General features: G+C 36.2%; 3 protein-coding genes and 1 non-coding gene across 5 annotated transcripts; 1 reads left to right on the top strand and 3 right to left on the bottom strand.

Annotated features, from left to right (window-relative positions):
* Window positions 1-1,524: 1,524 nt before the first annotated feature.
* On the bottom strand, window positions 1,525-11,042 carry LOC132267318 (probable serine/threonine-protein kinase WNK7). Of its 2 annotated transcripts, XM_059768457.1 has the most exons (7): window positions 10,939-11,042; window positions 10,805-10,842; window positions 3,869-4,096; window positions 3,551-3,771; window positions 3,092-3,249; window positions 2,540-2,999; window positions 1,525-2,400 (listed from the first exon to the last, which is right to left on the bottom strand). In XM_059768457.1, the coding sequence occupies exons 1-7, from the start codon at window positions 11,020-11,022 to the stop codon at window positions 1,559-1,561; spliced, it is 2,031 nt and encodes a 676-aa protein (XP_059624440.1). In that variant the 5' UTR covers window positions 11,023-11,042; the 3' UTR covers window positions 1,525-1,558. The 2 variants fall into 2 exon arrangements, with proteins under 2 accessions (XP_059624440.1, XP_059624441.1); XM_059768458.1 differs by lacking the exon at window positions 3,092-3,249 and having other exon boundaries at window positions 2,540-2,956.
* A 23,422-nt stretch (window positions 11,043-34,464) lies between these two features.
* On the top strand, window positions 34,465-34,568 carry LOC132267994 (small nucleolar RNA R71). Its single transcript, XR_009469156.1, has one exon. It is a non-coding gene; the product is annotated as a small nucleolar RNA R71 (small nucleolar RNA).
* An 8,807-nt stretch (window positions 34,569-43,375) lies between these two features.
* LOC132266326 (disease resistance protein RUN1-like) lies at window positions 43,376-47,973 on the bottom strand. Its single transcript, XM_059767181.1, has 4 exons — window positions 47,155-47,973; window positions 46,745-46,900; window positions 46,363-46,449; window positions 43,376-43,645 (listed from the first exon to the last, which is right to left on the bottom strand). Exons 1-4 carry the CDS (start codon window positions 47,971-47,973, stop codon window positions 43,376-43,378), a joined length of 1,332 nt encoding a protein of 443 aa, XP_059623164.1.
* Window positions 47,974-48,601: 628 nt separating this feature from the next.
* Window positions 48,602-49,069, bottom strand: LOC132266325 (probable disease resistance protein RPP1). The gene is made up of 2 exons (XM_059767180.1): window positions 49,049-49,069; window positions 48,602-48,976 (listed from the first exon to the last, which is right to left on the bottom strand). Exons 1-2 carry the CDS (start codon window positions 49,067-49,069, stop codon window positions 48,602-48,604), a joined length of 396 nt encoding a protein of 131 aa, XP_059623163.1.
* Window positions 49,070-72,089: the final 23,020 nt, after the last annotated feature.

The following is a 72,089-nucleotide window of genomic DNA, read 5'->3' as shown; positions in this document are numbered from 1 at the left end:
AAACATATTAGAAATATATATATATATACACACACACACACACAGACTAGATTATGTTGTTGCATGTGGAAAAAACAAGTTTCAAACATCTTAATTTATTAATAACTATCACTACTAAGTCATGCTCTTGGCACATAATGAAATTCCCATACAATCATTTTTAATTATTAGTGAATTTCTTTTTCATTGTTAAATTCCTTCAATGAGAAATTGTTTATGTGCTTCCCACCTTGACATTTTGTTAGAAATGTTTTAGTATTCTCATTTTTAGTGCTTCTTGAATATTTTTAGTATTTATTGGGTATTTTATTTTCTTTTAATTTTTTTGTCAATAATATAAAAGGCTGCATGTAACATAACTAAATAGTTTTTAGAATATTGATTATCATATTCAACTTCTATAGTATATATATATATATATATATATATATATATATATTAAGCAATTACTAATGTTTCATGGCCCTCCAACACAAGTGAGCTGCCTGAGTGAGACCAAACATTCTTCTCAACCATCAAATTTGGAAAACAGACCAATTCAGTGCTTCCAAACGCAAGAAAAACTGAGTTCAACTAATTTTTTTCAATTCGAATATCAACTGGCGCTTCCAAACGCAAGAAAAACCGAGTTCAACTAATTTTTTTTCAATTCCAATATCAAGACAGACCGTCAATTCGGTGCTCCAAACGCAAGGTAAGAGAACAAGGGACCAATAAAAACTAGCCCATTGAACCAATAAAAGCTTTATTTAGTAAGCTTAAAGCAATTAAATAATCCACTGGCATATGGTCGGCAAAGCAAACAATCTGTGCAAAAAATCAAGAGATGGATAGAAGTTTATGAGAGAGATGGATAGAAGCTTGACAAATATAACCGGTCACATCTCACAAATACAAGAAATTCAAGATTCTACATTCATCAAAGGACATCTAACAAAATGGTATAACCTCTCAATTTTCAAAGAGAAAATGAGGGGTTCGAGCCACGGTGTGAACAAAAAATGTGCATTGTTAGTATGTTTCTTACCAAGGTAAAATAAAATAAAAAATTACATTCAACTCATTAGCTATAGCACACGTCTTGTTGCCTATGAGAGTTGCATCTTTCTTAAATCTGCTATAAACACTACTAAAACTACTTAAATGATTTTGCCAAGGTATATTTTTTTTCTTTTGGCATATATATAATTGCTACCTAAAATTAAATTTTTCTAAAATTTAACAAGAAACCTAATTAATAAAAACGACTAAATACGATAAAACTGCCCTCCTACATCAGTTTAGGACCAACCTGATCTTCTTCAACCCTACCAGTTGCCAGCTCCAGTTACCTAAACAGAGGAACAAATCACCTCAGTGAAGAATTACAACACAATGACCATCAAATTGCTGAAGTATATAATAAAATGCCCTCGTGTATTCATATAGTATGGTGGATCTGTGCAAACAAAAGAAATGTCGTTCATTACACGTCACTATTTCTTCTATGAACAAACATTTTATACTTGCAAGGAAATTCCGCGAAATAAATAAATAAAAAGGACAGGTAAACTGACTCTTAAGTATTTTTCTGTGAAAACCTTTTTCTTGTCTCCGTAATTGCTTCATGCCTTCTCTTATATATGTCCTTAACTACCTCCCGGTATTGCAGTTCAATCATTTCTAGTTCCAATCTCAACACCTCATCTTCATCCTCGAGAGATGAAGAAGAAAAATAGATTGAACAACTTGAAATGGTTGACGCACTATTGCTGCCTTTGTCCACGACCTTGCCTATGTCACCGGGGCTCAGATCCAATTCCTCTCCTAACAGGGATTCCTTAAGTGGTCTCTGCAATCCATTTCCATTACAATTCATGCATCCTATCTCCGAATTCACAAAGGTATTAGTGGAGCACCTCTTCTTATCATTCCCCTCATCAGAGACTGCACGAGCATATGAGATTTCGAAACACCAATCTTGTGTAATGGACTCACCCTGAAATCCATAATCAGCGTGGGAAATAATCTCATCAGGCTTTGAAGCGTCAGGGCCATCCTGCATTGGATGAATGGATCCTTCATAAGAACTTGAAGCAAGAGAAACTTGTGGACTTGGAAGATTAACAGCTTCAGTAGTGTTTGGAACAGATGGAACTGATATTTCTCCTCCATGCTGAGGTGATCGAGAGTCACTGTGATGTCCGTTAGGGGTTTGAATTGTACTCAAAGCAGCTAGGTGATCAACAGAAACACAAGGTTTCCAATTGGGTATTAAATTTATTAGCAACAAATCAATCAGCTCTGCTATGAATAGAACATTCTGATCTGCTAGTTCAAGTTGCTCGACCATTTCACTGGAAACCGAAAGGGCTGTATCACTATCAAGGTAGAAGAGGAAATGGATATTCCTGACCCGACCTGCATCTAATGAAGAAGAATAATTATTTCCCTACTGTAAATATGTGCATAAGAAAATCTCAGTTATATTAATTGAATGCAGAGAAGACTCAGAAGATGATAATGATAATGAAAATAATAGAGCATGTGATGTGCTTACCATTATTATCTGCTATTCTCAGTATAAGTGATACAGAATTTTCATCGGTACCCTCGCCCTTTAACAAAAAATAATTGTCTTTTCTTGATCTCCGTACCTCCACGCACAAAGAGTGAGACCCTCCATCAACCGAATTATAAACAAAGGTGATAGTGAGCTCACTATCATCATCATCAAACACACTCTCATCATCATCATCAACATCCATGGAGGGTAGCCTGTTACGTGCTGTACTAGGTCCTTCTGAAAGCAGACACCGATCTCCAAAGCCTCCCATTTTAGGTATAACTATATCTGGAAGTAGCAATGGACAGTTTCCTGGTGAACCATCCATTTGGAGGAAAGGGTCTTTAAGAAGCTCCTTTGCTGACAACCTTTGAGATGCAGGGACTAGACACTTTTCTATGAAAAGTTTCACTTCTGGATCTTTAACCTTAGAGAGGGCAGCAGGCTTTATTCCCTGTAAAGGACTACAATCACGTAACTTACCAACGTTTGGCATAACTTCAGAAGTTAGAGAAAACAAATTGTTGTTTATCCTAAATAACTTACACATGAAACCTTCTTATATATTTGGGCTGAATTTTTACATTCACTATATGGATATTCAAATGTCACCATCTCCAGCATGCACATCCCAAAAGAGTATACATCAGCCAACTCATTGTAATCCTCATCATACAGCTCAGGTGCCATAAACTCAGGGGTTCCTACAACAATCACATCAACATAAAAGTTGAACAAACCAGCATGAAACAAGTGAAATGGGCACAAAGAAATAAAAGAAACATTCAAATAAACCATCAAAATGTGAAACGTGATGTGGGATGAGTTTTATCTAAACCACCCGGGCCACCCCCATCCCCCAAAACCACCACAAATACACACACCAGACATGGTAAAAAAATAATTAAAAGGGAAATATAAACACTAATGGCCTCTTATAAGGACCATGTTCATCATTGGCCATCACCAATTTGGCAGTACTCTATAAGGAAACACTATATATACCAAGTACACTTCTTGCATTAGCTTGTTGCATGACGGTAGCCAGCCCCAGATCTCCGATCTTAACTTCACCTTGGTTGCCATTTATAAATATATTATCACACTTAAGGTCCCTATGCATGATTGGTGGGTCTTGACAGTGAAGGTAGTTCAAACCCATCAAAATCTGCCTTGCCCAACCCTTCACAGCTTTTATTTGAACCTTCTTGTGTTTCTTGCGGTACCTAAATCACCAATCACATCCACTAATCACGGTACTAACCTCACCATAGAAAAGAAAAAGCAAATTTTAAGGGGAGAGATGATGGAGAAGAAGCATACTGTCTCAGGTTACCCGAAGTGAATAATTCAGTAATTATATTAACCGTCTTGTTGCTATCATCTATCCAAGAATTATAATACTTTATTATGTTGTTATGTTTTAAGGATTTCAAGAGATGGACTTCAGAGTACAGCTTTTCTAAGTCTTCTGGTGACTGCAACACCTCATCAATGCGAACTTGACTCCAAGCAACCTCAATCCCATCACCTTCATCAAATGCCTGGTAACTGTAAAAATTAAATTAAGGAAAGCATGTACACAGAGAAGACTAATTTCAGTAACAATATATATATATATATATATAGACTGCAGTTTGCTGCATAAAATTAGGTCTAAGTAGCATCGACACATTCATTCTCAGTAATTATGTTTCAGTCAGACACTTGTGTGACTGAATCTTATCCAGCATAAAATTAGGCATTGACATTCTTTGCATACATCCTTAATTTTTTTCTTTTTTTATAAAAAAAAAAAAAGAAAAAAAAAAGAAAAGAAAATAGTAGTAATAATTTTAGGCATTTCAATTCTCACTGGCATGCATTGCACACTCTTGGGATACTTTATGTTCTATTCTCCAATAGATTTTATTTATTTCTTATTTTTATTTTTATTTAATGAGGAAAGAATCATTATAATGTATCGTTGTATACAGAAAAAGTTCCGAAGGTAGACGTATGATTATAAAGGAAAACTAATATACACAATTTGGGCCAATTTAAACTTTTGAAGTGAGATTAATGATGGTTCAATCAGAGGTGTCAGATACATATCATGTCGGAACCACAAATTGTACCCTGGGTAACATACATAAATTCCACAGTTAGGCTGCTTAATAAACTAAGTATTTGGAATTATATTTATATCCCATAAATCCCAATTCCATATAAACAATTCCTATGTGAAAATAGAATCTTTAAATTCGACAGAGGTGGAAATCAACTTCAATAAAAGTGCTTTCGTTGTTGTGGAATAAGAAGCTTTCGTATCTTATTGCACATATTTAATTTATTCGGAGCTATTAGAGCGGAATCCACTTTTTGGGGAATATGAGTCGAAGTAATAACAAGAATATTTCTAGTGAAACATCTTTCACAATCCCTGGAGAGATGGTTCACTAATAGACCAAGGGATAAGTAATTCGACTCATTCACATCCAGATCATGAATGTTTGGAATCGATTTTACGCTATAGACAATTAAAACCTCCCCGTCTATGCCCTGTTGTAATGATTCCTCTGACATTACGACCTTTACCACAACGATGTTGTCCAAAAGAAATTGTTGGAGTTATCATTTCGATCTAGTCCCAACTCGCTTGATGTTAAGAAAAGATCTCTTGCAGGAAGGTTGGAAAAAACACTAGCCTTGCTCAGTTCATAATGAGAATATTTTCCTCGTAATCATAAGAAAGTGGATTTTTTAGCTACGGGCCTAGCAAAAGAAAAATTGGGATAGGATCAAAAGTAACTTGGTAAAATTGGCGTACTCAATTTGAGAGCCTGACTATCATTACATACAAGCGAAAAATTACAAATATGGAAAAGAGAATAAAATCAAATCAAAATAAAGAGAATAAAATCAAATCAGAATAAAAATAAAATCCCTAAAAATTAGCCTATATTGAAGACCCAATAAATTTGCCATAATCGTTGAGTCAACTTATAGATAAGATTTCCAACACTCCCCTCAAGCTGGAGCAAATATGTTGACTAAGCCCAGCTTGACTATGGAAGACTAGAGAAGAGAAGACCCAACAGACTTTGTGAACACATCTGCAGTTTATTCTGAAGAAGGAACAAAAATAGAATTAATGATACCCGATCGAACCTTCTCTCGAATAAAGTGAATGTCTACCTCAATATATTTCGACCTTTCATGTAAAACAGAATCAGAAGCAAGCATAATGGCTGATTTATTATCACAAAACAGCCTTGAAGAACCTTTCTGTACAAGACCCAACTCTCCCAAAATTGATTGAAACCAAAGGAGCTCACAAGTCCCTTGAGCCATAGCTCGATATTCAGCTTCAGCAGAGGATCTAGAAACAACAGCCTGCTTCTTACTCTTCCATGATATGAGATGATTACCATAGAAAGTACAGAAGCCAGAGGTAGAACGTCTATCTGTCTTACATCCAGCATAGTCTGCATCAGTAAAGCATGAAAGTCCAGACTGATTTCCTGAGGCATAGAACAGACTAAGACCAGGGCACGACTTAAGGTACCTCAAAATATGGTAGACTGCATCCATATGAGCTGAGCGAGGGGCATGCATGAATTGACTAATCACACTAACAGCAAATGTCAAATCGGGCCTTGTGTTAGTCAAGTAGATAAGACGACCTACTAAACGTTGATACACGGATGGATCTGGAAGTAATTCCCCTGACTCAACAGAGAGTTTAAGATTGGGATCCATAGGAGTGGAAGCGGGTCGACACCCAAGCATGCCAGTATCTTGAAGAAGATCTAAAACATATTTCCTTTAAGATAAAGAAATTCCACGACGGGATCTAGCAACCTCAATTCCAAGAAAATATCAAAGAGGACCTAAGTCCTTCACATCAAAGGACTTTTGCAGATGAAGTTTCGCCTGAGCAATCCCTGAAGCATCATCACCTGTGATAATGATATCATCCACATATACTAATAACATAATGCAACGACCATCAGAGCGACGTCGAATAAAACAAGTATGGTCTGAGTGGCAGTGCACAAAGCCCATGGATAAAACAACATCGTTGAAACGGCTAAACCAAGCTCTAGGAGATTGCTTCAGACCATAAAGAGACTTCCGTAGCCTACAGACTTTCCTAGCATACTCCCCCTCAGCCCGAAATCCAGGGGGTGGATCCATATATAGTCTCAAATAAGTCTCCATTAAGAAATGCATTCTTGACATCTAACTGATGCAGAGGCCAAGAATGGGCAGCAGACAACGAGACAAGCAGTCGCACAGACGTCAACTTAGCCACAGGAGCAAAGGTAGCACTAAAGTCTTTACTCGGAATCTGAGTAAAGCCTTTTGCCACCAACCGAGCCTTATACCGATCAATAGAACCATCGGCTAAGTACTTCACATTAAAGACCCATTTGCAGCCAACCATTTTCTCCCCAGAAGGTAAAGCAACAAGTTCCCATGTATTATTATGGTGTAAAGCATCCATTTCTGTTGTCATAGCAGACACCCAATTGGGATCCTGGAGTGCCTCTGACACAGATCGAGGAATAGAAACGGTCCCAATTTTGCCCAGGAAGGATTTATATGCACCTGAAAGACCATCATAAGAGACATACTGGGAAATAGGGTGGTTAGTGCTACTAGAAAAACCATACCAATTAGGAGGATGACGATCACGGGTAGGATAATGGGAGGTATGCTCAGGAATTGCAGGAGCAATAGGAGAAGGAGAGTTACCTGGACCTGGTTCGGAAGATGATTTGGGCAAGGGAGGTTGAGTGCGATGGCGACGAGAGTAGACCTGCAAAGGTGGAGGGGAACCTTGCATAGATGGAGAAGGAGATTCCAGGACAGTGTGATTTTCAAAGAGAGGAACAGGACGGGCAATAAGAGAAATCTCCTTCTCCAGATCACAAGAGAGAGAATCCTGTACCACAGAATTAGTACTATAAAAAGGAACAATTTCATGAAATGTCACATCAAGAGAATGATACATATGTTTGGTCACAGGATCATAACAACGATAGCCCTTTGACATAGCAGAATACCCTAAGAAAATACACCTAATAGATTTATCATCAAGTTTATGACGAAAAGGATTACGGTTATGAACAAAACAAGTACAGCCAAAAACTCGAGGCAGAAGGTGAAACAATGTATAATCAGGCTGGAGAATCTAAAGTGGTGCCTTACCACCCAAAACTCGACTGGGAGTACGATTAAACAGAAAAGCAGCTGTAAGAACAGCCATGTGCCAATAGAATTTAGGCACATGCATACCACTCAGAAGACATCGGACCACAGACATAAGATGATGGTTTTTGCGTTCAGCCACGCCATTTTGCTCAGGAGTATAGGGGCAAGTGAGTTAATGTAAAATCCCCTTTTTATTAAGTTCAGACCGGAACTCATTCGAAACATATACTCGTCCATTATCAGAACGAATATTACGGACAACAGTGTTATACTGGGTTTTGATCATTTGAAGAAATTAGGTAAATAAAATAAACACATCATATTTCTTTTTCAATAAATAAACCCAAGTACAACAAGAATAATCATCAATAAATGTCACATAATATCGATGTCCAGAGAAAGCAGTAACTGGGGAAGGGCCCAGACATCAGAATGAATAAGATCAAACATACTAGGAGCACAACTCATATAAGAAATATAGTTAGTTCTAGTATGTTTAGAAAACTCACAAACTTCACATTGAAACTTATGGTCCTTACATGCTTTATTTAACGAAGGAAACAATAGACATAGATATTGAAAGTTTACATGCCCCAAACGTGCATGCCACAGACTAAAAGTGCGAAAAGAAACATCATAAACACTAGAAGTAGGTAGGACAGAAGCTTGAAGACTCGTTCCTGGTGGTTCCCCAAAGTAATAAAGCCCATCACGCTCATAACCCCTGCCAAAAATCCTCTTCGAACAAAGGTCCTGCAACAAACAGTAATCTGATAAGAATATAACTGCACATTGGAGGTTTTTTGCAAGTCGACTAACAGATAAAAGGTTAAAGGCAAATTTAGGTACATGAAGGACAGATGAAAGAGTAATATCAGGAGACAGACAAACATCACCCTTACTGTGAATGTAAGATGTAGAGACATCCGCAAGATACACAGATTGGGTAACAAGTATGATATTAGAAGAAAAAACTGATAACTCACCAGTCATGTGATCATTGGCCCCAGAATCCAGAACCCAAGTGGGCTGCTTGGCCTTAACATGCTATGCAGTAGGAGTACCTGTAGCAATAGTTGTAGTGGGAGCAGTTGAAGGAACACTAACTCTAGAAGCAAGGGAGCCAAGCTGGTCCTGGATATGCCCAATCTAAGACTGAAGCTAGCTCAGTCCAGGAAATACAGTAGATCTACCAGTAGTAATAGGAGTTTTTGCAACAGCCGCAGTACAAGAAGAACCAGTTCTAGATAAACGGTTCCTAGAAAATTTTTGCTTCAGTTCAAGATGAAGTTTGAAGCAAGGAGCCTTAACATGTCCAACCCCTCCACAATGGTGACAAATAATCTGACCTCTAGAAGCTCGTGATCCAAAGTTGGCTGCAAAAGCCATACTATTCCCAGCAGGCTCAGACACTGGTACAGGAACAATTGAGGGCTGAATTAAACGGTACCTGCGTGCTTCACCATCAACAGTAGCAAAGGCTTCCAACAGGGATGGCATTGGTGATGCATTCAAGATCTGAGACTTTAGTGGTTCAAATTCTGGGTGTAATCCTATCAAAAACTGATAGGTATGCTGACGATCAAGACGTTTGACAAGAAGAGAGGCTGCCTCAGAAGGAAATTCACTAAATGGCTCATATTGAGCTAGTTCCTCCCAACGAGATCTCAAATACACAAAATAATCAGTTACAGACAAATTCAGGCCTTCCTGCGAGGCCTTAGCAATATCTTGATATAATTCAAAAATACGAGCATCATTCCTAGAATGAGCATACATTTGATTCAAAGCAGTCCACAAGTCATTAACAGAGTCATAAAACATAAATATATTATAAATGCGTTCCTCCACAGAATTAAACATCCATCCTAAAATGGTGCAATTGTCCATATCCCACTAAGCATATTTAGGATCTTTAATATCTAGCCTCTTTTCAGTACCCAAAATCCACCCTGATTTGCCTTTTCCACCAACATAGAGGCGGAGGGAACGAGCCCAGGATGCAAAATTACGGCCATTCAACAACACACTAGTAACTCGTTGAGCCGGTGTGTGTTGCGCCGAAAAGAGAGTTTCTTTATTATTACTTGATTCAGCCATAATATTAAATAGATCAATTCAACAGATTACCAATAATTTCAAATAAAGGAGGAATAAACTTGATTTTGATCAAACCAAGAAGCCGGAGGCACGGCAGTCTGATCCGAAAATGTTGCCGAATATCCCGGCAGCCCCAAAAAATTACAAACACGTCTTCTGACCCTTAGTGCATGAAAAAGACTAAGGGAATACCCCTACAGGGGTCGAACCTAAAGGAGATTAACTCCCCCTAGGACTCTCGCAACAGCGACTTGAAAAAGAGAGAAGGTCTGTGAAAAAAAAAAATTGGGAAGGGGCTGTAACGAGATAGAGAGAGATATTAAAAGAGGCGGTGAAAGAGAGAGAGATGGGGGAGACGTAGGTTTGAGGCTCTAACACCAAAAAGTAACTTGATAAAATTGGCGTACTCAATTTGAGAGCCTGACTATCATTATATACAAGCGGAAAATTACAAATATGAAGAAGAGAATAAAATCAAATCAAAATAAAGAGAATAAAATAAAATCACATCAAATCAAAATAAAAAGAAAATGCCTAAAAATTAGCCTATATTGAAGACCCAATAAATCTGCCATAATCGTTGAGTCAACTTATAGATAAGATTTCCAACAGGATCCTATCGGATCTCCCCTGCAAAATCGGACGTGAAAGGTTGATTGCATAGTTGACCCAGCCCCTTGTTGTTTGAAAAAACCCTCCACTTCAATTGGTATTTTTTCACGAAAAGCAGACATGAGACAACAAATCCAGTGTGCATCACCAAATAAATATTCAGAAAAAATTCATGAACAGAAACTTAATTGCTTCAAATTTTTTAAATTGAAAATTGAAAAACCACCAAGTAGTGTGTAGCCTGGTGGTACTTACCTCCAGAGTAGAAAGTTGAGGTTTGTTCCATATGGGTAAAGTGAGTGTGTGAGTTTCAAAATAAGAAAATAAAAATGAAAATTGAAAGGATACACCGTTTTGAAAGCACCTTTTCCGATGACATCCTTATACTGTGAAAACCCATAATCAAACACTAAAACATGTCAACAAACTAAAGAAAGAAAAATGAAATTCAATGAAGAAATCAAAGTTAAGTAAAATAATACCCGAATATATCGAGCAGTTGGATCAGTCTCGATGATATTGGGATCAGGAGGCTCCGGGTTACCGGAACTATCGTCGGAGTTCATATCACCAAGCTGGCTTCCACATCTCAATTCAAAACTTGGAGCAGAATAAGAAAATTTTGAGTTTTGGTCACTACAAATTCCTAAACTGAACCAAAAAGCTCAATTCAAACATTGGAATGGGAGCTAACAGAATTTAACTTTTCAATTGAAGCAAAACATTGTTAATCCATATACATTGAAAACATATTTACAAATGCATCTTAATAACGAAACAATGATTAGAAATTTTAGGTTTTACCTGAAAACAGAGATTGTTCTTGAGCAAAAACGATGAATCCAACTGCGAATTGAACCCTAATCGATACACTTCTAGGAAAGAGAATTTGAACAGGTGTCGTTAGATCATCCTCATTGTGTGTGTCTCTCTAACTACTTCTCTCTCTCTTCTCAGCCAAAAAGATGACAGCTTAAATACGTTTCCTATTTATACACTAATAATAATTAATTGATAATGATGTGGTTTGGAGAAAGTTTTATTTTTTCAAATGGGTTAACTGAAAAAAAAAAATAAACAAATAAAATTAAAAAATAAATAAATAATCTCTACAGAGTATTCAATTAACTCCCGTTATTTAAAAAATTTCTTTGCATTTTTTATTTTGTACAAATAAAAACATTATGTCAATTTAATAATTAAGATATCTTAAATATCCCAATAAAAGAAATAAATAATAGGGTTAATTGACCCCTTGAGATTGGCGCATATTTCACCTAAATGGAGATTTGATTTTTAGCGACCACTTGGACCCCAATTAGTGATTTAACATTTCACTTACACCCAAAATGTCAATTTTTGGTATTAAATGACTATGTTACCCTTTGACCTCATATTGACTATTTTTTGTGACTAAACTGCCCCCAACACCCATTTCCTCCTCTTCCTCCTCTCAGGCAATCTTCCCAATTAACCCTAACTTCTAACCACCTCCTCCTTTATCTGACTCTGCTTCCGAGTCATTACTAGGAAACCTATTAATACAAGGACATGAACACAATAATCCTTTCTTATTTTCACCCAATTTTCCTCTCCTAATGCAGCTACAACCATGTGAATCTTTTCTCCTCCAATACAAATAAACAACCACTAAACCTATAAATGAGACTCTAATTGCATCGGCCACAGAGATCAATATGATCAGCCCCGGCTTCAGCCCTTCTCTCCTATCACTGTCGTCAGATTCCGACGATGGATTCTGATTTACAGGCAAAGTTCGGGTATCATTTTGACATGGTTTTTTTAACGGAAATCCGCATAACGACGGATTATTGAGAAACACCGTTGGACCTTGATTCGCAAACGAACCGGTCTGAGGAATTTCGCCGCTCAAATTGTTGTTTCGGAGATCAAAACTCACTGTCATCAGCAAGTTCCCCAATTCCAACCCACCAATCACCACCACCGTCAACAATCACTCCAAATAAACTAATCACCACCCTATCACTGAGTCCGAAATCCGCAACCTTCAAATCGCCTTTGTCGTCGACGAGGAGGTTGTCCGGCATCAGATCACGTCGACAAGCTGGTACGGCCGTGAATGACTAGCGGCGGCTCAGATGACAGCAACTGCGTGCTCGGGCGGTGGCTATGGATGAACTGCGGCTGTGCATGGGTGAGTCTGACCGGTGAATAGGATGGACTCGGGCTCGCCGTCGAGTTCGCTGCCGCCATCATCCGAAGCCACAAGCTCACTATCATCCGAACGGTCCCTGAGCTTGGGTTTTCTGCAACGCGAGAACTTCTCGACGGAGATAATCGAGAGCATATCGCTGGAGGACCTCCAACCGATGGTCAAGATCTGCATCCACAGTCATCAATCGCCGTCGATCACGGTAAAGAGGACCTCCAACACGCCGTGACTGCTCTCCTCAAGAAGATGTCAATCGGTGCGTGTGGCGCAATTTACGGGGTGCTGAGCTTGTCTTTGCCATGGTTTGAGTCTGATTCCGGTTCAGATTCGTCTCCGGCGGGGTTTGTTGGGTCTAGTGGGTCTCGGTGGCAGCCATCCTTGCCGAGTTTGGGTTTGATTTGCAAGGCTGTGGATTGTTGAATTTTTTATTTATTTATTTATTTTTCTTGTGGATTGTTGATTACGTGGTCTGATTTTGTGATTGGGGCATTGATTGTGGGGTTGTAATTGGGGGTAAGAATTGGTTTGTTTGATTGATTACAGAGGTGGTGATTTGTGGGTGCTTATGCACTTTTTGAGGTGGTGTGTTGGTGGTTGAAGGGGTTGGGTCTGCAGACACAGACAAGAGAGACGAAAGAGGGGCATTTATGTCATTTAAAATTTAAAATATTTTGTAGTATTAAAATTTTGAGGGTAAAAAGGTCAATTCGCATGTGTTTGAGACCAAAAATCAAATTGGGGTCTAAGTGGTCGCTAAAAATCAAATTTCTATCTAGGTGAAATATATGCCAACCTTAGGGAGTCTAGGTGAAATTAACCCTAAATAATAATAATGAAGAAGCAAAAAATTTTCTGTCTGCTCTATTTCTCTCCCTTTTTATTTTCTAATCCATCTCTCCTTATTGCAATCTTGTTTTTTCGGTGACTTCCATATTTGCCGACAACAATCATCCTCCATGGCTCGTTTTTGTGGATACATTGATCGTCAAATGCATAAAGATCTTCTTCTTAAAATAGCTTTAGCAAAAATACCAAGGTAGCGTTTGGGAGGGCTTTCAAATATGAAAAGGCCTTTTGGTAAGAAGGCCTTTACGTAAATGACGTTACAAGAAGGCCTTTAATACAAAAAATATGTTTGGTGGGCATCAATTTGGCAAGTCCTTTTAAATCAAAAAAGCCATTTCATGCGTTTGGTGACAAAATTTAAGAAGTCCTTTCACGAGTAAAACAATTTTCAATTTACAATGTTACCCTCATTTCATGGAGTTAAATATAAATTGAGCCATATAAAAGCACTACAGAAACTAAAATTATTCTTTTCAATTGTGTCATCTATATAACTTAATTATGTATAAATAATTGGTCAAATAGTAATAAATTTTATTTAAAGAAAAATAAATATGGGATAATATATTTATTTAAAAAAAAAAAAATTTAAAAGAAAGAGGCAATTAGTAAAAAAAAAAAAAAAAAAAAAGGTGAAAATAAATTGTAAACGAATTTGAACTAATTGGAAATTGTAAAAAATAATTTATCTAATTGCTTCCCATATTGATGCGGTGATTCCATCACGTATGACGCTCATTTCACCCAAAGGTTGTTTGTGACGGCCCAAGTTTTACAAAACCCGGTACATCTGTGAGTAACCCGAAATTGACCAAATAACGGATCCCAAATGTGGAAGCAAATAAAAGAACGAGGTCTCTAGAGATGTAAATTATCCCTAAGACGTCAACGTGGTTCCCCATGAAGTTACGGAACTCAAAAGATAATAATGTGGGAGCTAAGGTTAAAAATGGACTAAGTAGGATCCTAAGGGTAAAATAGTCTTTTCATATAGAAATGGGTGCTTCCATGCACACCATTAGATAGACAACGAAAAATTAACAAGTTTAGGCTTAAGAATCATTTGATTCGGAATCCGGACGACTAAGATATAGCCAAAATAAAGTCGGGTTTCAAAGCTGCCAATATGCAGGGTTCGAAGGTTACGGGTGCACGCCATCTTTGCATTGCGGGCAGACGCCAAATCCCACGGGCGCCCGCCAAAATGCGAAGTTGCTGGCCAAGAGAGGAAAATAAGGCTTCGAGAGGTTTTTAAAATGTCTAAATTGAAAATGCAATGTTCTAAAACGTTCACAAGACCTTCGAAAGTCCCGGAATGGTTGGTTCAGTTTTCAAAAAAAAGTCGATGAATAGTAACCATGCCCTAAAGTTCAAAAGATGGGTTTTGGTTTCGTTTTGGAAAATGTTGATTTTTAAGGCTAAAGATGAGCTCCTTTGGAAAAAGTTTGTGAAGTGAACCCCCCTAAAATTGAGTTTTCTACTCAACTATTGTTTGGACCAAAAATAAAATACAAGATGAAATACCCGAAATGCCCCCAACATAATGTAATATCTTAGAAGCTAAAACATAATGAAATTTCTCATACATTCCATTCAACCAAAAGAGATTGAAGTATAATCAAAATGTATCATCCAAGCTTACATTACATACCCAAAAAGAAGCAAGCCATACTTATAACAAGATACACTTTGTAACTACAAAAGATAGGCAAAACATGCTAACACTTGCATGATAATTATACACAAAAGATATCCAAAGGTAACCAAGGCAAGCTAAGAATATTATGCATCGCAAAAACAAGTCTCCTTTCTTGAAAAATACCCAAACAACTATGGTAAACGAGTTACTTAGTAGGATGAAGCATATGCATATACCCTAAAGTTTCAATGATTCTTTGCAATGTAATATAAACGGTTTCATGTGGTTCATGCCACCTAACGTCTATATTCCATTGGAGACCTAAAGGATCATCCTAAGCTATAATTGAAACAATTTGAAAGCAATCCACGATAGATAAACAATTAATTACCATGGTAATATTCCATGAGATACAGCAAGTTACAAATCCTAAGTTATATCAACTTGTAAATGAACGCGAAATCAAACAATGTGGAAAACTCGGACGCCTTTGTCGGATCAAACCAACGCAATGAAGTTATTTAGGGCACTAACTCGCTAGGAACCACCTAAGTGTGCACTATATGGGGAGAACCCGTACCTCCCGTGCTAGAGTCGTACTCTAGCTATTTCACAAGGTTGACGCCCTAAGTTTTATATCACCGAGCCTGGTGTTTGCCATTACCGATGGGCCGACTGGAAAAAGAGCTACAATGCTCTTATCAAGAGTCTACAGGGAGAGGCAGCCCAGGCAGCGGAGGACACAACAGCAGTGGAAGAGGCCGCTGAGGCAGAGGCAGCAGCAACAGCAACAGCGGCAGAAGGAGTTGGGATCGACTTGGAGTAGAAGCCTCCAGTGGGATCACCACACCCTTCTTAAGAGCATAGCCACCACTCCCAGAGCCGAGACGAGCATCAGTCTACTGGTGACTCGAGATTGCACCATCAGAGTAACCCAGTCATTCCTGACACTCACATTTAGTCGGACATGCCAGAGGAGCACCATCAGGCATTGCAGGACTCAGTCCTTTCGCTCAAAGCAGATATGGTTATTCTCTGCATAGATGTTATAATAGCACTGCGGGACATCTCTAGACAGATCAAGGGTTCATACCCCGTTAAACCTTCATCTTCCACCTGATCTCTCTCTATCTCATATTTATACCTGTGTTTTTAGACTATTACTTCAGATACTATTATTCCATTTTTGCAGCCAGTCTGTTAGCCTGGTTTATTGTGATGTACTTTATACTTGCACTTTATTCAGATATTTTGGACTTTGATCATATATTGATATATCTGTTGATGTTTACTCCATTATCAGGTGCATTACAGTGATTTCAGTGAGAGAGTGCAGCCCATATTTTTCAGGAACACTCTTATCCCTCTCTCTTTTTCATTTACTATCCCACTTGCACTTGCATGCCCACTGTGCACCATTATTATCCCATTTGTTATTTTATGAGATTTTATTCCAGTGCCATCTTTTTAGGACCACAATTGATCCCAAGTTTGGTGGGGTTATACCACCTACTTTGAATACTTATTTCCCACCCATTCATCACCATAGCTACACTAGTATATTCTTTCCTCTTTCCTTTGTTCTCATTGCATATTGAGGACATTGTGCAGTTTAAGTTTGGGGGTAATGTGTGTTCTTACATTCAATTCAAAATTTTGAATATGACTTGTGTATTTGAGAGATTTACTATGATTGGTCCATGATTAGCGATGACTTTGATCTTTAAAGGCCTATGTTGCTTAGAATTTAAAAAATTGTTTGCCTTGAGAGTCCAATATCCTTGTATGCCTTGTGGATGCCATTTAGGAGTAAATTTTTCGAAAGATTGATATCTTGCTTGCACTTGTGGTCCACATCATCTTGATTTTGTGATTGTTTTGAAATTCACTCTAGGATCCTACATTAGCACAGGCGCACACTAGCATTCATTTGTGGGGTACATACTTTGTTGATTATTGATTTAGTTATATTCCAATTGAGCTAGTGGTGCATTGAAAGCTTTAATTCTTAACAAAGGTAGATAACAAACCCTTTTCACTAAGTAACCAAGATTCTAGCCTCATCAAGCATTGAATTTCTCGTGCCGAAAGGTGGAGAGCCCAAACTCTAGGTTAAAAAATAAAATAAAATTTGCAAAAGCAAACAAAGTGAGGACTTCTCCCAAAAGGTGAGAAGTGGGAAATAATTAAATGGAGGTTGTTTTGATTTTGTAGCCTAGTTGATTTGAGCTTGTAAGTCCTTAGAGGTGTTTTAACACCTAGTACCCTAAAGCCGTCTGATTTAGGAGTCATTTGCGTAATGCTCGACCTTATGAATTGCTAGAAAGCTTAATAGATCAACGCATTGTACTATACTTCTATCTTTAATCCTACCAAAAAAAAAAAAAAAATCGAGTGGAGAGAATAAGTGCACATAGTTTAATAAAGCTTTAATAAAAGGTTCATATTTTGTCTTGATGATCGTTACTAGATTTGTATGCTAGCTTAAGACCGGATGTGATTATTTCTTTAGTTGGCTTAGATAACAACATATTTGATGCCGGTTCACTTAAAAAGAATTTTAGAGTTGTTTTGATTTGCATGATCATTGTCTTGATGTGTGGAAGACCATACTTGCTTGCTTGGTGTTGAGATTTTGGAGAATTGCTTTGAGATGGTTGAAAAATTGCATATTCGAGGTAGTTTTCTCCCAATACTTGTTTGGAATGTTGGTGCCTCTTTAGTGAGAAAGAGCTTAATGTTTATGGGTATCATTTCTAGAAACCCTCACGAGACTTCACTCGTCCACTAAGGGTAAGGTTTAAAAGGCTTGTTGCATATGTTAAATGCAATCGTGTTCCCTACGAAAGTGGCGTTAACTTTTTATTGCCTTGTAGTTCATTCTTATATAGTTATTAGTTTCTTATTTTACTTCGTAGTTCATTGCTAGAGACTAGCAATATTTAAGTTTGGGGGTGTGATAAACACTGAAAAGTGCGCATTTAAACCCTTTAATCTTAAGTGTTCTATGACCTTATTCTATCTTATTTCCCTATTTTAGTCTAATTTCATATTTTTCGTCTTTTCAGTCACGTATCCCCAAAATAAGTTAAATCAGCTGAATTAGAGCATTGGAAAAAACAATCTAAAGTCTAGCGGAAAGAAGGAGCAAAATGGAAACAAAGTGGTGAAAATTTCCTCTTCAATCGTTCGAACTAAGCTATGATCGATCACATTGTGATCGTTCCAACCTTACCATGATGGATCGAACCCTTGTCCTTATCCTCAGGAAAATTTCCTATTCGATCAATCTAACCTTTTCTTCGATCGATCGAACATTTTGATCTTATCCTCATAACCACTTTTGTCCTTTTTCAATAAATATCTCAGCCTTTGTCTTTATCAAAATAATTGCGCCGCCATACTTCGATTGATCGAAGCAACAGTATGATCGATCAAACTGCCTCAAAATGCGTGTAAAATAGATTTCAAGCCCAATTGAAGGTGTGCTCGTGGTGCAATCATTTGGAGGTCTTAATGCACGAGGTCTGACCATTGGGTGTGACATTTGAGCTACCTATATAAGGAATTTTGCTATTTTTAGTAAAAAGGTTGGTTAGTTAGAGAGGATTTGGCTAGAGATTAGAGAAAGAACACATATTTTTGGGAAGGTTCTTCCACTTTTCTAGGGTTTCTACCAAGAACACCAAGGGAAGATGATGAATTCAACCATGAAGAGAGTCTTTGAGGGTTCGATGACAACAACCATGAATGGCTAGACTATTCTCTTAGGGCTAAAGATAACCCTAAGCATGCCTTCTAAACTTTGATACTTGTAATTAGTGGGGATTTGTGTTGTAATAATTGTTTTGACCTCATATTTATATAAATCTTGTTTCTACATGGTTTGTGTAATTTAATACTTCTAAATGATCTTTTAATTCTATTCATATATCTATGTATGCTAGAATGAATGGTCATATGCTTGTCTCTAGATTTTATGAGTTTGATGCATGCCTATGTGTGTTGGAATTATAAATCTAGTGTTGGTCAATGCATGGTGCTTAATGGGTTACTCTTGTGATTTATTTGATGTATTATACTTATTTCTTGATGGATTGTGCTACCTCCTTAGCTTAATTAGTTTAATTTTCATGTCACTAGCATAATTATAGTGTAATTGCTTTAATTTCCTAAATAGGTGGACAATCAATTCTTGTTGTTTGATGATCTATGCTTATGAGTACAAGTAGTATATTTCTCTATATTTTTGTATGTGTATTAATTGTGGGCTTATGAAAGGATTAATGGTTTAATTTGATATGTTGTGCTATTCACTAGATTGATTAGACAATGTATACTCATTTGGCCATCCGTGTTTAATATTTCAATTAATGGCACACATTTCTTTTACAACATATAATCCCCCTAATCTATCAAATATTGAATGTCTAGTAAGGCAAGGCTTAGTGGTGAACTCTATGTCCCAAGAACCCTCTCTCATTCTCTACACCTCAATTATTTAGTTGTTTTGCATTACATTACTTTTGCTTAAATTGTAATATAACTCAACCAACAAACTCCCTTTTGATCACTCAACCTACTAATCCAACATTGATTTCGAAATACCTTGCAAATCCCTTTGGACGATCCCTACTCACTCTTGCTACGTTAGTAGTAGTAGTGACATTTTACAAATTCACACTTGGCCACAATCACCAACATCAATTTTGGCATATGCAAGTGACAAGCGTGTATCAATTCCCGATTATGTTTAGCGTTTCTAAATTTACCTAGTGTAGACTACTTTATTGGGGAGCTAACACTATTGATTTTATATTGAGTGTAACGTTATTAATACTCTAATGAAAAATAAAATATTAAATATATTGTCATTACTAGCTTAGACTCTTTATATCATGCGTGGAGCCTTATTTTTAAAGATCTAATTACAATGAACATTTAAAAATTTTATTTTCGTGAGACGACCATTCTTGTAATCTAAGACTCTTCAAATCATGCGTGGAACCTTATTTTTAAAGATCTAATTACAGTGGTTATAATAACGAAGGCCATGGGGTCTCCGCTCCCACTCAATTTTTAATCATTCATAATTAGAGTTTTTCATTTATTCATATACATGATATAATGTATGCAAAACGTCTTGATTTTAATCTAATTAAATTTTAAAAAATATTTGGACTTTAAATGATTTATTAATATTTAATTTGAGGCAAACTTTTAAAAATTAAAATAAATTTTCATCTTAAGTGCCCTCTAATTAATTAGTAATGTAATCCAATTAATTTTCATAATTTAATTAATAAAAATCCAGTCATTAAAATATCATGGATCCAATGCATGAACAATAATTAATTAACAATTATATATTCCATGCATTACATATATCACATAAATAAATTAATTAATTAAAGATAGAAGCAAATAAATAATTAAATAGCCAATGGACTTATCTTTTAACATTTAAATGCTTTAATTATCACACGAGGGTCCACCATCGGCTTATAAACACCTGCAGGAGGCTGGTACGCGCCTGGAGAAGCAAAACAGCGCTTGGGATGCGCCTGGAGGGTCCTGCACGCGCTGGCACGTGCTTGAAGGGTGCTGCAGCGTGTGGCATGTGCTTCCATGCTTTGTCACATGCCTGAAGGGTGCTGTAGTGCGTGGCACGCGCTGTCACGCACCTGGATGGTTGCTGCAACGCGTGGCATGCACTGGCTGTTGCTTAAAGTTTCTGCATGTGTTGGCGAGTGGTCCTCACGCGCCAGCTGGTTGGAGGTGCACCATGCGTACCGTTGATGCGTTGCACTAGATAAATCTTCAACCATATCATGATCCAACGACCGCTGACCTAGGCGCACCGCATGCCGGTGGACTGCGCCGCACCGGATCTGCCGGCTACACTCCGGCACTACCCTCGCCGCCAACAACGCTCCGATCACCGGAAAACCGCCAAAAATTCCAGGAAAATAATAAAAAATTCTAAAAAGCTTTATTTGGCCCAAAAAATTACTGAAAAAATTATACCCTCTTGGACCTTCTTAAAGCTCTATAGCATCCTCTGATGAAGATCATAGGGCTTTAAATAAATTTTACAATTTGAAAATACAATGGAAAAATAAAATTACATTATTAAACTTTCAAATGGCTAAATCAAAACATTAATTATATTCATCCAAAAATAAAATTACATTTAATTAACCTATAAGTTTCATCCATGGCCCAAGCATACATCATCATTATTCAATCATAAATATACATACATCATCATCATATATTAATATATACATATGCATATATAAATTTTTATCCACAAATGATGATTTTCTTCAATAAAAAATATGAATTCTATACATGAATCAAATATAGCTCTGATACCATTATTTAGGGAAACGAAAGTTTTTAAAACTTTATAAGGGATTTTCAAACAAAGACCTTGATTTATGTGTAGAGACAAGTTTTATGCATGAAGAACATGATGATACCTTCAATTATAGATAGAAAACTTACATCAATGTTTGAGTAAACCTTAGATCTCTCCTCTAAAGTGAATGCTCTCATTTATTATAGATCCCTTAGTTAGATGTTTCTTCCTTAGATCTCATCTTCTTAGTAATGATCTTGCCTTTAGGAATCACCCATAAGTTTATATGAATAACCTTAGAGAGCTAAGCATGTGGGAACCTCCATGAATGAGCTAAGCTTGTGGGAGCCTCTATTAGATGAGAACACTAACCCTAAAATTCTAGAGAGAGAATTTTTTTTCTTATCTTCCAAAAATATTACACAAAGGCGTAACCTAAAGTATACATGGACCCCATGTATATATAGGCAAAATAAAAATAATAATTGAAAACAATATATTTTTCTCAATCTCTAAAATTTGCGTGATATCTCAAATATAATGGGTCTTAAATATCAAGTTGGGCTATGAGTGAGAATCCTTTGGGTTTATTATTTTCTTAGCTACAATGAATTAATAATTAACCCGATCCACGGACCCAATTGAATTAATTTATAAATTAATTTCTACTCTACTCAAAGAAATTAATTGAATTCTAATTAAATAATAAATAACCTCTAAGTCAATGTTGCATTTTGACCCCTCTATGCATAATTAGTTATCGGATAAATAAAGCCATCAACCCGACTACTAAATTAATATATTTATTTTCGTACCTTTGATTATTTCCGGCTTGATCACAATAAAATATTTGTTTGACAAAAATAATAATTTAAATAAATAAATATATAGAAAATCATTTTGTCTAAAAACACACGAAGGCCTTCGAATTTAGTTTATGATTAACCATAATCAATACAAAATAAATACAAGTAACAATGATGGAAATATAGAAAATATAACACTCTAACTATTAATTACATAATTACTCAAAGTGTCGGTCTATGAATTCCAAAGAATCTGCTGAACAAATCAAAGTAATTACTAATTAATAAAAAAGTCTACACTTCTCTCATGCTTAAGAATCAAATGTCATGACGATGATAGGGAGCAATTGCATATGACGGCTCTCGCAGTATATCTCAACTTAACGCAGATCCAGTTCAACTTTTAATTAATAACGAGTCCATTCATAATTACCGACTATGAACTTTTTATGATTACTATTTGTGTTCATGTATTGATCATCATCACATACATATAAATATGTCTTGTAATCAAGTGGACACTATCAATTTCATAATGAATTGAAACATAATACATTGAATTCACTAATTGTATAAAGTATAAATATTTCAGATATCTTAGGAACATGTGTCACTTTAATTCAAAATCCAAATAAGAATTTGCTATGTCGATATATAAATCCCAACAGTCTGAACAAAATAAAAGCAAAAAGCTTATAAACAGGTTTCACTTTCAACTACAATGAGAAACAAAGAAGTCCCCTCTCATAAAGCAAGCATCACCTTCTTCCAAGGTTTCAGATCATTTTTCAAACGCATTTAATCTACATACACTGTCCAACAAAAACCATCTTTAGCTTGTTTCATATAAATCATCTAGCAAAACTGAAAAACAATTCTAACAAATATTTGAAAATTAACCTTCTTGCATTTTTAATGAAAGTCCTTGCCACTAGGGAAGTTAAATAATTAATAAGATAAATTTGGAGAAGTTACACCCCTCAGAAAAAGTGGTCTAATTCCTTCCCTTGGGGTTTAAGAAAATATTTTAGACTTAGCATATCAATGGGATCAAAGACAAGAAAAAGAAAAACAACTCTTCAGTCTTCATCACTCGTCACTCATCACTCATCACTGTTTCGTGTTTTATCCCAGTAGACCACAAGTTTCGACATCACAAAACTAGAATTAGCTCCTGGCACTTGAAATTCTTATTATTAAAATTAGTTTAATTGACTTCTTTCTAATGCATTATCAAACAACTTATATAATTGACCGGTCCTTTACAAGGGTTGCGATACCAAGTCAAGCTTGAAGAGTTGTGAATTTAGGAGGTGGCCAAGTTTTACATTTATAGAAAGCCACTACTACCTTTCTCTATATAAAATATAGATAGGGCGAGTAGGGATCGTCCCAAGGGATTTGATGGTGTATCGAATTGTGAAACTATGGTAATTAGGGTTAGTAGGTCGAGTGATCACACAATTGATTGGTTGGTTGATTATACTAAATGAGCTAAACTATAATAAAGCAATGCAATAAGATAAAGAGTAAGTAAGAAGGAAAGGTCTTGGGGTGTAGAGATCACCACCAAACAATACTATTCCAAACCATAATCAAGTGACTAATGAGGGAAATGAATGTGTTGCAACAATATTGTATGTGTAAAAGACATTCAATTGGTAAGGGTGACTCAACAAGTACAAATTGTCTCAATCAACATGTGTGAGGCCACAATACATCTATTGGTAGAGGAATATATTGTCTAAACATCATGTGAAGATAACAAAATAACAATTCAAGTCATTGAACCTTTCATTAAGCTCATAGTCCAAGCAATCCATAAGGATGATTTAGTTAAACATGTATTATCTAAACATCATGTGAGAGGTACAAAATATCTATTGGGAGAGGAATAAATTGTCTAAACACATGTGAAAGATACAACATATCATAACTAGTCATTAATCCTTCATTAAGCTCAAAATTCCATTACACCACAATATTAGAGCATATGCTTCTTGCATTCAAAAGCATGGAACATCAAAGAACAAGTATGAATTGTTTCCCCAACTAACACTACACTACTTAAAAGAGAAGCACAATCCATCAAGGAATAAGTATGAACCATCTAGAGACATAACAAGAACATTACATTAAGAACTTCATATTTTGACAATCTCAAGATTAAAGGCATTAATACACATAGACATGCATCAATAACATTAAATCTAAAGGTGAGCATCTACTCTAGCATACATAGACATATAGATAGAGAAAATGATCAATTAGAAGCATTAATCCATAGAACTCAATGAATAATCAAGATCTTCATAAGTTCAAGAGTCAAAATATGCATTACAACACAAATCCCTCAAAATTACACAAGATTAGGTAAAGAAAGCATGTTTGGGGCTAACTCTAGCCCCAAAAGGATGTCTAGCCACTCATAATGATGAAGCTCCAACCCTCAAGGGCTAAATCCATGGTGAAAATCTGCTCCTTGATGATGAAGGTCTCCTCCAAAGGTTGCTCTAGCTTCCTCCCTTCTTCCTCTCCAAGAATAGCCTCCAAGATGATTTTCAATGTGTGACAAGAGACTCCCTCAAAAAATGTATCATATTCCTTATATAGGTAGGTCAAATACACCCCATGATGAGCTATGGTCGTGCAAGGCATATTCTCCAATCATTGGATGAAGGACGGAATAAATGAGCTGGACTTTAACTTTTTCTCGCTGGAGGAAGTTCGATCGATCGAAACTTAACTTGGATCGATCGAAAATGGGTTTGATCGATCGAACTGCATCTTGGATCGATCGAAGTGGTCTGACTCCTCCGAATAATGACAAGGCTGGGATATTTTCAAGATATTTATGGGGAAAAAGACAAAAGTGGTTAGTAGGCGTACAGCTGTGGATAAGATCAATCATTTGAATAGGACAAAATAGGGTTCGATCGATCAAAGGTGATGTTCGATCGATCGAACTTGGAATTTTAGCAAAGGCCAAGGTTGGATCTATCAAGAAGTACTGTGATCGATCATAGATGTTCGATCAATCGAACTCTAAGTTGGATCGATCGAACTTTTCAGCTGCACAACTTGATTCCTTTTTGCTCCTTTCTTTCTCCACTTTGCTCCCTCCTTTGGTTTATCTCAGGATTGCTTCAATTAAGCTCTTATTTGGCTGAGTTAGCTCAATTTTGGGATTAGTGCCTGAAAATATAAATAACACGTAATAAGTCTAAAACGGCAAAGTAAGATAGATAAAGGTACTAGAATGCTTAAGCTTAACGGGTTTAAATGCGCACTTTTCAGTGCTCATCACACCCCCAAACTTAAATATTGCTAGTCCCTAGCAATGAACTAAGAAGTAAAGGAATGAAATAAACAACTATACAAGTATAAACTGTAAAGCAAGTAAAATGATAACACCATTTTCATAGGGAACACGATTGCATTTAGCATATGCAACAAGCCTTTTAAACCCCTAGGTTACCCCTAGTGGACGACTAAAGTCTCGTGAGGGTTTCCAGAAATGGTACCCACAAACATTAAGCTCATTCTTTCAAAAGAGGCACCAATATTGCAAACAAGCATTGGGAGAAAACTACCTCAAGTATGCAATTTTTCAACCGTTTCTAAGCAATCTCCCAAAATTTCAATATCAAGCAAGTAAGTATGGTCCTCCACATATCAAGAAAATGATCATGAAAATCGAAACAAGTCTAGAATCCATGTGAGAGGTCCGGCATCAAGTGTGTTGCTATCTTAGCCAACTAGAGAAGTAATCACATCCTTACCCTCAAACTAGCACACAAGTCTAGTACCGATCATCAAGATAAGAGAGTGGACCTTTTATTAAAGCTTTATTGTTCTAGGTGCGCTTATTCTTTTCACTCATTTTCTTCTTCTTCTTTTTTTTTTATTTTTTTTATTGAGGATCAAAGATGGAAATATTGTGCAATGTGTTGATCTCTTAAGCTTTCTAGAAGATTCATGTAGCGAGCTTTAGGTCAATGACTCCCAAACCAGATGGCTTTAAGGCATTAGGTGTTAAGACACCCCAACGGACTTACAAACTCAAATTAACTAGGTTACAAATCAAGACAACAACCATCTAATCATTTCCCACTTCTCGCCTTTTGGGAGAAGTCCTCACTTTTATTGCTTTTGCAACTTCTTCTTCTTCTTTTTTTTTTTTAATCAATTATTAACCTAGAGTTTGGGCCCTCCACCTTTCGACGCGAGAAGTTCACTGCTTAATGAGGCAAGAATCCCGGCTACTCAATGAAAAGGGGTTGTTATCCACCTTTATCAAGAATGAAAGCTTTCAATGCACTACTAGCCCAATTGGGATATAACCAATTCAATAATTAACAAAGCATGTACCCCACAATTGAATGCTAGCGTGCGCCGGTGCTAGTGTAGAATCCTAGAATGAATCTCAAAACAATCACAGAATCAAGATGATGTGGACCACAAGTGCAAGCATGATATTAATTTTTTTTTTTTTTTTTTGAAAAATTTACTCCTAAATGGCATTTAAAAGGCATACAAGGAGTATTGGACTCTCAAGTCAAGCAATTTTTAAATTTTAAGCAATATAGTCCTCAAAAGATCAAAATCATAGCTAGAAATGGACCAAGTATAGAAATATCCCTCAAATACACAAAACATGCTCAAAATTTGAATTTTAAAGCAACACTGAAACATACACCAATACCCCCAAACTTAAATTGCATATTGTCCTCAATGTGTGAAGAGAACAAAGGAAAGAGTATACCAGTGCTTTAGACATGAATGATCGGGATAGAAGTATCCAAAGTGGGTGGCATGGCCCCCCCAAACTTGGGATAAACTGTGGTCCTGAAAAGTTTGCACTCGGATAAACTCATTAGATAACAAAGTAGGATAATCAGTGCACAGTGGACATGCAAGTGTAAATGGGATGAAAGATAGATAATAGAGAGAGGTGTAAGGTGGTCCTAAAAAATCGGGTGGTACTCTCTCACTGAAGCGATTGGGATGCACCTGATGGATCAAACAGTGATAGATCAAGATAAAATCACAAAACATCCATAATAGATAAGAAATGATAATAAAGTGCAATACATCCAGAGTCAAAGCCGACAGGTCTGGCTGCAAAAATAAAAGTATCACAAATGTGGCAGAGGCATATCAGAGATATAGAGCATAGAAAGATATCAGATAGAGGGAGCGGGATGCGTAGGGTGGATTGTGCGGATTTCGTTGGTGAGGCCCTCAATAGCAGTCAATATCTCTCCGTGCAGGCAAACAATTTCATTCCTGAGGGCAGCCACTAGAGTCAAACGAAGGGTAGCAAAGTTAGCTCTAAGGGCAACTAGCATATCCTCAAGAATCTGAAATCGCTCTTCAAAGCAAGGCATCGGATCATGAGGCTCAGAAATGGCAGAAGCAGAAGAAGTGGCATTTGTATCCATGGTCTGCAAACAGAAAAACTTGCAATGGAAATCAGTACCAGAATAAATAATTTGAAGCATAATATAGAAATATTCATGTCAAATAAGATAGACAAAATATGGATGACATGAATCTATGACAGTGATGAAATGTGAATCATGCTAAGCAATGTAGGTATGAAATGCATCCAATGTGGAATATCACAGGCATTGTGCATATAAAGATAGCATGAAGACGACACAAGATTGGATCGATCGAAGGTAGTGAAATGAAGCTCACTACTTCGATCGATCAAAGCACAAGTTCGCTCGATCGAACTGTGTGAATGCCGAATTTGAAAAGTCGCAGATCTGTGAGATCTAGAGTACGGGGCCCACACAAATGTGTTTGTGGGCCCATCTACACACCATTCATACAATCAACAACACCCAAACACTCCCCAACTTCAAATCAAATCAAAAACCCCCAATTTTGGTTCGGCCGAATGCATGTGTGTATATATAGCATGTAATCATGAAATTGAAGCTTCAACAATGAATGATTCATATATATTGAACATGATTTAACAAAACAATCAATAACATGCATCAATTTAAGCTTGGAATCAAGAAAATTGCATTCGGTTTACCTCTAAACCGAGAGAGATGAGATGAGAGAGAAGGGGCAAAGCCGCGATGAAAATGGAGCTTATCCTTGGCGGAATTAGCTCGCCGGAGATGGGGAAGATGATTGGGATGGAGGTTGGCCGGATTGAGCTTAAGATTGAGAGAAAGGGAGACTTAGGGTTAGGGTTTGTTTCGAGGTTGGATCGATCCAAGTGTATCGATCCAACTCGGTTTTATTTTAAAAACACGATATGAAGAGTTCGATCGACTAGGTCTCCACTCTAATTTTTTTTTTTTTTTTGAATTTGAATTTTGAAAAATCAAAGGATATTAAATTAATGAGATGCAAATTTCGATCGATCGAAGAAAGATTTCGATCGATCGAAGAGGATAAAGAATGTACAAGTTTAAGGGCTTAAAAGTTGACACGTGTTGGAACCTTGGATCGATTGAACTTGGAATTCAATCGATCGAACATGAAAAATTTTGAAAAGTCCCGAGAGCATACATTTTTGAAAAATGGATGAGGCCTGAAAATTTTTCTAAGTGTTGGAACTCGTGATCGATCGAACCACATGTTGGATCGATCGAAAGGTAGTTCGATCGATCGAAATGGTTTACGATCGATCGAACTTTTGAAAATTTGGAGATCCTGAGAGCATGCATTTTGGAATTTGGATGCAGGTCCAAAATTTTTCTAAGTGTTGGGTGCAAAATGAGAGCTGGATCAATCGAGTCCATAGTTGGATCGATTGAACCAATGTTCGATCGATCGAACCAAAACTTAGATCGATCGAAATTATGCCTAAATGCTCAAAATGACTTGAATGCTCATGCAATCCCTTACTCAGTTCCTTCCAATGTATATGAACCACAAAAACAGTATCTAGACTTCGCAAGAATCAAAATGCAAGATAGAAATGAGGGAGGAATAGGGTTTTGACATCCTACGAGTTTCGGTGCTAGTCTTTAACGTCTCTAGCAAGACCTTGGGCTCTTTCAGCCCGGATCAAAGATTTTGTGATGCATCCCCTCCTTTTTGGGTTGAGAAATGTTTTGAGTTCCACCCAACAAATGGTTCTTGGAAGAACTTGTTGGATTTAACTCAAAAGATGTTTTTAAGTTCTTATCAAAATCTTCATCAATATGTTTATACACCGGGTCAATAAGATTTGCAGCCTCTAAATGTCTTTGAAAGACATGACCCTCTGTGTATGGTTTCAATCTTTGCCCATTCACCTTGAAGATGTTCCCCTTCTTCAAGTCTTGTATCTCTACCACTCCATACGGTGCAACCGAGATAATTTCATAGGGACATTCCCACTTGGTTCTCAATTTGCCGGGAAAGAGTTTTAACCTATAGTTGAAAAGCCAAGCTTTTTGACCGGGTTCTAAGGACTTCTTCACAATATGCTTATCATGGAAGGCTTTGGTTCTTTCTTTGTAGAGCTTGGCATTATCATAAGCATTGTGCCTTAGCTCTTCCAATTCACTCAATTGTAGTAGCCTATTCTCTCCGGCTTTGGCTAGGTCAAAATTGAGCTTTTTAACTGCCCAAAAGGCTTTGTGTTCTAGCTCAACCGGAAGATGGCAAGGCTTCCCATAAACAATTCTATAAGGGGACATGCCAATGGGAGTCTTATATACCATCCGGTAAGCCCACAAAGCATTATTTAGCTTTCTTGACCAATCTTTCCGGGTGGTGTTAACCGTTTTCTCAAGGATATGCTTAATTTCCCGGTTAGACACTTCAACTTGTCCACTTGTTTGAGGATGGTAGGGAGTGGCTACTTTGTGAGTTACGGAGTACTTAAGAAATAATTGCCTCAAGAATTGATTGCAAAAATGCTTTCCTCCATCACTTATCATAGCCCTTGGCATACCAAAACGAGCAAAGATATTGGATTTAATGAATTGAATGACCACGGAGTGATCATTCGTTTTGGTAGCACAAGCCTCAACCCACTTAGAAACATAATCAACGGCAAGAAGAATGTATTGATAACCATATGACATGGGAAATGGACCCATGAAATCAATGCCCCAAATATCAAAAATTTCAACAACCAATATATTGGTTAATGGCATCATATCTCTTTTAGACATTGTTCCCATCTTTTGACACCTCTCACACGACTTGCAAAAGTTGTAGGCATCTCTATGAATAGTGGGCCAAAAGAGCCCACTTTGAAGAACCTTTAGGGCGGTCTTCTTTGCACTAAAATGCCCACCACATGCAAGTATGTGGCAAAACACTATGACACTTGGGATTTCACTCTCCGGAATGCATCTTCTCACAATTTGATCGGGACAATAGCGGTATAAAACAGGGTCTTCCCAATAGTAATTCCGGATGTTGGCAAAGAAACAATTTTTGTCGTTCTTTGACCAAGAGGTTAGAAGCTTGCCTATTGCCAAATAATTCACAATATCAGCAAACCAAGGCATTATTCCATTTGAGACTTGAAAAAGTTGTTCATCCAGGAAGGAATCATGAATTGGAGGACTAGGGAAAGGCTCTATTTGTAATCTAGAAAGATGATCAGCAACCACATTTTCGGTGCCCTTTTTGTCCTTGATTTCAAAATCGAATTCCTAGAGGAGTAAAATCCATCTAATCAATCTAGGTTTTGTTTCCCTCTTTGTTAAAAGATGTCTCAATGCAGCATGATCAGAGTAAACAATAACCTTAGATCCTAGCAAATAAGAGCGGAACTTATCAAGAGCATATACTACAGCAAGTAATTCCTCCTCGGTAGTGGAGTAATTCAATTGAGCTCCTGAGAAGGGTTTGCTTGCATAGTATATGGCACAAGGGAGCTTACCTACTCGTTGGCCCAAAACTGCCCCCATGGCATAGTCAGAAGCATCACACATAATTTCAAAGGGCAAAGACCAATTAGGAGGTTGCATGATAGGAGCAGATGACAATGAAGTACGCAATTTATGAAAGGCGTCTAGGCATGCTTGATCAAAGACGAAAGGAGTATCCTTGGCAAGAAGATTGCACAAAGGTCTAGCGATTTTGCTAAAGTCCTTGATGAAGCGGCGATAGAAGCCGGCATGACCTAGAAAAGAGCGAACTTCCCTCACCGTTGAAGGTGGGGGTAGTTCAGAGATGAGTTCAACTTTCGCCTTATCTACCTCAATTCCTCTTCTAGATATGACGTGACCCAAAACAATTCCCTCTTGAACCATGAAATGGCTCTTTTCCCAACTAAGAACAAGGTTTGTTTCACGGCATCTTTTAAGCACTAAGTCCAAAATTTTGAGGCAAGCATCAAAGGAAGACCCAAAAACAGAAAAATCATCCATGAAGACCTCAAGATACTCTTCCACCATATCTGAAAAGATAGACATCATACACCTTTGGAATGTAGCAGAAGCATTGTACAAACCAAAAGGCATCCGTCTATAAGCAAATGTGCCAAATGGACATGTAAAAGTGGTTTTCTCTTGGTCTAATGGGTCAAGGGCCACTTGGTTGTAATCGGAATATCCATCTAGGAAGCAATAGTATTGTTGCCCCGCCAATCTCTCTAAGATTTGATCAATGAAGGGCAAAGGGAAATGATCATTTCTAGTGGCGGCATTCAATTTTCGGTAATCAATGCACATACGCCATGAGTTGGTGGTGCGCTTAGAGATTTCCTCACCTTTAGCATTTTCAACCACGGTAATTCCCGACTTCTTGGGAACTACTTGTGTAGGACTCACCCATTTGCTATCGGAGATTGGGTAGATGATTCTGGCATCCAAAAGCTTCACTACTTCTTTCTTAACTACCTCTTTCATGTTAGGATTCAATCTCATTTGGGCATCCCTAAAGGGTTTTGTACCCTCTTCCATGAGTATACGATGCATACAAATGGAAGGATCAATTCCCTTAAGGTCCGCCACACTCCACCCTATAGCTTCTTTGTTTTCTTTAAGTACATTAAGAAGAGCATTTTCTTGGTCCTCATCTAGGCTTGAAGAGATGATAACCGGAAGAGTGTCGTGAGGACCTAGAAATGCATACTTAAGATTAGAAGGCAAAGTTTTTAGCTCAAGAGTTGGTGGAGATACCAAAGATAGAACCGGAGGAGTACTAGAAAGTGAAGGAAGAGGCTCAATTGGAGTTTTCCATGGTGGACAATTCAAACTTGCTACGGATTCCATTATATTGCTTACTTCATTGATTGAATTTTCATTATCAAACCCACAACTCTCATACATTTCAAGAAGACATAAGGCAAGAGGATCATCGGATAAAAGAGATGAGAGATCATCCTCAAGCGGTTGTTTCATGATCATTGTGGGAATTGATTCCTCAACAACCTCATCTAACACATCAATAACATAACACTCATCTTCATCTATGGGATGTTGACTTGCATTAAAAACATTGAGTTTGACCAACATGTTGCCAAAAGAAAGATCCATGATTCCGGACCTACAATTGATAGTGGCATTGGCGGTGGCAAGGAATGGTCTTCCCAAGATGATTGGGATTTGGGTAGTGGGATTAGCAACCGGTTCAGTGTCTAACACTACAAAATCAACCGGAAAGTAGAATTTATCTACTTTGACAAGGATGCCCTCAACCATACCCCTAGGTGTTTTGACGGATCTATCAGCCATTTGAAGCACCACCAAGGTTGGCTTTAACTCATTTTACCCCAATTGGACATACACAAAATAAGGAATCAAGTTAACACTTGAACCTAAGTCAAGAAGAGCTCTACGGATCTCGTGATTTCCAATTACACATGAAATGGTTGGAGCACCGGGGTCTTTGCATTTGAGTGGAGTATTTTGTTGAAGAATGGAGCTCACTTGCTCCATGATGAACACTTTCTTAGGACCTTGTCCTTTGTTCCTCCTCTTTTGTGTGCAAAGATCTTTCAAGAATTTGGCATAAGGCAGCATTTGCCTAATTGCATCTAAGAGGGGAAGATTTATGTTCACTTGCTTGAAAACATCCATCATGTCAAGTATTTTCCCATCTTGCCTCTCTTGAGGCAAGGTTTCTCTCAAAGCATAAAGGAAAGGAGCTTTTGGCTCATGACATTTTAGCACTTGAGAAGATGATGAAGATTGAGTATTCCGATTTGGAATATTCTCATCCAAAGAGATAGGTATGGAATTGGAATTTTGATAAGTGACAAAATTTGGTTGCACCGATTCACTATCCTCCTTTGGCAACTCAACCTTATTGTCAACTTGCTTACCACTTCTCAAAGTAGTGATTGCTTGTGTTTGAACTTGTGAGGCATTCTCCGATGTAGAGTTTGCCTCCACACAAAATTGAGCTTTTGGGTTCCTCTCAGGTTGACTAGGTAACTTACCCACTTCCCTTGCATTCGATGCATTAGCTATGATCCCGATTTGTGACTCTAGCTTTGATATAGATTGAGAGTGTGAATGCAACAAATTTGTGTTCTTCTCTAGGCTATCCAAAGCCATTAAAACATTATCTTCAAATGTAGAATTATTATGAAGTGCATGAGGAGGATGATGCTCCATTTGGAATTCATACATTTGAGGATGTGAAGAATTATTCATTCTTTGATGATATGAAGGAGTGAACCCTTGAAAACTTTCATTTCTCTTGTGAGGTGGAATGTACTTGTTTTGAAAATTCTGAGCTTGAAAAGAATTTGGATGTTCATTCCACCTTGGAACATAAGCATTGGAATAGGGTTGAGCAAATGTAGCATTGACTTGTTCATAGTGTTCATTATAAGCATGTCCGTGGGGACAATCAAAAGTAGTGTGCAAAACACTTGAACATGTCATACAAGGCTCATTCATTTGAGAGGTATGATGATAAGGATATGAATTGTTAGCCGGTTTTTGATTTAACAAGAATTGGTCAAACTTTTGAGAAAGAGTTTTAATCTCGGCTACAATTCCCATTGAACTCTCTATTTGACAAACTTGAGAATTTTTCTTCTTCTCTTTTCTTTCATGGTCAATTTGAGAAGTATAAAATTTTTGTAAAGAGTTTTTGCTCATCTTCTCAAAGAGTTGCCAAATGTCATTCTCATGTTTTCCAAAATATGATCCTCCACATGATGTATCAACAATGTCTTTATGAATGTCGGATAGTCTCTCATAGAAGTATTGAACCACTTGCCATTTTGGAATGCCATGATGTGGGCATTTCCCTAGCAAGTCATTCAATCTTTCCCAAGCCTCATATAATAACTCCCCTTCTTTTTGAGAAAAATTTCTAATTGAAGTACGCATAGCATTGGTCAAACTCATGGGATAAAACTTTTTTAAAAATTCATTTTGCATTTGCATCCAAGAAGTTATAGAATTTGCTTCCAAAGTATTGAACCAATGCTTTGCCTTGCTTTTGAGTGTGAAAGGGAAAATGAGTAGTCTAATCACTTCCTCATCATTTAGACCATAGAAAAGTGGACACAATTGAATAGTTTCAGGCTTGATTTCATATTGATTTGTCTCGAAATTAGGCAACATGATACAAGAAGGTGCATGGTATGCATGGAGATCATAATAGTCACGAAGTACCATTGGAGGCATTGGAGCTTGAGCTCCGAGACCGTATTGATCGGGAGGAAGGTTTTGCATGAAATGCGGGTCTAGGTAGCCAAGATTACCCTCTAGGTTTTCCATGTGAATGCCTAGAGTGAATGATCAAGTAAAGACTACAAATCACAACAAAGCAATCAAACAAACACTTCTCCTCCACAACAAGTCAAATATCAACAACTTCCTCCATATACAATAATTCCCATACTCCCATGCTTTCAATGATATGCAATGCCACCACATGGGCCCCCGATTTAACGAAGGAGATTGAGTAAGAAGGTCTCACAATGGTCCTTTAGCACTTCAACTCCAAATTTAAAAGCTTAGCTTAGTAAAAAAAATTTTAGCAACTCTTCATTTTTAGCATTTTTTCCTTTTTGCTTGCTTTGCTCCTTAGCTTTGAAGTTCTTTGCTAGCTCCTTGCTCAATGCACCTTGTTAATGAAGAACAAACTTAATAAGTAATCAAAAAAAAAACAGGAAATAAAAAGAAAGTAAAGACACGATCAAAAGAATACTAATCCTAATTGAATTTCACAATTCGACGTTGCCAATTTAAAATCCCCGGCAACGGCGCCAAAAACTGACCGGTCCTTTACAAGGGTCGCGATACCAAGTCAAGCTTGAAGAGTTATGAATTTAGGAGGTGGCCAAGTTTTACATTTATAGAAAGCCGCTACTACCTTTCTCTATATAAAATATAGATAGGGCGAGTAGGGATCGTCCCAAGGGATTTGATGGTGTATCGAATTGTGAAACTATGGTAATTAGGGTTAGTAGGTCGAGTGATCACACAATTGATTGGTTGGTTGATTATACTAAATGAGCTAAACTATAATAAAGCAATGCAATAAGATAAAGAGTAAGTAAGAAGGAAAGGTCTTGGGGTGTAGAGATCACCACCAAACAATACTATTCCAAACCATAATCAAGTGACTAATGAGGGAAATGAATGTGTTGCAACAATGTTGTGTGTGTAAAAGACATTCAATTGGTAAGGGTGACTCAACAAGTGCAAATTGTCTCAATCAACATGTGTGAGGCCACAATACATCTATTGGTAGAGGAATATATTGTCTAAACATCATGTGAAGATAACAAAATAACAATTCAAGTCATTGAACCTTTCATTAAGCTCATAGTCCAAGCAATCCATAAGGATGATTTAGTTAAACATGTATTATCTAAACATCATGTGAGAGGTACAAAATATCTATTGGGAGAGGAATAAATTGTCTAAACACATGTGAAAGATACAACATATCATAACTAGTCATTAATCCTTCATTAAGCTCAAAATTCCATTACACCACAATATTAGAGCATATGCTTCTTGCATTCAAAAGCATGGAACATCAAAGAACAAGCATGAATTGTTTCCCCAACTAACACTACACTACTTAAAAGAGAAGCACAATCCATCAAGGAATAAGTATGAACCATCTAGAGACATAACAAGAGCATTACATTAAGAACTTCATATTTTGACAATCTCAAGATTAAAGGCATTAATACACATAGACATGCATCAATAACATTAAATCTAGAGGTGATCATCTACTCTAGCATACATAGACATATAGATAGAGAAAATGATCAATTAGAAGCATTAATCCATAGAACTCAATGAATAATCAAGATCTTCATAAGTTCAAGAGTCAAAATATGCATTACAACACAAATCCCTCAAAATTACACAAGATTAGGTAAAGAAAGCATGTTTGGGGCTAACTCTAGCCCCAAAAGGATGTCTAGCCACTCATGATGATGAAGCTCCAACCCTCAAGGGCTAAATCCATGGTGAAAATCTGCTCCTTGATGATGAAGGTCTCCTCCAAAGGTTGCTCTAGCTTTCTCCCTTCTTCCTCTCCAAGAATAGCCTCCAAGATGATTTTCAATGTGTGACAAGAGACTCCCTCAAAAAGTGTATCATATTCCTTATATAGGTAGGTCAAATACACCCCATGATGAGCTGTGGTCGTGCAAGGCATATTCTCCAATCATTGGATGAAGGACGGAATAAATGAGCTGGACTTTAACTTTTTCTTGCTGGAGGAAGTTCGATCGATCGAACCTTAACTTGGATCGATCGAAAATGGGTTCGATCAATCGAACTGCATCTTAGATCGATCGAAGTGGTCTGACTCCTCCGGATAATGACAAGGCTGGGATATTTTCAAGATATTTATGGGGAAAAAGACAAAAGTGGTTGGTAGGCGTACAGCTGTGGATAAGATCAATCATTTGAATAGGACAAAATAGGGTTCGATCGATCGAAGGTGATGTTCGATCGATCGAACTTGGAATTTCAGCAAAGGCCAAGGTTAGATCTATCGAGAAGTACTGTGATCGATCATAGATGTTCGATCGATCGAACTCTAAGTTGGATCGATCGAACTTTTCAGCTGCACAACTTGATTCCTTTTTGCTCCTTTCTTTCTCCACTTTGCTCCCTCCTTTGGTTTATCTCAGAATTGCTTCAATTAAGCTCTTATTTGGCTGAGTTAGCTCAATTTTGGGATTAGTGCCTGAAAATATAAATAACACATAATAAGTCTAAAATGGCAAAGTAAGATAGATAAAGGTACTAGAATGCTTAAGCTTAACAGGTTTAAATGCGCACTTTTCAATGCTCATCAATAATCTCATCTCTTTCATTCCCTGTTGTTGAAACTATGTGCCCTTCAAGCCAATGAATGGGGTATAGATCACATTCATGAATATGTGGTTTTGATGCTTTATATATATATATATATATATATATATATATATATATATATATATATAGGGTGAACATAGTGTATTAATCCGTTGATGAAATGGTTCCAGGTGTCCTTTGACTATGCGGGTTGATTTATGTGTAGGATAAGTAAGGGCGAATTCAGGAATTGTCAATGGGGTGGCTTAATATTATTTTGGTTGGGCTAATAATAGTAATATATATATTTTTTATTTTTTACTATTATTATTATTTTTTTGGCTCAGCTAAAAATAGGAATAGTAAAAAATATATATTTCTTTTGGGATGGGCGTGTATATATATATATATATATATATATATATATATATATATATATAGGGTGAACATAGTGTATTAATCCGTTGATGAAATGGTTCCAGGTGTCCTTTGACTATGCGGGTTGATTTATGTGTAGGATAAGTAAGGGCGAATTCAGAAATTGTCAATGGGGTGGCTTAATATTATTTTGGTTGGGCTAATAACAGTAATATATATATTTTTTATTTTTTACTATTATTATTATTTTTTTTGGCTCAGCTAAAAATTAGAATAGTAAAAAATATATATTTCTTTTGGGATGGGCTTGAGCCCACCCAAGTTCACCCCTAGATCTGCTAGTAAGGTTGAGTGTTCATGCATAGGCCACAATGAATCATAAAGATATTTTTATAAGGTGATGGCGGATGAACTCTCTATATGTGAAGAATTTGAACAGGATCGATGATAAGTTGAGAAATTACAATAGAGTCATAGCAACTTCCTTAGGCAATTGGTGTGGTGTGTGGTTTTGACAAAATGGTTTATATATATTATCAAATATGTATTATTTTATCAAAACAAATGTTATGTCATCAGAGTAAAAATAAAAGATTAATTATGCAATTGCATTAATAGCAATTTTATTTAGTGTATTAACCAATTATGTGTGGAGGGGTTTTTCTCCGTAAATTAACATGCGGTTTTACCATTCTTGTATTGGAATTCAATTATTTTTATATAGTGTCATTAAAAATAATTAAATAGGTTTATTTAAATTGGGGCCATGAGATGGTCGGGCCAATTAATAAAGTCCATTTTAGCCAAATGTTACCTCTAGCCCAATAATGGGAGTATGGTAAGAGAGTGAAAATAGTGTGAAGAGTATAGGATGTCCTAAGGGTACTCCTAAGGAGTATAGGATGTACTATCATGTATGCTACGGGCAATCTTAGGATTTGTCTATGTATAGGTAGGGGTATTATAAACCTAGAGATATACAAGTCTTGGTTCACATTTTGTAGAAAATTCATATTTTCTTCACAAGACAAATATTCTCTTCTTCACACTCTCTCTAAAGCTCACACAATCTAAAGCTTTTAGAGATTCCATGAAGAAGACATAGAGGTGATTCTTGGGGCAAATAATATTGTAGGAGCATGTTAATACTTCATATATATAATTTTTTTTTTCAACTTTATGTATTCAAAATTACCCTATTTTGGCAATTCAAAGTAATCATGCTCCTTGTTAAATTATTTCATAACTTTCGTTACCTCATATATATATATATATATATATATATATATATATATATATATCAAATGCAAATTTTCAGGTAAGCAATAAAATCTTCTTTATTCCTTTTAAAGAACCAAATGTCACAAAGATGATCGATAACATTTACTATTATTATTCTTTTCTAATTTGGAGAAAATAATTGGGAGAGAAATTACAAACCTTCCATCTGCATATATGACTTTGTTGTACTTGTCACCTCGTCCGCTCGTCGAAAGTTTTCTAGAATGGTAAGAATTTGGGTCGTAATCTCGACCATGTTTGGTGGACATTGTCTCCCCAGATGCATCTGGTAGTATTTCAACTTTGAAACAAACAATGAGAGATTGAATGTTAGAGATTGCCATGCAATTAAAATACAATCCCTTTTTTTTTTTTTTAGGTTGAAAGGGTACAAGTGTTTGTAAGTATTTTTTAAAATAAAATGCATAAGTAACTCTTTATGCAAAATATATATAATATTTATTTCAAAATAGAAGAGGTGTTTGTATTTAAGAAGATAAACTCTTCAACAAATATATATACACACACATACACAGCGTATATTTATTTATTAGGTTGAAAAGGTAAATTAGAAATTCTATATATAGATATACTCCTGTATATAAATTTAGTGAAGTGGGAAGAATTATGTTTCAAAATTGTAGAATGAAAAAAAGTGATACGGTGGCATTAGAAAGTTAAGAATTTGGATCCATCGGCAAACACACTGAATAGTGGCCTTCATTCTCTTCACTACTCTCAAACATATGGCTGAACCAACTTGGAATCTCACTTCCAAGGAGAAGGACAGTTATTTTACAAAATTCCTGTTGCATATATAAAAACCATAACAATGATTTACTTCTTGTTCCAATGCTTCTCAACCAATTTGTGGCTCTCCTTGAAATCCAATTCTAGCTCCAAAAATGAACTGCCTGCACTTGTTGGAATTGAATAGCGTTCTAATGATATGCAACCTGTGATACACCCGAATTTTCGAATGCGGGTTGGCCAGGCCCACGCCCGAATACCCGAGGATATCAAAACAAATTAATAATAAACGAACACAGAGTACAAAAGAATAAAGAAAAATAAATAAAATGCTGACAAGAAACTAAAATGATAATCTAATAATAAACCTCATAATATATTTCCATTAATTAATAAACTTTTTTGATACAACTGATCCTCCAAAATACAACTCGGGAATCCATACTGTATGGACCCCTAGAGAATCCAAACTAAACAAATGACAGTAATCTAAAATAGGAAACTGAATCATAAAGGAACTCCTATGTAGAATCGGAAGAATGAAGTAGACTGATCCCCGCTCAGCACGAACAACCTTTACTCGTGACGAACACCTGAAAAAATAATGGTGGGTCAGACCCACAAACAAGTTCTATTCTACTACAGTCCAAGCAGAGATCCGATACACGTATACATCCTAGTCAATCCAACAGTAACTAGTAGTCCGTATATATATATATATATATATATATATATATATTTACACACACACACATTAAATGAACCTCACTAGACTATAGGGTTGTCTCAACCTGAATAGTAGGCAACACGCAAAACGCACATATAGTGGGCATGAGTACCTAGACCTACCAGGGTACACAACTACACTATATCTAGCTACACATCCCTGGCAATATACGCACCCTAACCACTGATCCTGAGACTTAAGCTCATATCATGGCACCATACTTATATATATATAATTTAGTAACCATCCTATCCAGTATAAATTAATCCTCCATAAGTCATTCAACTTGTTCAGCTGACCTGACTTGAATATAAGTAGGACTTAACATTTTAGTTAATCCATTCCCTTATATAATAAATTAATCCTCCATAAGTCATTTAACTTGTTCAGCTGACCTGACTTGAATATAAGTAGGACTTAACATTTTAGTTAATCCATTCCCTTATATAAAATAGGTAGGACTTAACTGATAAGTTAATCCGTCCCTAGAATGCCACCGTCCCATACCGGTGCATTAAACCACATAATATAACAATTGATGTAACGATTAAGGAAATACATCAAATAATCCAGAAATAACTTTGATGATATGATATCAAGTTAAATATGAATGACTTATTATTTATTTAAGCTTCCTATATCATATGTCCTACACAAACTGAATCTTATACATGATGATATTTTATTATACCGTCAAATAAGCATTCTCCGTATCCAATTCATCCTACACATTTAATCTCAATTGCTTAAACATATTAAAAGATTAAATTCATTCGTTTGTTTAAAACATTCAAATAGCAAGCATCATTATGATTGAGTCTATTTAAATTTATTTAAACCCAAACCTAATTCCTATTTAATGTTCAGGAATCCTAGGCATGTTTCTACGTTCCATCATTCCACAGATATAAAAAAATACATAATGTAAACATATAAAAATTCACACCGGAAATCAAATCAAAATCATGCATTTATCAATTCATAACACAAGAGCAGCTATGAACCAATTTCATAAACCTATGTTCTAATCAATTAAACATGCATAATTATTTAACTTTATGTGTTTAATAAATCCTGGAATTTCCTAGGCATGCATAGAAACACGAATCAAAGGGAAAATTGATAGAAGAAGAACTTGCCTTAAACTTTCGGATCGAAAGTTAAACTTCTTCTTCCTTGATTTTCTCTCTACATAGTTTTTCTCCTCCTTCCTTCCTTCTCTAACTCTCTCTCTCTAGAATATATCACGTGAATATTTCTAACCCCCTTTTACAACCTATAGCTATATATTTATAGGCTAAATAAAATAACCCTAACCCTTTTCCCAATCCAAGTCAACTAAAAAAAAATGAAAATAAAAATATTATAAAGGTAAGCAAAATATGTTACGTATATAATTTATGTATATGTTTATTAAATAAATAAATTATACACATTCCATTATTTATTAATGGATTATCCAATAATATTTAAGTTACCATAAAGTAACTTAAAACATAACACGTATCAAATCTATGTATATTTTTATTATTTAAATAAATATATACATCAGATTAAATATTACTACCCAAATTACCATAAAAGTAATTAATAAATTACTTTCTCTTTTATATATATATATATATATATTAAAAAGGTAAGTAAAATATGTTACGTATATAATTTATGTATATGTTTATTAAATAAATAAATTATACACATTCCATTATTTATTAATGGATTATCCAATAATACTTAAGTTACCATAATATTATAAAGTAACTTAAAACATAACACGTATCAAATCTATGTATATTTTTATTATTTAAATATAAAACATATACATCAGATTAAATATTACTATCGAAGTTACCATAAAAATAATTAATAAATTACTTTTCTTTTTATATATGTATATAATATATATCTATAAATATACATACATTATCCATGGGTAATAATCCATACATATCCAACCTCCTATCCAAGTAGTCCATGGGACCCAATTGGTTGGCCTATTACTACTAACCATAACCATAAAAGAAAATTAAAATAAAATAATAAAAGAAAAGAAAACATTTAATTTACAATTAATCAAAACACCATTTAAGCACATAATCTAATTAAACAATTAACACATAGACAAATACAAATAATACATAGACACATAATCAAATAATCAAGTAATACCTAATTCAATTAAACACATAAGCAATTAGTCAAATAATTAATTAAATAATTAAAAAATACAATTAAAACAAATAAATAAATACTGAGACTATCCTTTTAAAATTAGAGGTATTACACAACCTTGTGCAGAAACTGTACGTATAGATGATGGAAGTGAGTCCAATGTTTGGAGGCTTAAGCAACCATCCAAACCAAGAGATTCAAGCTTTGTAAGTTGGGTGAAGCTTGTTGGTAAGCTAGCAAAGTTGTTCCTGCTTAGATTTAACTTCCTCAACGAGTGAGGAAGATTAAGAATGGATTCTTCATCTAAATTGCAGTTTTGACAACCTAACTGTTCAAGGCGAGTCAACTGTGCAATGGATGATGGCAAATTTTTTATGCCACTATTTCCCAATTTAAGATGCTTTAAACTCTCCATCCCACCAAAATTTCCCGGCAAACTCTCAAGCATTTCGCAGTCCTCTAAATCTAATTCCGTAAGCCTTTTGAGATGTCCGACTGAGGGAGGTAAATCTTTTCCATTCAAGTCAAGCTTTTCTAAACATTCCATATTCCCTTACATCACTGGAAACTTCTCAAGTTTTGAGCAGCCTTGGATTTTAAGCGATCTGAGAGATTGAAAATTAATACTTCTTGTAAGGCTCTTCAGATTTTGGCATCTCTTGAAACTTAACTTAGCAAGTCTTTCATGAAATTTAATGGACGGATGAACCTCAATTAGACTTCCGCAATCTTCAAGAATCAATGCCTCCAAACTTGGAAATAGGGACAAATTAGGAGTCTTTTTCAATTTCGTGCAATAACGAAGATCAATGAATTTTAAATTCTGTTAAACAAAAAGAAAAAACAAACAAACAAAACATATTTCAGAATTCTAAAAAAATTAAAGGAAAGAGAAACATTCTCAAAGTAGAGAATCATTAAAATCAGTGCCACGTGTTCAATCGGTGTATTTCTATTTGCATTCACCACAATTACCGAGTTAGGCCGACACTAGCCACTGGACCCATCAAGAGGAGTCCATTTAACACTTGACCCATCAACAGAATTCTAAAATGAGTAATGATACAAAACAAACTAATGATTCCACTATCATTTTCTTTGATATATTCAAGTAGAATCCGTATCATGACACCGTATGATCTTTTAAAAAAAGAATAATACTTAGGTCTTTATAGTGAGAATTTATAATACACTAACTTGTGATGTGGACCAATAATAAATGGACACGTCCTATTTTAATTATCAAATCATAAGTGATAATCAAATCACTATGATTTGATAACTAATATTTACTCACCATCTTTGATTTGGTAATTAAAGATCACATGTCAATTTATTATTAATTCACATCAGCTGTGAGTATATTATAAAACCTCATTAGTGAATCGAAGTGTTGTTTTTCAAAAAATATTACATAAGCTTGTCAGGTCGTACCAAAACACACGTAAGAAAATGATTCACCACTCCGCTCTTATTTATTTATTAAACAAGCTTATTTAGGAGAGGAGCTAGCCAAAGACCCTTGACCACTTAGATAGTTTAGACTGGCACATATGGTGTCATGTCATTGTGACTTATTTTTTTGACCCTTCAATTTTTTTCTCTAGAAAGAACCAAAAATAAATAAATAAATTTGCCACATACAAAGACTTTAAGAGCATCCGCAGTAGGCTCTTTAGAGCCCAATTTCAGCGAGCAAATGGACTGTTTGAAGTCTAGTGGGCTAGCTATAAGTCTTGGGGCCCACTAGCGATCGCGGGCCGACTCGCGGTCTGCAGTGAGCCAGCCCGCGATCGCTGAAATTTTTTTTTGTTTTTTGTTGCATCAAAACGGTGCCATTTTGGGCTGCCGCTATTTTGTGTTATTAGCCAGTTTTGCACAATGCTCCAAACAGTGCAATTTTTTATTTTTTTTTCAAACCTAAAAATAGGTTATTTTTAGCTCCTTTTAAGAAAAAAAAAAATTAAAATAAAATTCATTAAAAATATATATATATTGTTTAGGCACTATTTATCGGGAAAAAAATTTATTTGGGCAAAAAATAAATTCAAAAAACTTTTTTATTTGTTTTTTTTCCTTAAAATTTGTTTTTATTTTTATTTTTATTTTTTGCTTTAAATTGTAATCCTTATTTTCTTATTCCAATTCATTATTTTTAATCCTTAAAAAAAATTTATTTGGGCCAAAAATAAATTGAAAAAGCTTTTGTTTTTTTGTTTTTTTTTTTTCCTTAAAATTTGTTTTTTTGTTTTTTTTTGCTTTAAATTGTAATCCTTATTTTCTTATTCCATTTCATTATTTTTAATCCTTATTTTGTAATCCTTAAAAAAATTTATTTGGGCTAAAAATAAATTGAAAAAGTTTTTGTTTTTTTTCCTTAAAATTTGTTTTTTTTTTTTTTTTTTTTTTTTTTTTTTGCTTTAAATTGTAATCCTTATTTTCTAATTCCAATTCATTATTTTTAATCCTTATTTTGTAATACTTATTTTGTAATCCTTATTTATTTTTAATCAAAATTTAAAAATATAGTCGTTTTTTTTGTTCAAATTTTAAAAATATAGCCGTTACAAATATAGCCGTTAAAAATTCAAATTTTAAAAATATAACCGTTAAAAATATAACCGTTTAGGAAAAGTTTTAAAAAAAAAAAATTAATTTTAATTTTTTATTATTATTTTTTTTGAAGAGCGAAAATTCGGAGAACTTGATGGAGTGCATATTTCTGGAGAGCGAAAACTGCTGATGTGGCTCTTGGAATTGTTGATGTGGCTCTTGGAAAAGCTGATGTGACATTTTTAGAGAGGCAAAATCCGAAGAGGCTGGTGCAGATGGCCTAAGACCTATTTACAAAGAACCTTTTCTAAGTACACAAAGGATGCAAGATCGTGAATCGCATAAATTATTCTTATTATTTGCATTTGATATTTTTCGAAATGTGCCTGGTGAATCTAGAGGAGGTTTAAAAATAATAAAAAATTCAAGTTGGGCTCCTTGAGATTGATTTGGCATCAGAGGAAAACTATATTTTTGTTATTGCAATTATTTCTTTTAAGTGTGTAGTTCCCTAATTTTAACATGATAAATTAATTCAGAATAATTAAATTTTTGAACTTAAAATAACAAACATTACCTCCAACATGACGTGAAATTCAAGCTCAACCGCACTTCCACAACATTGAAGTAGCAATTCCCCCAGACACGGCAATCGATAAAAATTAAACAAGGGTTGTACACAAATAGTAGCTACAGAAGAGATGAAGGACTTTTAAGTTACGGTGAAACTGTTAAAATGAACAAGTAATTAATGAAACAGATAAATTTGATCAACTCAACAAAATTATTCTTATAAAGGATCGTATATATAGTATATATATCTATATTCTCAACTTTTTATACCATCATGCCGCTATTCTAGATGGTATCATCTCTCCTTATCAAAGAGGAGGTTGAGAGTTCAAGTGTTATCGGGGCATATTGCGGGTGTGCGTTTTCTCATAACGTACTTCACAAAAATAAAAATAAAATAACAAAAAAACTTACCTTTGGTTCCTCAATTTGTTTGATGAGGCCATATGGTAATTCAAGACGAACAAGACTTCTTGGAAGTGGCAAACATTCTCCAAGATACTGTTGCCATTTAATAAACTTTATACTGATTTGGAAGAGACGTCAACATCCAAGAAGTTGCACATCAAGGGCCATGATTATGAGTATTCTTAGTTTCTTCATCTTGGAGAAAGCATCCACGCTTACTATCACCTAATAACCAAGAACATGGTATAAGTGAACCTACCACACAAAATCAAAACCTAACTGAAAATAAAATATAAATAAATAAACTTTAAATCTGCTTACAAGATAATATAAAATTTCATTAAAAAAAAATTTTCACGCAAAAGTAATATATGAGTTTAAAATGTACCGGATCTTTAGATTCTTGATCAACAATTTTTTGATCAAATTCTTGTCCTATAAAATCATACAGATCTCGAAACTTATCATCCAGATCTCGTATCGGTATCAAACCATGCATATCGCTGACTTTTGGTAACAAAATGCCTTCAATATTATTTGTCACCTAATAACCAATAACATGGTATAAGTGCACCAACCACACAAAATCAAAACCTAACTGAAAATAAAATATAAATAAACAAACTTTAAATATGCTTACAAGATAATATAAAATTTCATAAAAAAAAAATAAAAAAAAATAAACTTTCACACAAAGATGAGTTTAAAATGTATCGTATCATCAGCAAATACTTCACAAATATCTTTATATGACCACAATCTACTGCGACTTCCAGGATCTTTAGATTCTTAACGAACAATTTCTCGACCCATTTCTTGTATCAAATCATGCATCAAAAGATTGTTATATTTCGATTTAGTGATTAGGGACCTCTCAATAAGAGCTTCTATTCCACATTCTGATTGAGATTTACTACTCTCAAAATAATCCATTGCAATGCTTTTGTCATATCCTTTGGAAAAACACGCAATATTGAGGAATATTGACTTTTGATTTTTATCGAGGCCATCAAAACTTCTCTTAAGAACATCGTGAATTTTCTGGTGAAGTTTGCTTTCCATATCATCCAATTCACTTACCCAGTATTTTTTGCTTCTTTGACACAAATGAGATCTCAGAACTTGAAAAGCTAATGGAAGTCCTTGGGCATACTTTATTACACGGTGTGAGAGGGCTCGAAATTCTTGTACAGGATTGTTCAACTTGAATGCATGCCAACTGAAAAGTTGAAGTGCTTCATTGTCATCGAATAGGTCAACCTTGCATCTTTTAACACCATACTTTGTCAATAACCATTCATTCCTAGTTGTTATGATAATCCTACTTCCTGAACCAAACCAATTCTCTCTTACTCCAACTAAATTTTGTAATTGCTCCTCATCATCAAGAACTATAAGAATCTTTTTGCACTGAAGTCTATGCTTTATTAGATTGATTCCCCTATCCGAACTTGATATGCTTATACTATTATCCTTTAGGGACTCTTTGAGAAGTTCTTGCAATTTAGCTAAACCATCCTTTGTTGATTTTTCTCTCACATTTTCTAAGAAACAACTTGTTTCAAATTCATTGTATATTCGGTTAAAAACCGCTTTGGCAACGGTTGTCTTACCCATTCCGCCAAGTCCACAAATTCCCACAAAGAGTTTATTATCTAATGTATCATTAAACAACTTGATTAGTTTGTCTGCTCGAGAATCAATACCCACTTCATACTCAGTAACCTTAAACGGTTTATGTTATAGAGTTTTCGAAATCGTTTGAACAATTTGTTGGATAAACTCATCCCAATCCCTATTAAGAATAAAGCACATTAGAATCTGATGCGATATTCTATACAAAAAATTATATATAAAGGTAGAAATAAGTATGGTGAATTGTTTGATTCATTATAATAAAATGGCAAAAATTTAATCAACAAACAAATTTTTTATTTTGTCGGTAAATTAATTAATAACAATTTGCTAGAACTAGAAATAGAATACCAGTTAAAATACTAGAATCCATTTGATACGTTTAAATATAAATCAAAATAAACACATTATTAACATAAGTTATGTGTAACAAGGGTTATTTGTCCACATCGGACCCGAATGAAAAAGTGATTGGATATAAATGGGTGAATGCTCTGGCCTATTCACATGTTAACTTTAATCCAACATGTATATGAATGGGAGGAATTAAGTCTATTATGATAATTAAAGAAGTTGAAATTTAGAGTAAACAAAAAATGAAATACCAATATTACCCATTTGCTACATCTTCTAATTCCAACCCGCTTATGACTGCTACTTTCTTTAAAGCTGTCCTCCATCTTTCCATCTGGTTTGCAGTACGAATTCCTTCATGCGCGCGGGTAAAAGCTTCACCAAAATCCCCCGTTTGTTTCTTGACATCCGTTGGTTTGACGTCGTAGAAGAGAGGCAAAATTATCTGCCCCTTACTCCTCTTACACTCAAGGATCTCCACCAGTTCGTCCAAGCACCATAACGAAGAAGCATAGTTTTTAGAGAAAACGATGACTGCGATTCTTGATTCATTGATGCTCTTTAAGAGCTCAGGAGATATGATTTTTCCTCTCTCAAGCTCTTTGTCAACTCTGAAGATTCTAAATCCTCTCTAACTCAGAATCCTATAAAGAAAGCTAACAAATGTTTTGTGGGTGTCTTGGCCGTGGAAGCTCAAGAACACCTCATATTCCCATCCAGACATCGAAGAACAAGAGGAAGAGGAAGAAGCCATGAAAATTACTTCACTAATAGCTAGAGAGGAGACTAGAATACCACTCTATTTATGATAACTATCTCCACTTTTTTTTTTTAAAAGGAGTATAAACTAACTGGAAATTATTACTATTAAATTTTGGTGACTTTCCATGTAACTTCTCAGTAATTTCACATCAGTTTTCTTGCCATTTTACAAGTCATTTACAGCTTTTGTGTGGGGGATAACATTTACGACTCATTTATTGAAACACTTTATCTTCTTTTTTTTTTGTCGGAATTTTTTTTATATATATTTTTTTTATTATTCAATTTTTTTTTTTTTTTGGGTCAACTTTTAATTAGGCATCAAATGAATAAGTATCTTAGCTTGCCGTCTTTTTTGGGATGCTCTAAGACAGTTGCTCTTAATTTTTTGTCGGAAAAGGTTTCTGCAAAGGCTAGTTGTTTAAAAGGTTCTCTATTGTCTAAGGCTGGTCGGGAGGTTCTTCTGAAATCTGTTTTATCGACGATTCCAGTGTTCTCAATGCAGTGTTTTCGGCTCCCCAAAAAGAATTGCCAAGTTTTGTCCAGCCAGCTTCTTAATTTTTGGTGGAGTGGGGTTGAGCGATCGTATAAAATTAAATAGATTAGTTGGGCTGATATGTGCTTACCCAAGGATGGGGGTGGTCTGGGCTTTCGGGATGTTGAAGCCTTCAATATAGTGCTTTTAGCTAAGGTTGCTTGGCGTATGGAGGTGGGCGACGAGTCTATGTTGTACAAATCCTTCAAGCCCAAATATTTTAAAAATTACAGCTTTGTGGAGTCGTCTTCTCTGTCTCATGCTTCGTGGGTCTGGAAGAGCATTTTTTCTGTTCGTGAGTTGATTCGGAAAGGGTTGAAATGGAGTATTGGGGATGGAGTGAAGGTGAACTGCTTGTCTGACAATTGGTTATCGAACTCTCTTAACCACGCTGTTTCTTCTAAGCCTGTCGGAGCGAGCTTTTCTTTGGTGGCGGACTTAATTTCTCCTTCCCTTCACTGTTGGAATGTGGAGTTGGTGAACCGGTTTTCTAATCAACGTGATCGTGCTCTTATTTTAAAAACCTCTCTGAGTTTGTTTCGTCGAGAAGATCATAAGGTGTGGGGCGCCTCTCTTAATGGTTGTTTTTCAGTCAAAAGTGCTTAACATCTTGCTTGTTCTCTCCTCCATAAAGTGACTTCCTCCCCGTCGGAGACAAGTTCTAGTTTTGTTGCCGTTTCTGATTTGATGTGGCGAAAAGTGTGGAAGATTAAGGCTCATCAGAAAATCATTCTCTTTCTCTGGCAAAGCATGCCTGATAGAATTCCGGTCCAGACCCAACTTGGGATTAGAGGGGTTCTTTCTTCTTTGGATTGTCCTCTTTGTGAATTGGAAGTGGAAACTGTTGATCACTTGCTTTGTACTTGTGCCTTTGCTCAGTTGGTCTGGAAATTATGTCCACGAATTGTTTTTTCTTCTCTAGCTCCCACCATTTGGAAAAAACGATGGTTTGATTTGTGTGATAACTGGTCGCAGCTGGGGGCTTCTGATGACTGTACGAGTTTGGCGGCGTTTGTGTGTTGGTCTATTTGGAAGTGCCGCAATGATCTTGTCTTTAATCGAAAACGTTGGGATCCCTTTGATGTTGCTCAGAAAGCGTTTTCGGATTTTTAGGAATTTTAGGAGGTGTCTCGGCAAAACCATCTTCTGTTTTTGCCGATTTGTCCAGTCCAGCCCTCTCCGGCTGTGTGGCTGCCTCCTGCCTTGGGGTGTTTTAAACTAAACTTTGATGCGGCTTACAACTCTTCTCGTCAGATTTGTGGAGGCGGTGTTATTCTTTGAAACCAATTAGGCTGTCCTGTTAAAATTGCCATTTTTTTCCTTTCTCATGTTTCTAGTCCTTCTTTGGCTGAAACTTTGGTGTTAAGGGAAGCTCTCTTGCTTCTGAGTCGTTGGGGTTACACGGACGTTGTGGTTGAAGCGGATTGCAAGCCTGTTATGCAGATGCAAATGACAGTTGAAGGTCAGGTGGTGCTTTTTTCTAATATTTGTTCCCTTCTTTCCCTCTATGTCAGGTCCTCTCTTGTGTGGATTCCTCACGGAGGAAATGGTGTCGCTTATCTTTTGAGCAGAAAGGCTCTTGTAGCCGAGTGCGGTGATTTGGAGTGGAGTATATGGCCCTCGTGGTTGTTGAATGCTCTACTCCTTGTTTGTACTTCTTCCGTTTTTTTAGTGTAATTGTTTGTTGGCGAAAAAAAAAAAAAAAAAAATTAAGAATGGTACTATATTTGCGGAATTTCTTAATAGCCAGAGAGAAGGATATACTTTTCTTTTAATAAACTTTAAAAGAAACTGAAAATTATTGATAACTTTCCACTAAACTTCTTGTCCAGTGTAATTTCACATCAATTTTCAAGTCATTTGTCAACATTCACTATTCTTTTCTTTATAATATTGTGTATAAAAATGAGTGATATGCTCCCTTTTTAGGAATAATTGGAAAAATATTTTATTAAGTTTGGTTGAGTTTTTTTTTATTCAGCTAATGTTCGGCTCCTAGAAACCGTGGCCCTTTCCAAGTGCGGAAAGGAGGGTGAATGTCGGGCGTGCCAGGAATTGCTATCATTCTAAAGTGGATTTTTGAACAATTATCCAGTAGGAGATTGTAAGGATCAAGCGATTGTATGAAGGACTGGAATTACCACCTTCAAAGGTTCTTTTTGCCTTGAAAAATGACTTATGGATTAATCTATGGCTAGTGGAAAGGAAAGCTGTATTGAAAGTGCAGGACTTCAAAGTAAGGTGCTGGAAAGTAAGAATAATAAGTGTAGGACTTAAATCAAACATATTGAAGGTGCATTATATGAATGTAAAGAGACATGAAATGTAATAATTGAAGTGTTGTTTTGCTGTGTGATTTGAACAGGGTTTGCAAGTGAAGCCTAAATGCTCTATTTATAGAGTTTCTTTGCAGCAGTTGGAAATGTGGCAGTTTCAGTAGCTTACACTTGGCCTTTCCTCGGACTGCCACGTGTCCCATATCTTAATTAGTCTTCTCATAGTATTGACACATGTAAGAATATGTTCTCCTATGATCTACAATTGATAAATAGTGGTCTTTGGCCGTTGAATGCATGTTTGTAAGCCCTTATCCATGATCTGAAACTGTCCAGATGGAAAGGCGGCAGTTTCCAGCAGTAGTTGAGAAATTCCACCTGGAAGGTCCGGATCATGCCATGTGTCCCATGTCTTCCTTAGTCTTCTCATAATGTTGACACGTGTAAGAACATGATGTCCTATGAATTTTAGTTTTGAAGGAGTGGTTTTGGTGGTTCAATTCCAATTAAAGTTTTCTAGCCACGTTCTGGAACTGCTAAATAGAATGGGCAACTGCCCCTAATTTGTAGGTAAGCCTGTCACGTGTCCACTTGGAAAGTCACACGTCTTTCCAATTGCAAGTAACTGACTTCTTCTTTGGCTGACACGTGTCCCATTAGCAACAACTTTCCAACTGCATGTAACTGTTTCATTCTCTGCTTGCCACGTGTCCACTTGGAAAGTCATGTCTTTCCAATTGTATGTGATTGCTTCCTTCTCTGCCTACCACGTGTCCACTTAAAAAGTCATGTCTTTCTAACTACAGGTAATCCCTTACCTCCATGTGTCCCTGTGTAGTTACTTGTACCAAATGGCTTCATTTGATGAAGCCACGTGTTGTTTCATGATTGCTGCTTTATTTGCATATTACCTTTCCAATTTGGAAACGCTCACATTTCCATTGTGATTGGCCACGACAACCTTTCCAACTGGAAAATATTTATGGTGTAAACATATGGCCCCCAAATTCCATGCCTTGTGGAGTACTCGATCACAAGGCGTGGGATTTTAATTTTGAGTGAGGCTTTGGCATATAACAAAAACCTTCTATAGTGGCTGTCATTGTAGCTTCCATTGTTCTTCACAACTCAGATTACACTTCGAAAAATAAAACTAACTACTAATAGGAGATGTATGGAAAGCAAGCAAGATAAGTAATTTCCAGTATGAATAGAACCTGGACCATGTATTGTAGTCCCTTTTTAATGAAACGTTCCATACTTAGGAAATTAGCCGATCTTAGAAATACAGCTAAGTCCACTTCATGGATCTGGCCAATGCACTTCTTTCCAAGTACTTAGCCTTTCATCTCTTGAATGAACATTCCTTCATATGCTCGGACTAAACTATTGGAATGGCCACATGTGGCCTTATGCTTCCTTTCCAGCTTTCCAATTTATTTAGAAAGGAAGTACTAGCCACTTTAGGCGGCCGGTTGAAGCACTGCGGATTTTCAGTCTTTATAGATGGAAGGGCAATACTCCTTCATCCAATTCGTTGCCCCCCCGGGGTCTAGAGGTTTATGAGGAGGGCAGATTTGTACATCTTCTAGCCAAATAAATAGTTGATTAGCCATGCTTTCCCCCCCCCCCCCCCAAACACCACTAGAAGTGGGTTTGGGCCTACTAGAAGGTTGTTACTCCATCGAAGTTTCTTTGGAGGGGGTTGTCCTTCAAACACCATTTGAAATGCCATAGATGGCCTTGGTGGCATGGGTACAAATCGTTGAATGTTCATAAATGGAACCTCAAATTGAGGTGGCTAGACTATTATTGGAGGAAGATACTGCACCTGAGGTGGAACCTGCACCTGTAGTGGATGTAACGACCCTGGATTTTTCAACCCAGTGTGTACTGTGATGAACCGAAAGTTAACCCGATAACGGATCCGAAATGCGGAAGTAAAAGATAAATCGAAAGTCTATAGAGATGCAAACCATCCCCAAGACACCAATGTGACCTTCCATGAATTCACGGAGCTCAAGGAAATAAACGAAAGAGAAAACTAACATGAAGAGGGTCAAATGGTACCCTGTGGCACCAATGACAACCAAAGGGACAAAATCTAGTTCAAACTAAACTAAGAACACCACTAAATGGCTTACACAAGATTAACAAAATCTAGTAGGAAGGAACGAAGTGATAAAGGCCTGAAGAAACAATCAACCAAACAAAACCTACAATGCAGCTCCGTTTCGGTCGACCGAAATAGAGCTTCGGTCTGCTGAAATGAGCCAGGTTAAAGAAGAAAAAGAGCCTTCATTTCGGTCGACTGAAATGACAAACTAGTCGACCGGTTTGTGGCTCGAAACTGAAAAAGGCTACTAGAATTGGACTTTTACAGTTCAATTGAAATTCAAAGGCCATCGGTCGACCGAAACAAGCTACCGGTCGACCGAAACAGGTTGAAAATGCAAAAAATGAACCTTTTATGCACCAAAAATGAAAAGAAGTCCCTAAGGCTCAATTGGATCCCCCATTGCATGATCAAATTGAATTGTATGCAAGTGTGTGGTGATGTGAACATACACGCAAGTGTAAAATAACATTTTAAACATGCTGAAATGGCCTATGGCCTTATTACAATTCATTTACAAAATTTGACATGTCAAACCTCCAAGTTAGAAAAATTACATTTCATAGGCAAAACTTAAACATGCTAACACTTGCATGTGAACAATAATGCTTCTAAAGAAACTTCCTTTCTGCAATTCACCCAAAGCAAGTGCAAATCTCCAATCTTGTATCCTGTACCTAAAATATGCCCCAGTAACTTTGGGGTGAGCAACATAAAGCTATTCGTAGGAAATGAGCATGCATCGACCTAACGTTTTACATGTTTGCATGATTTAAACATCGTGGTTCATTCCACCTAGCGTCTATGTCAAAGGTGAGACTCAGGGAGCATCCTAAGCTGCCTAAGATCATTTCTAACATAAACCACATCATTCATGCAATTCAAACGACATAGAAGCATGTTATATACAAGGCAATAAGATATATATTCTCAAAGTTATCAACTTGAAATCTAAAATACGAAAACAACCAAAGTGGGTCATGCCACCTATCGTCTATGTTCCAATGAATTTATAGGATCATTCCTACGCCACATTTGAACAACAAAACATGAATCACAATATCTATGCAATTTAACCAACATAGATGCATGCTATACCAAGCAACAAAACATAGATTCTCAAAGTTATCAACTTGAAATCTAAAATATGAAAACAACCAAAGTGGGTCATGCCACCTAACGTCTATGTTCCAATGAATTTATAGGATCATTCCTAAACCACATTTGAACAACAAAACATGAATCACAATATCTATGCAATTTAACCAATATAAATGCATGTTATACCAAGCAACAAAACATAGATTCTCAAAGTTATCAACTTGAAATTTAAAATACGAGACCAACTAAATATAGCAATTTAGTATAATTAGAATTTCTAATACCACACATCAAGACATAGATTCTTTAGGTTATCAACTAGAAATCTAAAAGTGCGAAGTCAACTAAATATAGCAATTTAGTACAATTAGAAATCCTACTACCACACATCAAGACATAGATTCTCAAAGTTATCAATTTGAAATCTAAAAGTGTGAAATTAAAATGTGGGAGACTTGGACATCACGCTCAGAATTCTGCCGAGACCTCAACGGTTATTCCAGGCCTTAACCCGCTAGGAAGACCATCCTAGTGCGCACTATCTAAACGGGGAGAACTCATACCTTCCGCACTAAAGCCAAACTCTAGCCATATCACAGTAACAATGTCCCAAGACTCCAAAATAAATAAGTTAACAACTTATATACGAAATATATATATACAGCATGAAACTACATTCCATGCACAAATAGGTTGAAATCATACAATACATGCTCTAAATCCACAACTACAATAGGATGGCAATGTCGAATCTTTAGAATGCAATTCGTTACGCGCTATAATAACATCACATGTCGAATCTTCAGTGTGTGATTCGTTACACGCTATCACAATATATTTCAACATTGAAACATAAACTCATGCATCCATTACAAGTCTAAAATTATGCTTCAAACATATTATCAATGTCAAATACATGATTTAATAAATAATGCAATAGAAACGAAAATTAATCAAATAACTAATTAATTTCCCTAGGTTTCAAATCCCAATCAAATGGTCCCTAATTAACATGATGGTATACAAGCCCTAGTCAACACAATATCAAGTTAAAAACTTAATTGGGCCAATGGAACCATTAAATGGATTTTACTTAATCATTTAAAATAAGACATTTAGTAATAACTTTCATTAATTGCACAATGGCCCTTCCAAAAAATGAAAACTGCACTAATGGCCCAGAATGAAAATATCTTCCAAAAATATTTTCTTAGAAACCCCTGAAATAATATCTTCAAAAGATATTTATGAAAAACACCCAAAGAAAAGAAAAAGATTCTGAAAAACTATGCATCCATGCCCCTATGGACACCCGGAGCAACTAGAGTACTTTCTTACAAAAGTAAGGATACGTATTTTGTGAAAACCACTTAGAATGAAGATATGTGAAGTCAAAACCAACTCCGAACACAAGAAGTGAGGTTATACCAGCAAAGTGACAAACGGGGAAAAGACAAAATAGGGAAAATGACGAAATAGGGAAAAAGACGAAAAGTGAATAATGTTAAAAAAATGAAAAAATGTGGAATTGACTTGGTCCTCAAAAGAAGTTGTCAATCCAAAGAAAAGAGCCTCAGAACTCACTCCAGAGCACTCGAGACAACACTAAGCGACGAGGAACTGAACCCAAGAAGGAAAAAGATCAACGGAAAAAAAATATCCGTGAAAATCTGAGAAAAAGGAAGGAAGGAAAAAGACCAGGTCATTACAAGCTTCCCACCTTAAAGGGATTTCGTTCCCTAAATCCTACCCCCAACAAAACAAAAGGCGAAACCAGGATAACTACGGAGTACATCTCCGAGTATCACACACAACACGCTACACCAGCGACCTTAAAACTAAAAAGAAATCCACAAACCAGTGTCATTTGCACCCATGTGCTCATGACAAGACAACCTCTCAGAGGAAAAGTGACCACATGGCCACACGACAAGTCAGAACTCATATACAAAACCCAAGGTCAGACAAAAGAACAGAAAACAATAACCGTAAGTATCCCTCCAAAGGAACCATCATACCGATCCAAAAACAATCACCAAAAGAACTCCAAGATAACCACGTATCAAATCAAGGTACCGAACAAAAACGACATGGCAGTACGAATAGCGACCAGGACCCACCCACGACATACTCAAATGTGTGGTAGCAATGACAGTACCTAGTGCCCGCCCATATTTACTCGTTAGTAAGGTAGCATCGACAGCAACTAGCACTCGCCCACAACACATAACTTTATACGGTAGCATGACAGTATAAGGCACTAATTCATAACCTGCCCCCTACCAAGTCTACCCATGAAACTCTCGATACAAATGACATCAATGTCACAAACGATCATAGCCAAAAGCAATGTGAAAACCAGGCATCCGTGAAAACTCTTGGTACAAGGACGTTCTAGACCATCCTGGCCAATCCCAAACTCTGACAACAATGTCATAGGCACCATTATGCTTAAGGCCTCAAATCCTCAATACAACAAGACCAACAACTCCAATGTCTCAAAATACTCCTATTAACAACATCAATTAAGAATCTAAAACCCAATAAGCAAATCAACGCCTACAAAAATCAAAACGAACCTCACAACAAGACATTTCATCGAAAGTCCTTCATTTCTACCTGAAATAGATCAACTACAAAACTACACTATAATCAGACATCGGATCCACATCTCTATCATGGATAATTAAATCCTCGAAATACAGGTCCACCAAGTGGTACACATATCATAATCTCGACAAACGAGGTCACAAAACGAGTTTCTAAAAATCGTGCTTAGCAACACCAAGCTAAATCAAAATTCCTCAATTTCGATCCACAACCAATCATCGGAACTACGATTCCTCAAAACTACGCCTAGCCATAGCTAGGACGAGAAAACTCCACAAACAAGCCATATCCAACAGCGATCCTCCAAAACTTCTCCTAAGAGTCAACCACATCTAGATCTCCAAAGCCAAAGCAAGTCTTCAAAAGACATCCTCAAAAGAGCATCGAGCTCACCTCACGAATCAAACAATTCCTCAATGATATGGACATAAGTTCCCGTAAAAATGATCTCACACCAATCAACTCACTCTGAGCACCATAGCTCTGTCAACAACCACGGCAAAACTCCCCAAAAGAAGACACGAAGGAAAGGAACCACCAGTCCTAAGAAAGACAACACCACGACTTCATCTCTGAAATGAAAGACAACAAGGTCAAAGACTTCACCCCCTACATGGAAGTAAGTTGACCAAAATCCATCAAATCCTCACCAAGGACTCAAGACAACGATAGTGGTCCTTATGGACCAGCCAACCCCAAAGCTGTGCACAACGCAACGAAGAGAAAAGACTCACTCCTTGTGAAGTCCCTTACTTGAAGTAAGAAAAAAGAAGAAATCATATTCTCCCATAAGTGTCAATATGATAAACACGAAAATGGAGCATCCTTCCCACCTTAGGGAAATGGATAGCCCAAGACAAAACAAATGTGATAACTCCTCTATAAGGAATCTCACAACGAAACCCTTACGGAAACCCACATACACACTACGTGCTACCGAAGGGAAACAAAAGGGAAAAACTAAACATGGAAGTCATGCATATGACAAGGAATGCAACTACCAAAAAGTAAATATACTCACATAGATAAAGATCAAAGGTACAAGCGGCACGTCTCCACGTAACATAAAAGCATGTCATTAAAGCATAGTAACAATATGGCATCTCTAAGCATATAAAGAAGGCATGCTAATGCCACACAATAAGAAAGCAAATGTGGACATACCTCCACCTACTCATGTATCTCAATATCATAAATCAAACTACTAACATGGTAGTAAACGAAACTGCAAAAGATAAAAATGATACAACAATGAACCCTATGGACATCGTGTCCTAGAGTGTCTAGGTGAAAGGAAGGACCAGTCTTAGCTATAAACTAACTCCAAAAACCAAAGCGACAACAACTTGTCTCAAAACAAATGTGAGCCCTTACCACAATGCTAAGACTCTAACAATCCATCTTTGAATCTAAATGTGACACTAACAGTGCAATGCTCTCTCTACCCAAAGCATCAATCAATCGACTTGATCCCAAAAGCGTCATCACGCAAGAGAACTCCAAGAAAATGGCAACTATAACCATATCAACAACACCCAAATCAATCGCTACGACTGATCCCCAAAACAATCATCACCATCATCGATTAAAAAGACAATGCCTATCAAAACAAAACCAACATTGATTCCATCCGAACTGCACTTGTAGCTAGCCAGTATGGTAGCATGACAGTGCCATGCACCCGGTCACAAACGTACCCGCCCACGAAAATTACAATCCAAGAGGAATCATCCAGATCAACCAAGGATCCTAAGAGGTCCATAACCTCATCATGCACAAAACCAACAAGTCCAGCACTATGGCAATGCCAAATGACTCACCTCACTAGAGCTTAAACAAAAGGTGTCTCACCACCTACCTCAAAACCAATGTTAGGTCGACAATAACCTACACTACCATAAAACCATGTGGACAATCACCAACAACCTCATGGAAGAGTGCCTAAACAAAACCAAACACACCAACCATCGTACTAAGTGAAAACTCACCGAACGACTCAATCTCAACTCAAACATCCAATGACTAATCCCAAGTCCTACTAAATATGCAACTCAGCCATGCATATACAAATCAAATCTAGCATACATCATATGTCATGCTCTTTACAATAAAATTTAAATCATGCTAAACAAACGGCATACCACATGTAGCACATAAGCACATAAACATGTTATCAGACCAAAACATGTTATCATGAAGCATATAAATACATAGAGCATGGCAACACAAGCATGATATGCACCCAAAACCCATCGTCCTAAGGTTTTCGAACCTAGGAACTCTGATACCACTTGTAACGACCATGGATTTTTTAACCTAGTGTGTACAGTGATGAACCGAAAGTTGACCCGATAATGGATCCGAAATGCGAAAGCAAAAGATAAATCCAAAGTCTATAGAGATGCAAACCATCCCCAAGACACCAATATGACCTTCCATGAAGTCACGGAGCTCAAGGAAATAACCGGAAGCGAAAACTAACATGATGAGGGTCAAATGGTACCCTGTGCCACCAATAACAACCAAAGGGACAAAATCTAGTTCAAACTAAACCAAGAACACCACTAAATGGCTTACACAAGATTAACAAAATCTAGTAGGAAGGAACGAAGCGATAAAGGCCTGAAGAAACAATCAACCAAACAAAACCTACAAGGCACCTCCATTTCGGTAAACCGAAATAGAGCTTCGGTCTGCTGAAATGAGCCAAGAAAAAGAAAGAAAAGAGCCTTCATTTCGGTCGACCGAAATGACAAACCGGTCTACCGGTTTGTGGCTCGAAACTGAAAAGGGCAACTGGAATTGGACTTTTACTGTTCAATTGAAATTCAAAGGCCATAGGTCGACCGAAACAAGCTACCGGTCGACCGAAATAGGTTGAAAATGCAAAAAATGAACCTGTTATGCACCAAAAATGAAAAGAAGTCCCTAAGGCTCATTTGGATCCCCCATTGCATGATCAAATTGAATTGTATGTAAGTGTGTGGTAATGTGAACATACACGCAAGTGTAAAATAACATTTTAAACATGCTGAAATGGCCTATGGCCTTATTACAATTCATTTACAACATTTGACATGTCAAACCTCCAAGTTAGAAAAATTACATTTCATAGGCAAAACTTAAACAAGCTAACACTTGCATGTGAACAAAAATGCTTCTAAAGAAACTTCCATTCTGCAATTCATCCAAAGCAAGTGCAAATCTCCAATCTTGTATCCTGTACTTGAAATATGCCCTAGTAACTTTGAGGTGAGCAACATAAAGCTACTCGTAGGAAATGAGCATGCATCGACCTAACATTTTACATGTTTGCATGATTTAAACATCGTGGTTCATTCCACCTAGCGTCTATGTCAAATGTGAGACTGAGGGGGCATCCTAAGCTGCCTAAGATCATTTCTTGCATAAATCACATCATTCATGCAATTCAAATGACATAGAAGCATGCTATATACAAGGCAACAAGATATAGATTCTCAAAGTTATCAACTTGAAATCTAAAATATGAAAACAACCAAAATGGGCTATGCCACCTAACGTCTGTATTCCAATGAATTTATAGGATCATTCCTAAGCCACATTTGAACAACAAAACATGAATCACAATATCTATGCAATTTAACTAACATAGATGCATGCTATACCAAGCACCAAAACATAGATTCTCAAAGTTATCAACTTGAAATCTAAAATATGAAAACAGCCAAAGTGGGTCATGCCACCTAACGTCTATGTTCCAATGAATTTATAGGATTATTCCTAAGCCACATTTGAATAATAAAACATGAATCATAATATCTATGCAATTTAACCAATATAGATGCATGTTATACCAAGCAACAAAACATAGATTCTCAAAGTTATCAAATTGAAATCTAAAATACGAGACTAACTAAATATAGCAATTTAGTATAATTAGAATTTCTAATACCACACATCAAGACATAGATTCTCTAGGTTATCAACTAGAAATCTAAAAGTGCGAAGTCAACTAAATATAGCAATTTAGTACAATTAGAAATCCTAATACCACACATCAAGACATAGATTCTCAAAGTTATCAATTTGAAATCTAAAAGTGTGAAATCAAAAAGTAGGAGACTTGGACTTCACGCTCGGAATTCTATCGAGACCTCCACGGTTATTCTGGGTATTAACCCGCTAGGAAAACCACCCTAGTGCGCACTATCTAAACGGGGAGAACTCATACCTCCTGTACTAGAGCCAGACTCTAGCCATATCACAATAACAATGTTCCAAGACTCCAAAATAAATAAGTTAACAACTTATATACGAAATATATATATACAACATAAAACTACATTCCATACACAAGTAAGTTGAAACCACACAATACATGCTCTAAATCCACAACTATTATAAGATGACAATGTCGAATCTTCAGAGCGCGATTCGTTACGCGCTATAATAATATCACATGTCGAATCTTCAGTGTGCGATTCGTTACACGCTATCACAATACATTTCAACATTGAAACATAAACTTATGCATCCATTACAAGTCTAAAATCATGCTTCAAACATATTATCAATGTCCAATAGATGATTTAATTAATAATGCAATAGAAATGGAAATCAATCAAATAACTAATTAATTTCCCTAGATTTCAAATCCCAATCAAATGGTCTCTAATTAACACATGCTGGTATAGAAGCCCTAGTCATCACAATATCAAGTTAAAAACTTAATATTTATCCAATTGCTCTCAAATTAAAGTATGCTAAAGGACATGCCAAAACTTAGTTTAAAAGAACATCACAAGTTCATTTCATGCAAGTTACGGCCATGGAATTTAATCTTTCACAAAAGATAAATATTAAATAAAAGGTGCAATTCTTATTCAAATAATTCCAATTTAATATATGTTAACAAACATATTAAAACATAATTAATCATCATGCCGCAACTCAATTCTAGACTATATACATCCTTGAAAATTAAATCTTATACAAAGAAATAAATAATACTAATTTTTCTAGATTTGATACAAAGCATGCAAATAAGTCGTATAATCATGGAGAACACTCAATACAACACATACAAAATCCTAAAACATCCCCTACCTCAATTTGAGATGAAAATCTCAAAAGCCACCAAAATGAAACGGCTCTGAATCCGACGATACTTTGGGGTTTTGTCGAGGACAACGCCGTGAACAATAAACTCCAAAGAGGACCTACCAAAATCCTAACTTGGCCTCAAACCCGAACTCAAAAATTGGCCAAAAACGGGTTCTAATAAGCATCGTCAAGACAAGCAATAAACACTAAGGCACTACACCTTTTTACAAAAGGGAAGTGGCCGGAAAAGAAGAAAGAAGACTGGCAGCCATGGCTGCCATGGATGGCCGGCCAAGAGAGGGGAGAAAGAGAGAAAAATTTGATATTTTCTCTTATGTCACTCTATTTATAGAAAATTTCAAAAAGTGCCTCGAACGGGCCCCGCCGGGTCCAGAAAAGTGGAATTTGAGCAAACACGCTCAAATGGCAAAACTCTATAAATGCAAAAGATTCAAAATAAGAAAATATGAACAACGGAAGAAACGGCGTCGAAAATCGAGTCCTGAGCAGAAAGTTATGCCCCAAACAAGTTCGGCAGCAACCGGTGCCAGAAACCCTGAAACTAGAGAAAAACAACCAAAAGGAAATTCAAAGAGTACACGACTCGACGAAAAGTGAAAATGAATCCCGTATGAGAATCCAGGCTTAAAACAAGACATTTAGCAATAACTTTCATTAATTGCACAATGGCCTCTCCAAAAAATGAAAACTGCACTAATAGCCCAGAATGAAAATATCTTCCAAAAATATTTTCTTAAAAATTCCTGAAATAAAATATCTTCAAAAGATATTTACGAAAAATACCCCAAGAAAAGAAAAAGATTCTGAAAAACTATGCATCCATGCCCCAATGGACACCCAGAGTAACCAGAGTACTTTCTTACAAAAGTAAAGATACGTATTTTGTGGCAACCACTTAGAATGAAGATATGTGAAGTCAAAAACCAACTCCGAACACAAGAAGTGAGGTTATTCCAACAAAGTGACAAATGAAGAAAAGACAAAATAGGAAAAATGACGAAATAGGGAAAAAGACGAAAAGTGAATAGTGTCGAAAAAATGAAAAAATGTGGAATTGACTCGGTCCTCATAGGACGTTGTCAATCCATAGAAAAGAACCTCAGAACTCACTCCAGAGCACTTGAAACGACACTAAGCGACGAGGAACTAAACCCAGGAAGGAAAAAGATCAACGGAAAAAAAATATCCGTGAAAATCTGAGAAAAAGAAAGGAAAGAAAAAGACCGGGTCATTACAGTGGAAGTGGTTAAACTACTACTGGTGGAAGGTTCTGCACTTTGGATTCCACTTGAAGTGGAACCTGAACTGGTGAAATGACTGCTACTTTTCCACATTGAACAGTAGAACGGCTGATATATTCCAATGTGGACTATTCGCCCTTTCCATTAAATGTTGTGAATTTTAGAATTCTAAAATTTCTTGGATACTCAACATCATCAGTGAACTCTGGATAGGGCTTTATGTAAGTTTGTCTTCCAACACTTCGAGTTAGGCTAAATTCTTGTTGGAAGAAATCTGTAAATTGGCCTCTATCAAGTGCCATAGGCTGTAGAGGGTTATAATCTGGCCAACCTTGAGGTTGATTGACCCCTTGATGCCCCCCACCTGTCATTAGCAGTGGGTTGGCATCTGCATAGTTGTTTCTACCATGGTTCATTCCTCCTTGGTCCAAAAGTAGCTCCCTTGGAAAAGGTTACCGCATTAAAGGCCTTGGAGGAGCAGGTGTGGCTGATTGAATGTTCACATGTGGAACATTTGGTTGTGTTTGAGGAATGTGGTATGGCCATGGTTGGCCAGGTTGATCATGCCAAGTCTGCTGTGGAAACGCCAAGGGTGGAGGATTCTAGACTTGCTGAGTGAATAGTATGGGCGCTGATTGTGGAATAGTCATCTGCGCCGCCGGAGCAGCCATAGTTGCAACTGGAATGTAAGTCTGTGCCATTGGAATAGACTACATATGCTGCTGAGTTGGAAGGAACAGCCCTGCATGTTGTTGAAAGGAACTTCCTTCAACAAATGTGGTCGGCCTGTTGACTTAAAAGGAAGACTGTTGAGTCCCTTCAGAATTGTTTAGCCGAGGGGCTATACCTTGATTCAAGCTTCCAAGGGACCATTCCAACATTGACTCAAACCTATTACAGATCCACCATTTCTTTTATCTTCCGCTCGTTAGCAAGATCAGCTTTTATATGATCTTGAGTAGACTTAGATTGGTCTTATGCAACTCTGGCTAAGTCTTGGGTGACTTTTGCTTGGTCTTGCGCAAACCTATCTTACTGCATTACCATCATGCGGATGTTGTCTATGATGGGTCCATTTGCCATTGTTTGAGCAAAATTTTCCATCATATCTCTTTCATCAAGTGCAAATCGTGAATTTTCAGTTGGAAGTTCACCGGTTTACATCTCTTCTTTTTCGGCAGGGTCTTGGACAGACTTGCCTTGCCTTCTTTCTACCGGGCATTGAACAATCTGTTAAGATGTCCCACCGGGTGTGCCAAGATGTTCGACTCCTAGAAACCGTGGCCCTTTCCAAGTACAGAAAGGAGGGTGAATGTCAGGCGTGCAAGGAACTGCTGTTGTTCTAAAGTGGATATTCAAACAATTATCTAGTAGAAGATTGTAAGGATCAGGTGATTGTATAAAGGACTGGAATTACCACCTTCAAAGGCTCTTTTTGCCTTGAAAAATGACTTCTGGATTAATCTATGGCTAGTGGAAAGGAAAGCTATATTGAAAGTGCATAACTTTAAAGTAAGGTGCTGGAAAGTAAAAATAATAAGTGTAGGACTTGAATTAAACATATTGAAGGTGCATTACATAAATGTAAAGAGACATGAAATGTAATAATTGAAGTGTTGTTTTGCTGTGTGATTTGAACAGGTTTTGCAAGTGAAGCCTAAATGCTCTATTTATAAAGTTTCTTTACAGCAGTTGGAAATGTGGCAGTTTCAGCAGCTTACACTTGGCCTTTCCTCGGACTACCACGTGTCCCATGTCTTAATTAGTCTTCTCATAGTGTTAACACTTGTAAGAACATGTTCTCCCATGATCTACAACTGATAAATAGTGGTCTTTGGCGGTCGAATGCATGTTAGTAAACCTATATCCATGATCTGAAACTGTCCAGATGGAAAGGCGGCGGTTTCCAGCAGCAGTTGAGAAATTCCACCTGGAAGGTCCAGATCATGCCACATGTCCCATATTTTCTTAAGTCTTCTCATAATGTTGACACGTATAAGAATATAATGTACCATGAATTTTAATTTTGAATGAGTGGTTTTGGTGGTTCAATTCCAATTAAAGTCTTCTAGCCACATTTTGGAATTGCTAAATGGAATGGGCCACGATCTCTTAACTGCCCCTAATTTTTAGGTAAGCTTACTACATATCCACTTGGAAAGTCACACGTCTTTCCAACTACAAGTAACTGACTTCCTCTTTGGCTGACACATGTCCCATTAGCAACAACTTTCCAACTACATGTAACTGCTTCATTCTCTGCCTGCCACGTGTACAGTTGGAAAGTCATGTCTTTCCAACTGCATGTAACTGCTTCCTTCTCTGCCTGCCATATGTCAACTTAGAAAGTCATGTCTTTCCAACTATAAGTAATCCCTTACCTCCATGTGTCCCTGTGTAGTTACTTGTACCAAATGGCTTCATTTAATGAAGCCACGTGTTGCTTCATGATTGCAGCTTTATTTGCATATTACCTTTCCAGTTTGGAAACGCTCACATTTTCCATTATGATTGGCCACGACAACCTTTCTAGCTGAAAAATATTTATGGTGTAAACAACTAGCTTTTTTTTCTGCAAAAAATCAACTTACATAAATTATGAATAATTGGAAAAAAGTCTTATAAATATTGGTACTATAGAGACTAAAATTAAGTTTCAGTCCTTTGTTACATTCAAACACTTGGACACAGTTATGACCACATACAAAAACCTCTTTTATACCATCTTTTTTTATTGGTTGCTTTGTCTCATCATTTATACGTTTTGTGTCGGTAACATTGATAAAGTAATGTACAAGCAATTTCCTACGCAAGTTGGAGAGAAATTTCAACTTTCTTTCCATTGGTTACTTTTTTCCATCATTTATGGCTTTTGTGTCGGTGACATTGACTAAAGTGATGTACAAACAATTTTTGATAGTTACTTTTGTTTGGAATGTATTTTCCTTGTTGGGCCGGTTCTTACAGCCTTGTTTCAAGCTTTGTCTTGCTTCTTCTTTTGGGCTTAAGGCCTTTTTGTAAATATTATCTTTATCAATGAAAATTGTTTTAATTTTCGGGGAAAAAAAAAAAAAAAAAAAAACCACTTTTTTCAAAAGAGATTGGTTGCCAAGAAAGTTTTTATAGTGTTTGAACAAAAATATGAAGCCATGTTAGGTAACAGGAATTTTTTTTATTTAATTAACTTTATTAAAATTATCCAAATTTTGACGAGAAAATTAATTAGAAAATCACGTGTTTCTATTTAATTAACTTTATTAAAATTATTCAGATTTTAGCAAAGAAATCAATTAGAAAATCTCGAGATTTTGTGCGCTATCCCAAACATAAAATGATCACTATGTAGGAAGTAAAGTATACGAAACTTTGACTCAGATTCAAATCCCTTCACTCTATAAAGACTCAATCTGTTGAATGTATCTGACTTTGCGACTATTTTAATTGCATTTTTATTTAATTATGTGACTATTTGATTATTTGTTTATATTTAATTGGGTGTTTCTTTAATCACTTGTTTTATTTAATTGTTTAATTGCGTTAATTAAATTAATTGGTTTGGCTAATTGTGTATGTGCATTCTTTTAATTTAATTACATGTATGATGTGCCTATAGGTTTAATTGTTTAGTTAAATGGACTATTTTATTTTATTTTAGTTTAGAAGAAATGTATTGGACTTGTAGTCTTTCGGCCAACTAGATGGATGTTGGATAGTGACCCAACTTAACATAACAAGCTAATAAAACATTATATTTAATACAACATATTAAATCATGGGTGCAATGAATGCATGGGAGGCGTTGGATCATCACTATAGTCAGTGCTTGACCTTTGGCTCTGGCTTGGAGTACCACATTGAAAAATGTATCCGATTCTGCTTGAATGACATTGAGCAACCTTTTCAATTAGTGGCAATACCATGAACATGGACCATATAAAGGAAAAGGTTTGGGTTGATGATGTTGCTGACCATTATGATCTACTTACTACTCGAAATTCAGAATCATCAACACTTATCATATACTATTTTTACTTTGCTATGTATGCTGGGTAGAGTAGCAGTTTTGGACAGGTTATTGTATGATATGCCTGTTGGAATTCTTTTTTGGGCGTTTCTTAGTTAATGTGAAAAATAATATAGGGTGAAATGACAAAAGGAAATCATGTATTAGTAATGTGTGTATATATGTATATATCAGTGATATGAACCTTGTTAGTGCTTGATATGGTGTTATAAACTTATGACATTGTTAATATTATCTGGAAAGTCTGTGATGTGCTAGCATATTAACTTGAATGCTTTTGAAAATATTTGTATGGTTGAATGCATCTTTTTGCTAGTAATTAAGCATTATGCCACTATGCTTTTGGGATTCAGTTTATCTAGAACCAGTACACCTATTGTTTCTGACAGATGTCATCCTTGGAATAATTTGAAGCTACATTTGGGAGCATGATATTGGTGTCTTGGCCTTACCTAAAGAAATTGGGTATAATTAGTATAAAGTTTTAACTAACTTTTCACTCATGCCACAACCCGTCATGCGAGATTAAATCTTTGCAATCAAGTTTAGAGTTTCACAAGAGAAAGAGAAAAGAGAAAAGGGAAGCAAAATCCTCCGGCCGCATCACCACATCCACTCGTGATGACACTGTTCATCTTCTTCACATACCCTTTGTACACATAATGAAGTTGTATGATTTGGAACACATGGGAATTAGAGACCAGAAACAACACGATTTTGAGAAATCTAATAATAGGGTTTCATTGTGGAGATTGGGATCGATGGGATCTAATTGAATTGATTCAGATTCTATATATAGAATTTTATATATATATATATATATATATATATATATATATATAACCAGTTCATAAATGAATTGAACAAGCAGTTCATAAACGATATATACATGTTTATATATAGAGAGAAAGAATATATGTACTTATACAGAAAGATAAAGTAGTTCACGGATTTTTGGAAAGAAGATCTAGATATATATATATATATATATATATATATATATATATGTATATATGTATATGTATATAAAAAGATATATATGATTATATATAGAGAAAGAATAATTTAGTAGATTTTTTGGAAAGAATGGTTAAAACGACATAGTTATAAAAGGATAAATTGGTCTTTCTCTTTTTATGACATCGAAAGCTGACGTGGTGGGGCAAATTACAACAAAATCATAGTTTGGGAGGCATTTTTTTTTTTTTTTTTTAGTTCAGGGGATTTCTTGCAAAACCCCAATAGTTCAGGATTTTTTTATTTTTATTTTTATTTTATTTTACCCTAATAATAATGTGAAATGAATTTAGAGAAGGTTAATAAAGTTGTGATGCAAATCATGCAATTGTGAAAGCCCATCGAACAAAGTCGAGTCCCACCCCAGCCATATTTTTTAGGTAGGAAATAAGGGATTATTACATATAAATGGTGTTAATGACTCATATTTACTATTTGATAGAGTCAAAGTCTTATAGTTTTGAAGAAATAAAGACATGAAAAAATACTGTTTACCCTCACTGAGGTACCACTTTTGAGCACATATGTACCACTTTTTGTGCATGTAGGTACCACTTTTTCTCATCAGGTACCACTTTTGTGTTGCACAAAAAAGTGGTGCTGATACACAAAAAAGTAGTACTTGATGCACAAAAAGTGGTACCTATGTGAATAAAAGTGGTACCTTTATGCCCAAAACAAAAGTGGTACCTCTATGCCCAAAACAAAAGTGATACCTGATACACAAAAAGTGGTATCTACATGCACAAAAAGTGATAACTATATGAACAAAAGTAGCACCTAGTATAAACAGTATTTTTTCATATCCACATTAGCATTTTGGTAACTTCAATTTTTTCGAAACTATGAAACTTTGACTCCATTAATAGTAAATATGGGTCATTAGCACCATTTATATGTAATAATCCCAAGAAATAAAGATATAATAAAGCAAGGCCCCACATTGGTTGAAGTAGAGACATCTAGCATAGACATTTTACATATCATAGCTTATATTTCTACTTTACATTATACATTTTCATTTGGCTATCCTATCATGCTTTTTTTCATTAACCATTTCAATAACTTTATAAATTTTTAGGCCTGAGATAAATAGAATGTTCACATTTCTATCTCTTTTACTAATAAAATGACATAATTATCATTTAATTATATATACTTAAACACCCCCCCCCCCCCCCCACAGTTATTCTATTCTTTACACTCTCCACTTTGCTTTATCATTTCATTTACTTAAAAATTTGGTTGGAGGATTAATGAAAAAACGTGAAGTGTGGTGAGACACATTTTGTTTAGGCTCTCGTGAGGTGAGTCATTTGGCGTTGCCGTAGTGCTGGATTTGTTGGTTTTGGGCCATAATGAGGTTATGAACCTCTTAGAATCCTTGGTTAGTCGGGATGATTCCTCTAGGATTACAATTTTCGTGGGCGGGTACGTTTGTGGGCGGGTGCATGGCACTGTCATGCTACCGTACTGGCGAGCTACAAGTGCAATTCGGATGGAATCAATGTTGGTTTTGTTTTGATAGGCGTAGTCCTTTTGGTTGGTGATGATATGAGTTTTGTTTTGAACGTCTGGTGCTGTGAAGGTAATTGATAGTCGTTTTGGGGACGACTTTGGATATCGATTTGATTGTTCGATTGTATGACTAAAGTAGCCATTTTATTTGAGTTCTCCTTGCGTGATGACGCTTTTGGGATTGAGTCGATTGATCGATATTTTGGGTTAGTGAGAGCATTACACTGTTAGTGTCATTTGTAGCGTCACCTCTAGATTCGGAGTTGGATTGTTGGAGTCTTACCATTGTGGTAAAGGCTCACGTTTGTTTTGAGACAGGTTGGTTTTTGGAGACAGTTATGGCTAAGACTGGTCTTTCCTTTTTCTTAGACATTCTAGGACACGATGTCCATAGGGTTCATTGTTGTATCATTTTGTTTTCTGCAGTTTCATTTACTACCATGTTAGTAGTATGATTTCTGATATTGTGACGCATGAGTAGGTGGAAGTGTGTCCACATTTGCTTTCTTGTTGTGTGGTATTAGCATGCCTTATTTATATGCTTAGAGATGCCATGTTGTTACTGTACTTTAGTGACATGATTTTGTGCTTACGTGGAGACGTGTTGCATATACCTTTGATCTTTATCTATGTGAGTAGATTTATTATTTGGTAGTTGCATTTCTTCTCATATGCATGACTTCCATATTCGGTTCTCCCTTTTGTTCCCTTTTTGTGTTTGTCGTGTTGACATTTGTGGGAGAATAGGGTTTCTTCTCTTCCTTCTTAAAAAAAAAAAAAAAAAAAAAATGTTCAATTTACACTCACTTTTCATTTTGGGCTCATTTTATTAGTAATTTAGTATAATATGATCATTTTATTAACAATTTGCATATAGTAATAAGGATAAATTACACTGATACCCCCTCAGGCTACGTCAAATCTCATATAGATTAATATTTTTGTTTTATCTTTCACTTACATCCTAAATTATTTTTTGGGTTCTGAAACATATGACTCTTTTATCCCTTTTTTTTAGTACAATTTAATCCAAAATATCTACAAACTGAAATGACGAAAATACCCCTATATAATACGGAGTTCTAGTATTCCAAATCACTTTCTCTCTCATCTCTCTCTCCATCTATATGAATATAGGCAACACCACTCTAAGACTTCGAAGACAGTCGTCCAAGTCACCATCGCCATCACTGGCAAGCCCAACAGCAAGCCCTCTCATGTAATCACAGATTCCCTCCCCAATTCAAAGCGTCAACACGTCAAGGACATACAACAATAAATCTCTTATTGCAGGATTTCCATTGCTCAAGTAGGTCGGAAAACACCATGGACAGCGACCAAACCGGACGGTGAAGAAAAACCCAACCGATGATGCTACAAGCTCTATTACTATGCTCAAACTTCAAAGATAAAAAAAACTTCATCTGGTGTTCTTCAA

Source organism: Cornus florida, unplaced genomic scaffold (assembly GCF_030987335.1).
Source record: "Cornus florida cultivar Cherokee Brave unplaced genomic scaffold, ASM3098733v1 CherokeeBrave_3.0.0_Hap2_Chr07, whole genome shotgun sequence".
Lineage (NCBI taxonomy): Eukaryota > Viridiplantae > Streptophyta > Magnoliopsida > Cornales > Cornaceae > Cornus > Cornus florida.
This window is presented reverse-complemented; position numbering and strand designations above follow the sequence as displayed.

Coding starts and splice junctions, on each gene's coding strand:
- LOC132266326 (XM_059767181.1), bottom strand. CDS start 47,973: ATGGGTAAGACAACCGTTGCCAAAGCGGTTTTTAACCGAATATACAAT. Junction 46,450..46,744: donor ATCAAGAATCTAAAGATCCG/GTACATTTTAAA, acceptor AAATGGCAACAG/TATCTTGGAGAATGTTTGCC. Junction 43,646..46,362: donor AACAAATTGAGGAACCAAAG/GTAAGTTTTTTT, acceptor TTTGTTTAACAG/AATTTAAAATTCATTGATCT.
- LOC132267318 (XM_059768457.1), bottom strand. CDS start 11,022: ATGAACTCCGACGATAGTTCCGGTAACCCGGAGCCTCCTGATCCCAAT. Junction 3,250..3,550: donor TAATGCAAGAAGTGTACTTG/GTATATATAGTG, acceptor TGATTGTTGTAG/GAACCCCTGAGTTTATGGCA. Junction 2,401..2,539: donor GAGAATAGCAGATAATAATG/GTAAGCACATCA, acceptor CATTAGATGCAG/GTCGGGTCAGGAATATCCAT.
- LOC132266325 (XM_059767180.1), bottom strand. CDS start 49,069: ATGTCTGGATGGGAATATGAG. Junction 48,977..49,048: donor TGTCTGGATGGGAATATGAG/GTGTTCTTGAGC, acceptor ATTCTGAGTTAG/AGAGGATTTAGAATCTTCAG.